The sequence below is a fragment of the Hordeum vulgare genome, chromosome 1H (assembly GCF_904849725.1).
Source record: "Hordeum vulgare subsp. vulgare chromosome 1H, MorexV3_pseudomolecules_assembly, whole genome shotgun sequence".
NCBI lineage: Eukaryota > Viridiplantae > Streptophyta > Magnoliopsida > Poales > Poaceae > Hordeum > Hordeum vulgare.
In genome coordinates this window covers 64,577,231-64,649,319 of record NC_058518.1, presented here as the reverse complement: position 1 = coordinate 64,649,319, position 72,089 = coordinate 64,577,231, and positions in this window count along the sequence as shown.

Genomic DNA, 72,089 nt, shown 5'->3' with positions numbered 1-72,089 from the left:
TCTGTAAAAGGATCTTCTTTTACCCAGGGGAGGTGTAGGTGCTCGAGGCAGACATCACTCGGGACCGGTCTCCGTGTGGATCCTAGTTTTGCCAATTCATCTGATCCTTGGTTTTTCAATCGGGGAACATGGTGAAGTTCCAGACCTTCGAACTTCTTCTCGAGCTTCCCTATTGTGTTGCAGTATGCAGTCATGGTGGGGTTCCTTACATCCCATTCCTTCATTACTTGATTAACCACTAGATCTGAGTCGCCATAGACCATCAGGCGACGGACGCCGAGTGTGATGGTCATGCGCAACCCGTAAAGGAGAGCTTCGTACTCTGCTTCGTTGTTGGAAGAATCAAAATGGATCTGCAACACATACTTGAGTTTATCACCTTTTGGGGATATGAGCACTACAACGGCGCTGTAGCCATTCAACATCTTGGACCATCGAAGAACATGGTCCAATGAGCCGAGTAGATGTGAGTCGGTTGCTGTTGTTCTACCCATTCTGCTATGAAATCAGCAAGAGCTTGAGACTTTATAGCTTTCCTGGCTTCAAACTTGATGTCGCAGTATAGCATCTCCATTGCCCACTTTGCCACTCGGCCTGATGCGTCCCGATTGTGGAGAATTTCCGACAACGGAGCATCAGATATGACAGATACCGAGTGGTCTTGGAAATAATTAGCCACCTTCTTTGCAGTCATGTAGATCCCATAAATAAGCTTCTGATAATGGGGATACCTCTGCTTGGAAGGAGTCAGGACTTCGTAAACATAATATACTGGCCGTTGATCCTTCTACGCTTTGCCTTCTTCTTCGCATTCGATTGTCAGAACGATGCTGACGACTTGATTTGTAGCCGCGATGTACATAAGAAGGGGTTCTTTACTGAGCGGGGCAGTAAGAACCGGCTGGGTGGAAAGCAGCGCTTTGAGGTCGTCGAATGCGATTTGGGCTTCGTCTGTCCACTCGAAGGTATCTGACTTCTTCATGAGTCGGTACAGAGGTAACGCCTTCTCGCCGAGTCGAGCGATAAACCTGCTTAAAGCCGCTAGGCAACCTGTGAGATTTTGAACATCATGTACTCTTACCGACCGCTCCATTCAAACAATGGTCCCGATCTTTTCGGGGTTGACATCAATCCCTCGTTCGGAAATGAAGAAACCAAGTAACTTCCCGCTGGGAACGCCGAATGAACACTTGGCTGGGTTGAGCTTGATATCGTACCTATGTAGGTTGGCGAATGTTTCTGCCAAGTCAGTCAGCAGGTCGGAACCTTTGCGTGACTTGACTATGATATCGTCCATATATGCCTCCACATTTTGACCGATCTGGTCTAGGAGACATTTTTGGATCATTCGCATAAAAGTTGCTCCTGCATTCTTCAAACTGAATGGCATAGTGATGTAACAGAAACACCCGAATGGGGTGATGAAGGCTGTTTTTAATTCATCTGGACCATACAGACGGATCTGATGATAGCCCGAATAGGCATCAAGGAAGGATAAGCGCTCGCAACCCGCAGTCAAATCGACGATTTGATCAAGGCGGGGGAGTGGGAAGTGGTCTTTCGGACAGACCTTATTAAGATGCTTGAAATCGATGCACATACGGAGAGACTTGTCCTTCTTGGGCACCATGACAACATTAGCAAGCCACTCGGAGTGGTGTACCTCGTGAATGAAGTTGGCTGCCAAAAGTTTAGCCACCTCTCCGATTGCTTTCCTTTTGTACGCGGCGGACCGACACAGGCGTTCTCGGACGGGCCGAGCAGCAGGATCCACATGCAGTCGGTGCTCAGCCAACTCCCTGGGTACACCTGGCATGTCAGCAGGCTTCCATGCAAAAATTTCCCAGTTCTCACGGAGGAATTGGATGAGCTCGGCTTCCTATTTTTGATCAAGGGTGGTGGAGATGTTTGTTGGGGCGGCGGTGTCGTCCGTCGGGTGGATGCTGACTTTCTTCGTGTCTCCCGCCGACTGGAATGCGGACTCGGAAGCTGGCTTCTTTGAACGCATCAGGTCAGCGGGGTCGGCGGTCTTCTTGTACTCATCCAACTCGAGTACAGCCATCTGATGATCTGTAATTCTCGACCCCTGCTACAAACACTCCTCGGCCCGTTGCCGATTGCCTGTGACAGTGATCACACCTTTGGGACCGGGCATCTTTAGCTTCAAATAGACGTAACATGGACGGGCCATGAAACGCGCATATGCCGGACGGCCCAGAATCGCATGGTATGCACTCTGGAAGTCTACCACCTCGAATGTTAACTTCTCTTTGCGGAAGTTCTTGTCAGAGCCGAAAATGACATCCAACGCAATCTGGCCGAGTGATTTGGCCTTTCTTCCTGGGACAACTCCATGGAACTGCATACTGCTCTCGCTAAGTCTGGACATCGGAATGCCCATTCCTTTGAGAGTATCGGCGTACATGATATTCAGGTTGCTACCGCCGTCCATGAGGACTTTGCGCAGCCTAACTCTTTCCACCACCGGGTCGACGACCAGAGCTTGCCTCCATGGGGTGGGTACGTGTGCTGGGTGGTCTGACTGATCAAAGGTGATCGCAGTCAGTGACCACTTGAGGAACATGGGAGTGGATGGGGTTGCCATGTTTACCTCCCTGTTGACCAGCTTCAGTCGACTTTTGCTTTCTACATCAGCAAAAATCATCAATGTTGCATGGATTTGGGGGAACGGATCCTCCTTGTCCTCATCATCTTGCTCGGTGTCCTTTTCACTCGGCTGTTCTTCGCCGAATCCTTGGATCAGGAGGTGACACTGCCAAGTGGTATGCTTCGACAATATGACATTGCCTTCATCATCCGTCTTCGTGTGGATTGGACACGGTTGATCCAGGATGGAATTCCCTGACTGCCTCTTCTTGGGGGTGTACTGTGCTTTCCCCTTGCCTTTGAACTTGGCATTTGTAACGACTGTTGCCTCTGCCTGCGGAGTGGATTGAGCTTTTTGTTTCTGCTTCCGATTGCTATTCCCATCTCCATCGGCGACTGACTTATGCCTGCCGCTACGTATGCAGTCTTCCTCTTCGCCATTTGCATAGCGCGCGGCTATCTCCATCATCTTGCTCATGGAGATGTCGCATGTCCGACCAAACTTCAGGTACAGATCTCTGTACCGAACGCCTGCCTTGAAGGCACAGACTGCTTGGTGCTCCGTGACATTCTCCACCGTGTGGTAGAGGGTCGTCTAGCGCTGGTTGAAATCGCGCAAGGGCTCGTTTTGCTTCTGGACACAGTGCTGAAGCTCTATGAGACCGGCAGGGCGTTTGCACGTACCCTCGAACGTCCTGATGAAGACTCAGGACAGATCTGCCCAGCTGTAAATGCTTGAAGGGGCTAACTGGTTTAGCCAAGCTCGAGCCGAACCGTCGAGCATCAGTGGGAGAAGTTTCATGGCGACATGGTCATCTCCGCCACCGATCTGGACCACCACTCTGTAGTCGTCCAACCAAGTTTTTGGTTTGGACTCTCCCGTGAATTTGCTGATTCCCGTCGCCAACCAGAAGTTGGGAGGGATGTCAGCCGAGCGGACGGTCCGACTGAAGCACTCGGGACCAGAAACAACAGTCCGGCTTCCACTCGGACGGTCTCTATCGTGACCATCACGGTGGGCTCGACTTCTATCGACCTTCTTCTGGGTGATGTACCCTCTTGCATCAGGCCTTGGATCATGCGCGCCACCGCCCGAACGATGATCATCGTAATGTCGGGGCCCGTAAGGCCCACTCCACCGTGGAGTACGCGAACGGCGACGATCTTCAGGATGAGACCGAATGGGAAGCGGATTCCGAGTCGGGTCCCGGGAACGGCTGCCCCCTCTGCGTCGCTGGTGAGAGTCGGGACTGAAAACCGACCGATGCGTGTTCGCTTGAACAGAACTGTTGTGGATCCTGTTGTGCGACTCGGAGACCGCCGAATTTTGCTGTTGCGCCGTATCCAACAAGGCACGGATCTGCTCGATTCCTCTACCAGCCTCTATATCAGTCGGCTGGAGAGAATCGGCTACCCTGGCGGCTGCAGCCCAGTTGAGGATGGGTGTCCGGAACACCTCGACGTTGCTCTAGCGAGTGCGCCGACTGGAAGAACGATGGTTCTGACGACGAGCGCCGGATGATTCTCCGAACTCACGCTCGTTCCGATCAGTCGGTGGGCGCCAACTGTCGTGGGTATAAGTCTGATAGTAGAACTATGGGGTACGAAAGTATATGGGCAGAGCCTTAGCTACGGTGAGGATGTATGAGTTCAGGCCCCTCTATGATGGAGGTAAAAGCACTACGTCTCAATGCTCTTGGGAGCTTTGTGTCGAGTGTATTGTGGATTACAGCAAGTGCCAACCCCCGCACCAGTGGGGAAGGGCGGCTTATATAGAGTGCGCTGCCCTTCATAATGGCCCAGTGGACAGGGGTGGAATAGTGGCGAGTAAACGCTTACGTTACAAGTAACGTAAGCTTTAAATGCTAATAATGGTGCATGAAAACGTATGACCATTGCCCTCCTAGGAGGTTACAATGTACAGAGTGGATTCCAGTCGGTACGTTAGATGTGCTCTGAGTGGATCGTCGCCGACTGGATGATGGGGGCGTCCTTAGTTCAGTCGGAACTGTCTAAGGGCCTTGTCTTCTATGAAGGGTAGTCCTTGGGTAGGACCTATAGGGAAGACCTATGACCCTACCGTGGGACTATAACCCCATCAAGTGTCATGTCTTGTGCCGGCTCTGCGCAATGAGCGGATCCCGAAGGACTTCAAAGGACCCAGGAACGTGCCTAATTACTGGCCAGATCTCGAACCAGGGTCGTGGATCGAGAGTTACGAACTCGCGATGGACATGCTCGACGTAAATGAGGCGGTTTGCGCCAATTATTTCACTATGATGCTTGAAGGAATGGTGCGTGCATGGTTAAAAAACTTACTGCCTAACTCCATCAACACTTGGGCAAAGCTAAAAGAGCGTTTCATCACGAATTTCAGAGGGACTTGCAAACGCCCGATGACCATTGTCGACCTGCAACACTACGTTCAGCGGCCGGATGAGTCGGCCCATCATTGGACTCGGCGAGTCGCAGAGGTTATTCATTCATCAGAGGGCATCTCGGCGGCTCAGGTAGTATTGATCCCAGAGAAAAACTGCCATTACGAGCCTCTGGTACTGAAACTGAGGCGACTTAAGCGAAAAGTATAGGACATGGGCGAGTTGATGGATACCCTCACTAGATATGCTGAGTCGGATGACACCAAGGATCCTGGAGAGGACGACGACAAAGCTGGCACCGCCAGGAAGGGCGAGTCGTCGAAGGGCCATTCTCAGTTTCAGGGCTGGGGCAACCACCATCATGGTGGGCAAGGCAAAAAGAGACAACAAGAAGGTCCTACAAATTTCATCAGTAATACCAATACCGGCAACGGAAACCAGCGGCAGAAGAAGCGGGGCTTCAGTGGGAAGAAGCCGCGCAATTATCACGAGATGCTCAAAGGCCCTTGTCGGCAGCATGCCACGGCGGAGGGACCGGCGACTCACTCTTGGGAGGATTGCTACGTGATGCAGGAATTCCTGGCCGAGGCGCTCAGAAGAGGTCAGTGTGGTGATCAGGGCCAGCGACAGGAGCAGCCCGGCGCGCCTGGGTCACGCCAGAGCCCGTTCGGCGGCTTTCCTAACCCGAGACCACAGGGCGGGTCGCAAGCCAACACTGGACAATACCAAGTTCACAACCAGCAGTACAACCCGCCAGGAGTGCTTCAGCAACCACCCCCGCAAGGGGATCTCCAGCGATAGGATGATCGCGGCGGTTTTCAGAATAACCGTAAGCAACTAAACGGTGGGCAGTATCACGTGTTCACCACCAGCACCTGCAAGCGGGATCAGAAGGTGAAACATAGAACCTTCAGTGTGGTCGAGCCGGCGCTCCCCCGGTACCTTCACTGGTCTGAACAACCCATAACCTAGAGCAGGGAGGATAACCCGCCTGAGTAGATAACTCTGGCGACTTGGCTTTGGTCGTGGCTCCCCAAGTCGGGGGTTACACCCTTTCCAAAGTCCTCATGGATGGAGGCAGCAACATTAACGTCCTATACTTTGATACTTTCCGACGGATGAATCTCTTGGAGAAAGACTTGATGCCATCGTCCACGGTCTTCCACGACATCGTCCCCGATAAGTCGGCATATCCAATTGGGCGGATTAAACTTAACGTGGCCTTTGGCACAGAGTCCAATTACAGGAGCCAGTCTCTCATGTTTGAGGTTGTCAAAATCAAGAGCCCCTACCATGCGTTGTTTGGAAGGCCGGCTTACGCCCGATTCATGGCCCGCTCATGTTATGTTTATCTCAAACTCAAGATACCTGGCCCTAAGGGACCTATTACCATCACTGGAGACAGGAAGATAGCCTAAGAATGCAAAGAGGGAGACGCAGCTTATGCCGAGTCGGCTTGCGCGGCCGAAGAGCTCAAGTTTCACCAAGCCAATGTTGATCCGACAGACATGTCGCCGCTCAAGAGGCCAACAATCGACTCTGAGGCGCCCCTCAAGTTTAAACTGACGGACGATACCAAGGTCATAGACTTCACGCCTAGCGAGTCCACCAAGAAGTTCACTATTGGGGCGGGTCTGGATCCCAAATAGGAAAGCACGCTCATCGAATTCATCCGTGAGAATCGGGACATCTTCGCATGGAAACCTTCTAACATGCCAGGTGTACCGAGAGAATTCGCTGAGTGCTACCTCTTAAGCTTGCGTTGGTTTTTCCATTGAATAGGAAAGGGTGATGCAGCACAGTAGGAGTAAGTATTTCCCTCAGTTTGAGAACAAAGGTATCAATCCAGTAGGAGAATCAAGCCAAGTGTCCAGAGTACCTGCGCAAACACAAAGGAGCTTGCACCCAAGGCTATAAAGGGGTTGTCAATCCCTTCAAGATTGATTGCAAAGTGAGATCTGAAGGCGGAAAGTGGAACGAAGTAAAAGTGTAAGGCTGAAAATAAGATGTGAAGTAGACCCGGGGGCCATAGTGTTCACTAGAGGCTTCTCTCTAAATAGCAAATATTACGATGGGTGAAAAAATTACTGTCAAGCAATTGATAGAACCGCGCAAAGTCATGACGATATCTAAGGTAATCATCATACATATAGGCATCACGTCCGAGACAAGTAGACCGATACTTTCTGCATCTACTACTATTACTCCACACAACGACCGCTATCCAGCATACATCTAGTGTATTGTGTTCATGACGAACAGAGTAACGCCTTAAGCAAGATGACATGATGTAGAGGGATAAATTCATGCAATAGATATAGAACCCATCTTTTTACCCTTGATAGCAACAACATGATGCGTGCCTAGCTACCCCTTCTGTTACTGGGTGAGGTCACCGCACGGTATGAACCCAAAACCAAGCACTTCTCCCATTGCAAGAATCATAGATCAAGTTGGCCAAACAAAACCCACAACTCGAAGAGAATTACAAGGATATCAAATCATGCATATAAGATATCAGAAGAAACTCAAATAAGATTCATAGATAATCTGGTCATAAAACCACAATTCATCGGATCTCGACAAACACACCGCAAAAGAAGATTACGTCGGATAGATTTTCATGAAGATCATGGAGAAATTTGTATTGAAGATGCAAGAGAGAGAAAAAGCCATCTAGCTACTAGCTATGGACCCGAAGGTCTATGGTGAACTACTCACGCATCATCGGAGAGGGAATGGTGTTGATGAAGAAGCCCTCCGTATCCGAATCCCCCTCCGTCAGGGCACGAGAATTTGCCCCAGATGGGATCTTGCGGAGACAGAAGCTTGTGGCGGCGGAAAAGTATTTTCGTGAATCTCTCGTGTAGTTTTGGATTTTTCGGGAATTTATAGGCGGAAGAGGTAGGGCAGACGAGCCACAGGGGGCCCACGAGCCTGCTAGGCGCAAGCCGCCCTGGCCGCGCCTAGGGGGCTTGTGGCCTCCCCTGGTGGCCTCTCCCTTGGTTCTCACGCCGCCTGCGTATGTTCTATTCCTGAAAAAAATCTTTTCGGTAGTTTTATTCCGTTTGGACTCCGTTTAATATTCTCCTCTGAAAAGGGTCAAAAACACGGAAAAACAGGAACTGGCACTTGGCACTGAGTTAATAAGTTAGTCCCGAAAAAGATATAGAAGGCACAAAAACATCCAAAGTTTGACAAGATAATAGCATGGAACCATCAAAAATTATAGATATGTTGGAGACGTATCAAGCATCCCCAAGCTTAACTCCTGCTCGTCCTCGAGTAGGGAAGTGATAAAGACTGAATATTTGATGTGGAATGCTACCTAACATATTTGTCCTTTATAACTTCTTTCATGTGACATGAATGTTCAGATCCGTAAGATTCAAAACAATAGTTTTCTATTGACATGAAAACAATAATACTTCAAGGAAACTAGCAAGGTAATCAAGAACTTTCGAAATAACAAGGCCAAAGAAAGTTATCCCTACAAAATCATATAGTCTGGCTATGCTCCATCATCCCCACACAACTAATTTAAATCATGCACAACCCCGGTATTGGCCAAGTAATTTTTTTCGCACTCTTAGTTTCTCAAACCTTTTTCAACTTTCACGCAATACATGAGCGTGAGCCATGTATATAGCACTATAGGTGGAATAGAGTGTGGTGGAGGTTGTGAGACAAAAAAGGAGGAGATGGTCACATTGACTCGGCATATCAAAGGCCTATGGAGATGCCCATTAATAGATATCAATGTGAAAGAGTACGGATTGCCATGCAATGGATGCACTTAGAGCTATAAGTATGTGAAAGCTCAAAAGAAGAACTAGTGGGTGTGCATCTAACTTGCTTCCTCACGAAGACCTAGGGCAATTTTGAGGAAGCCCATCATCGGAATATACAACCCAAGTTATATAACGAAGATTCCGCTAGCATATGGTGCTGACAAATCAAGAGACTCTGAATCATGAAGAACATGGTGCTATTATGAAACACAAGTGTGGAAAAAGATGGTAGCATTGTCCCTTCTCTCTTTTTCTCTCTTCTCTTTTTTGGGCTCTTTGGCCTCTTTCCATATATATTTTTTGTGGGCAACTTTGGCCTTTTTTTTATTAATTCCTCACATGGGACAATGCTCTAATAATGATGATCATCACACTTTAATTTACTCAAAGCTCAATGCTTAGAACAATGATGACTCTTATAGGAAATGCCTCTGGCAATGTACCGGGATGTGCAAGGATCTAGCTTGGTGTATGACTCGCTAGCTATCTTATGATCATGCAATAGCAATATGAAAGTGACGGCACATGTCATGAGACGGAACGGTGGGAGTTGCATGGCAATATATCTCGGAATAGCTATGAAGATGCCATAGTAGGTTGGTATCGTGGCTGTTTTGAGGATGCCATATGGTGGGTTTGTGCACAGGCGAAAGTTGCGCGGCACTAAAGAGGATAGAAATTGTAACATCCCAATTTTCTTAAATTCGGATGTTAATAGATCATTCATATGCATCTCATATTTTTCTATGCATTATTTGCTCTTCTGAGAATTCTATTCACTATGCAACTGCGGGCAATTTATTGGAGTGGAGATAATATGACTTCTTCCCTGTCGAATTAAAGTGCATAACGTTTCGAATATTATTTGGACTTACCGACTTGGTTTTGCAAATTTTTATAATGTCCGATATTATCTTTAGTTAAGTTTTCAAATGCTTTTGCGTGGTCTATTGCATTAAAACTATTTTTAAAATTTGCATTAGGTGGAACTAGGTTTCCTTTAGTATTTATTAGGATATTTATTTTATACTTATATATATATATCTATATTAGATATTAATATATGTATCCATATATACCTATATATATATATATATTACTATATGCCTTTGTTTTTCATATACATATGTATATATATTTGTATACGTATATTATCGTTATTATTTTTTTCTCTGTTTGTTTTTCTTTAAAAAATATATATATATATATTATTTTAATATATTTTTTTTGTATTTATACTTTTAAAAAAAAACTGGACTAGGCGGCCCAGCTGGCCAGGCCAGGCCGGACCGCACCAGCCAGCACCGCATGCGCCCTGTGCCCCAACGAGCTATCCTAGCGTAGCCAGCAGCTAGCCAGTCCCCTTTGCCACGTGCTCCAGGACCGAGCCCAGGCTCCTGCCACCAGCCAGCTATCCACGTGGCCAGCGCCCAACCGAGCCCCTGCTCCTAGCGCCACGAGCCCCAGGCTCCAGACCGAGCCCTAGCCTCGCACGGGTGCCAGCTCGATCAGATCGAGACTGAGCAGCCTCGTACCAACAGCCCCGTGCGAGGACTCTGCCCAGCGCCTCGTGCTTCCCATCGAGGCCAGCGACCGAGGATCGTCAGGCGCCAGGAATCCCCACAGCCCCGCCTTGCCTCGTTTTCTCTCCTACCCCGAGCCAGGAACCGAGCCGGACTCCTCCCAGGACTCCTCGCGAGTAGAAAAGTCCAGGAGCACCGAGACCCCTGCTCCAGATTCGCCCCGCCGCCGTCTCGCACGCACAGCGCCACCGCCTCGCACACGCAGCAGCCTCGAGCACCGCGGAGCAACGCCGCGCACGTCCGAGTTCGTTCGTGTTCGTCGGAGTTCGCGGAGCCGCCGTCACCGGAGTCCGTTCGACCGCCACCGGAACACCATCGGAGGAGCCACACCGAGACGGTTCCGTTTTCCCCCGCTGTTCGTGGTGAGAACACACGCACGAACGATTCATCAAGTCCTGATGAACAGCTTCAGGACGAAATTCAATCTGTTTTTAATCTGTTTTAGGTCTGTCAGATTCTCGGTATAATTTTGAAACGCGTTTATCTTTTTACTCGTAACTCCGATTCAGGAAATTATTTTTCCTGTGATCTCGTATTGATGAGGAGAAGATGTTAGAACCAGTAGTTTTTAGTTTTACGAAAATTAATTTTTTTGTTAAAATAGATTATTTTAAACCTACCGGAGGCCATATTTTGCAAACCGTTCATCCGGTTTAGTTGATTCTTTTTGCGTTGACATCGTATCAGCATGTAGATGATTTTATACCTGCTGACATGCTATTTATGCTTTGTTTTTAAACAAGTTGTTTTATTGCCGATCATTTTATTTGGTGTTATGTGATTGTGGTGATTGATTGGTGTGATTGTTTGCAACATGTAGATTGTGCGGAGTGCGACGCAAACTATTGTCAGGAGTGTGACTTTCTGAACCAGAATCAAGGCAAGTTACATGTTGATCATCCTTTACCTATTATTTTTCTATGCATGTAGTATTATACCACCCTATGAAAGTTATGCATGAATAGGAATATTATTATTGCTATGCTATTGAGCTATATCCCCTCGTCATTGAAGATCGTGGTATTTGTAGTTTTGCTATGCTATGTAGACGGGGATTGGTTCCTGTATTCATTGAGTTTATGTGAGGATTACTACAAAATAAATTGAGTAGTAATTCAGGATATAATACACCTCTGGGCGGATATGGTATTGCTGGGTGGTTTCAAGAACATCATGGTTTCTACCCTCTGAATGTAAGTGGATGCCGCCCAGGTTCAAAAAGATCAAACAGACTTAGTGACTAGTAGCTTCCTTGTGCGACCACTGGCTATTATGGGCTCTGGCTTAGTTGATCAGTAGTGGAAACCTTACCCGGATGTGCGAGCTGATGTAGCTATGATAGGTGGCATGGGCCTCCTGTGGGACTAGGTGACTGCTTTTGAAAGACTTCGTCTCAATCTTCGGGTTGGGTCCAGTGGGTACAGCGTACTAACCTCTGCAGAGTGTATACACTAATCATGATTAGCCGTGTCCCCGGTTATGGACAATTTTGAGCAGCTAGGCCATTACAGTTGTTGGATGATCTTGACAGATGACACACTTAATAAAACTTGATGGGAAACTTAATGATGGTAATAGGTTGGAGTTGGAGACGCCAATTCAACCATATGTGAGTTATTGTAGCAAACTAACTAAAACTTGACTATTAGGTAGCTATGAGGATAAAATCAGCTTTCTGCAAAATAACCATCAACCTTTCTCTTGTTATACTATGCATATACATGTAGGTCTGTTATATTTCTTTTCCTTTGTAACTTGCCAATACATTCAAAGTATTGACCTATATGGCTGCAACGTATCATGTTGCAGGATATTCAGACGAGGAGTAAGGTACCGTTAGGGTCGCGAGTCTTCACTCAACATCGCCAATGGGCTATGATGGGACTCATCGTTATTATTCTGCTACTTTTCCGCTGTTTAATAGAATAAAGCTAGCTAAGTGCTATGCAGATTGTTATATTTTATAAATTCTGGATCATACGTTATTACAAATGATGCACTTGCTATTCTGGTTTTCATCTATACTGTGTGTGCTAGCGAGTCGATCCAGGGACTAGCACAATAAAGCACAGAGACTCAAATCCTTCGAGGTTTGGTCGTTACAGCAATGGTGGAAGGTGAAAGTGCATCTATACCATGGACTCACATTAGTCATGAAGAACTCACATACTTATTGCGAAAGTTTTTATTAGTAATCGAAACAAAGTGCTAAACGCATACTCCTAGGGGAAGGGTTGGTAGATGTTAACCATCGCGCGATCCCGACCGCAACACAAAGGATAACAATCAATAGATCAATTATGCTCCGACTTCCTAACATAGCGGTTCACCATACGTGCATGTTACGGGAATCACTAACTTCAACACAAGTATTTCTAGATTCACAACACCCTGCTAACATAACTCTTAGTATCACCAAATCAATATCTCAAAACTAATTGAGAGGAATCAAACTTCTCTTTCTAATCAATGCACAAGAAGATGGAAGTTTCATTGTATCCTCTTTGGATTCCTATCACCTTTGGGACTACTTTCATAACACAAGCCAACTACCAAGTTACCTAGAGAGATTACTATCAAAAAGATATAAGTGAAGATCGAGAGTTCTTATTTCTCCAAAATATGACACCGCCGTGCTCTAAAATATCTAAGTGAAGCACATGTGAGCTAAATTGCCTAACTCAAAAGATATAAGCGAAGCTCAAAGAGTATTTTAGCAAAATCACGATGAGTGCATGTCTCTCTCAAAAGGTGTGCAGCAAGGATGATTGTGACACAACAAAAATAAAATACTCCTACGATATAATATGCTCCAAGCAAAAACACATATCATGTGGTGAATAAAAATATAGCTCCAAGTAATGTTACCGATGGATTGAAGACGAAAGAGGGGATGCCTTCCCGGGGCATCCCCAAGCTTAGGATTTTTGGTGTCTTTGAATTTGGCTTGGGGTGCCTTGGGAATCCCCAAGCTTGAGCTCTTTCCACTCTTTATCCCTTTTTCCATGAGAACATCACCCAAAACTTGAAAACTTCACAACACAAAACTTAAATAGAAACTTGTGATATCATTAGCACAAGAAAACAAACTACCACCTCTTGTGGTACTGTAGCAAACTTGATTTATATTTATATTGGTGTTAGATTACTGTATTCTCACTTGTCCATGGCTAGTACCTCCCAATACTATCCATAGTTTCATCCAAACAAGCAACCAACACAATAAAAACAGAATCTGTGAAAAACAGACCAGTCTGTAGCAATCTGTATACTTCGTATACTTTTATTATCTAAAAAATTCTACGAAATTACGATGGTTTGTGAAATCGGTATATCAACCAGCAGAAAAAAGAATCAACTCAAAAGCTCTTTCTGGATAAAAAGAAAAAAGAATTTCGTGAGCGAAAAGTTTATGTCTTTTTCCAGCAGGATCAAACAACCATCACCAAACTAGTCATAAAGGTTTTACTTGGCTCAAACACAAATAGAAACACAAAAGACACAATCATAATAGAATATGATGGTGTGGACGCAACAAAACAGAAAGCAAAAATCAAAGATAAATTCGTTGGGTTGCCTCCCAACAAGCGCTATTGTTTAACGCCCGTAGCTAGGCATAAGGTGATAGAATCACGTATCGTTGTCTTTGGTGCTCAAACCATAAGTAGCCCTCATCATGGATTCATAAGGCAATCTTATTTTCTTTCTAGGAAAATGCTCCATGCCATTCTTTAAAGGAAATTGAAATCTAATATTCCGTTCCTTCATATCGATGATTGCACCAATAGTCCTTAGGAAAGGTCTACCAAGAATAATAGGACATGTAGGATTGCAATCAATATCAAGCACAATGAAATCCACGGGTACATAGTTACTATTTGCAATAATAAGAACATAATTTATCCTTCCCATGGGCTTCTTAATAGTAGAATCCGCAAGATGCAAATTAAGAGAGCACTCCTCAATCTCATTGAAGCCTAGAACATCACATAAAGACTTTGGAATCGCTAAAACACTAGCACCCAAATCACACAAAGCATTGCATTCATAGTTTTTGATTTTGATTTTGATAGTAGGTTCCCACTCATCATGAAGCTTTCTAGGAATAGAAACTTCCAACTCAAGTTTCTCTTTAAGAGATTTCATCATAACATGGACGATATGATCGGTAAAGGCCTTGTTTTGGCTATAAGCGTGTGGAGAGTTTAGCATGGATTGCATCAAGGAAATATTCAATCAAATATCAACTATCATAATTGAATTCATTGAAATCAAAAGTAGTAGTTTCATTACTACTCAAAGTTTTGATATCGTCTACTCCACTTTCAATGCTTTTAGCATCAAGATAGATAGACTCCGAATCATTGGGGTGTTTTTCAACCAAGGTGGATTCATATCCAGCCCCATCATCATTAGGTTTGACACTAGAAAACAAGGATTCTATGGGAGACACACCAAGCACCTTAAGATCTTCGTGATTCTCATCACGAGAACACGCCTTTTTAAGCCATTCATGTCTAGCACGAATTTCGGTGGTCCTTTATTTACTATTATTCATGGAAACACGCATAGCTTTAAAAGTTTCATCCATATTGATCTTGGGAGGAGCACATCTAACTTTTAAAGCATCAATATCAATAGACAATCTATCAACGCTCCTAGCCAAATCATCAATTTTGAGTAGTTTTTCTTCTATGGACGCATTGAAGATCTTTTGCGAGTTGATGAACTCTTTCATATTACTCTCTAGATCAGAGGGTAATTTGTTGTAATTTCCATGAGCATTGTGGTAGGAGTTGCCAAGGTTATTAGAGGGATTACTAGGAACAGGCCTAGGAACATAGTTTCATCTAAAAGCATTGTTGTTGCCAAAATTATTCCTACCAACAAAATTAACGTCCAAGCTATCATTGCTACTCTAAATCAAGGAAGACAAGGGCATATCATTAGGATCTAAAGGAGCACCTTTACAAGCAAATATTTTCATTAACTCATCCATCTTAGCACTCAACGAGTTAATTTCTTCTATAGCGTGTACCTTTTTACTAGTAGGTGACCTTTCAGTGTGCCACTGCGAATAGTTTGTCATGATATTGTCTAGGAGTTTTGTGTCTTATCCTAATGTGATTTCCATGAACGTTCCACCAGAGGCGAAGTCCAAGATATTTCTAGAAGCGAAATTCAAACGAGCGTAGAAGGTTTGTATAGTCATCCAAAGACTCAAGCCATGAGCGGGACAATTTCTAATCATCAATTGCATTATCTCCCAAGATTGTGCAACATGTTCATGATCAAGTTGCTTAAAATTCATGATATCATTACAGAGAGAGGTAATCTTAGCCGGTGGAAAATACTTGGATATATAAGCATCTTTACACTTGTTCCAAGAATCAATACTATTTTTGGGAAAAGATGAAAACCAAGTTTTTGCTCGATCTCGCAACAAGAACGGAAATAGCTTCAATTTAATCACATCATTATCCACATCTTTCTTATTTTGCATATCACAAAGCTAGATGGGATGCGGCATCTTCACTAGGAAGGCCGGAGAATTGCTCTTTCATAACAAGATTGAGCAAAGCAACATTGATTTCGTATGATTCCGCACTAGTGGCGGGAGCAATCGGAGTACTAATAAAATCATTATTATTAGTATTCGAGAAGTCACAAAGTTTGGTGTTTTCAGTCATGGTGACTTCAGCAAGCAGACAAGCACACAAGAACAGAAAGCAAGGGAAAGAAAAGTGCGAACAAAAAGGCAAATATTTTTGTAAATTTTTGTTTTTTCTGAAGTGGGGGGAGAGGAAAACGAGAGGCAAAAAATAAGTAAATGCAAGAGATGAGTTTGCGACACTTACTTGGATAAGCTTCACTTAGAATAATCCCCCGTACCAGAAATTGACACGTTGACGGGAGACTATTCTTGACTTGATCCTCCCCAACAACGGCGCCAGAAATTCTTCTTGCTACCTCTTGAGCTTGCGTTGGTTTTCCCTTGAAGAGGAAAGGGTGATACAGAACAGTAGCAGTAAGTATTTCCCTCAGTTTGAGAACCAAGGTATCAATCCAGTAGGAGAATCAAGCCAAGTGTCCAGAGTACCTGTTCAAACACAAACGAGCTTGCACCCAACGCTATAAAGGGGTTGTCAATCCCTTCAAGATTGATTGCAAAGTGAGATCTGAAGGCGGAAAGTGCAACGAAGTAAAAGTGTAAGGCTGAAAATATGATGTGAAGTAGACCCGGGGGCCATAGTATTCACTAGAGGCTTCTCCCAAAATAGCAAATATTACGGTGGGTGAACAAATTACTGTCGAGCAATTGATAGAACCGCGCAGAGTCATGACGATATCTAAGCCAATGATCATACATATAGGCATCACGTCCGAGACAAGTAGACCGATACTTTGTTCATCTACTACTAGGACTCCACACATCGACCACTATCCAGCATGCATCTCGTGTATTGAGTTCATGACGAACAGAGTAAGGCCTTAAGCAAGATGGCATGATTTAGAGGGATAAATTAATGCAATAGATATAAACCCCATCTTTTTACCCTTGATGGCAACGACACGATGCGTGCCTCGCTACCCCTTCTGTCACTGGGTGAGGTCATCGCACGGTATGAACCCAAAACCAAGCACTTCTCCCATTGCAAGAATCATAGATCAAGTTGGCCAAACAAAAGCCACAACTCGAAGAGAATTACAAGGATATGAAATCATGCATATAAGAGATCAGAAGAAACTCAAATAAGATTCATAGATAATCTCATCACAAATCCACAATTCATCGGATCTTGACAAACACACCGCAAAAGAAGATTACATCGGATAGATCTCCATGAAGATCATGGAGAACTTTGTATTGAAGATCCAAAAGAGAGAAGAAGCCATCTAGCTAGTAGCTATGGGCCTGAAGGTCTATGGTGAACTACCACACATCATCAAAGAGGCAATGGTGTTGATGAAGAAGCCCTCCGTATCCGAATCCCCCTCCGGCAGGGCACCAGAATGTGCCCCAGATGGGATCTTGCGAAGACAAAAGCTTGCGGCTGCAGAAAAGTATTTTCGTGGATGTCTCGCGTAGTTTTGGATTTTTCGGGTATTTATAGGCGGAAGAGATAGGGCAGACGAGCCACAGGGGGCCCACAAACCTGCAAGGCGCGGCCCCCCTGGCCGCACCTAGGGGGCTTGTGGCCTCCCCTGGTGGCCTCTGCCTTGGTTCTCACGCCCCGTGCGTATCTTCTGTTCCGGAAAAAATCTTTTTGGAAGTTTTATTCCGTTTGGAGTCGGTTTAATATTCTCCTGTGAAAATTGTCAAAAACACGGAAAAAATAGGAACTGGCACTTGGCACTGAGTTAATAAGTTAGTCCCAAAAACGATATAAAAGGCATACAAAACATCCAAAGTTTGACAAGATAATAGTATGGAACCATAAAAAATTATAGATACGTTGGATACGTATTACTGAGCACCATCTTAATACTGACCCCAAAGTCAAGCCAGTCCGGCAGTACCTTCGCAGGTTTAATGAAGAGCATCGTAAGGCGATCGGAGAGGAAGTCGCCCGACTTTTGGCCGCCGGGTTTATCATCGAGGTTTTCCATCCTAAATGGCTAGCTAACCCGGTCCTGGTGCGAAAAAAGAACGACACTTTCCGCATGTGATCGACTACACTGACCTCAACAGACCCTGTCTGAAGGATCCCTTCGCCCTTCCCCGCATTGAGAAAATCATTGATTCAACGGCGGGTTGTGAGTGTTTGTGCTTCCTGGATGCTTATTCAGGGTACCATCAAATCAAGATGGCGGTCGTGGACCAGGAGAACACATCCTTCATAACCCCCTTCGGAGCTTTCTGTTACGTGTCTATGCCGTTCGGGCTCAAGAGTGCGCGGGCGACCTACCAGCATTGCATCCAAAATTGTTTGCATAACCAAATCAGTCGTAATATCCATGCTTACGTTGACGACATCGTGGTCAGATCTCAAAAGAAGGAGTTGCTCTTGGAGGATCTCAAGGAGACTTTTGACAATTTGCGCGTCTACCAGATGAGGCTTAATCCCACCAAGTGTGTTTTTGGTGTTCCTGCAGGAAAATTATTGGGCTTTTTGGTGTCGGAACGTGGCATTGAAGCTAACCTGGACAAAATTGAAGCAATTACTTTGCTGGGGAAACCGGCTAACATCAACCAAGTCCAGCGCATGGCGGGTCGTCTCGCAGCTCTGAACCGCTTTATAAGTCGCCTCGGGGAGAATGCCATCCCTCTCTATCAGCTGCTCAAGAAAACTGATCAGTTCGTATGGACAGACGAAGCCAACGAAGCCATTGAAGCCTTGAAGCGACAATTAGTTAACCCGCCACTATTGGCGGCTCCGACAGACAAGGAGCCTATGCTCCTGTACATCGCGGCCAATTCCAAGGCAGTTAGCGTGGCAGTGGTTGTCGAGCGAAAGGAAGAAGGAAAGGAGTATCCAGTCCAACGACCAGTGTATTTTATCAGCGAGGTCCTAACCCTCTCCAAGCAACGCTACCCGCATTGGCAGAAGTTGTGTTTATGGCAAGTCGGAAGCGGAAGCACTACTTCCAGGGACACCCCATCACGGTCGTCAGTTCTGCCGCCCTTGGCGACATCATACAAAATCGATAAGCAACCAGGCGGATGTAGCGACCCGACTCAAGACGAGTCAAGCCTCTGGTGTTTCTGTACCATCCCAAGATCATGCTGGTACACACACAATACGTAATGTATATATTGAAGAGTTCAATCACACAGCTTTATTAATCGAAATCTCATAAAGAGTACTTTATTACAATAAAGGATTACAATAAAGTGGCTGAAGGCCAACTCATGAGATATCTAACGAAGACCAGCGGAAGCATCAGGTAGACGAGTCCATCCGACTCCAAGGGCATGTCGCTGAGCGTAGATCGTAGCCTCACTCCTGGTCGGAAAAGTACTCTGCAACATGATACGTTGCAGCCGTGTAGGTCAGTATATTGAATATGCTGGCAAGTCATCAAAGAGAGGAGTAAAATAATATTCAACTATCTCTACATGCATATTTGGCCGGTGGGGCTATGAGTTTTGCATAAAGCCAGTTTTATCCTACAACAAGAGGGGTTGAAAGCAAAATATTACTACAATGTTTGTTGTTAACGAGATGGTTCCGCCAACCAATTCTCGTACCCGAATAGTTGTTAACACCCGCATCATTATTAAGTTGTGTCGAGAGTTCAGGGGAAATTCAATGCCTTCGGCTCAAGTTGTCCATGACCGTGGACACGGCTAATCGATTAGGTTGGGCACTCTGCAGAGTTTTGCACACGTTCCCCACAAGATTTGAGCGCCTCCGGGTTTGTCCTCGCACTTCAGGGTGTTTGAAGACCGGATGATCAAAACATGGTCTTTCAACGGGTCCCTCTGAATCCCTGTCGGTGCCCATCCATTCCTACCGTTCTTCTACATCTGCTAGCACCGCCTATCCAGAGTCGCCGCGTTGTCTAACCAAGCCAGAGCCCATAATGACTTGTGGCTGTGCAGGTAAGCCTTGAGTCTTGAAGTCTCCGTCCGTCTCTTCGAGCCTGGGTGAAGCTTTCCGCAGGATGACATGGCCTCTCCTGCATCCCGGGCATCCACTGGGTTCTCCAGGGAGCCGATCAACCGTCCTTCACCCAGAGTTGCATTGCGTCCGAGGTCTTGAAAATCTTGTCTTAACCGGTCTTGATTATTATATCAACCTCGCATCACTCGTGATATACACTCAACCGATAACCCGTCTACTCAAGCATAGCATTAAGAAATTGTCGTCCCGGGGCCAATTATCGGGGTTATTGTGTTCCTACCACATGATACTACAACTTACACTAAAGTTTCCAAGTACCTAGGCAGCATGCAATTGGGCAAAGAAAGGTGATCTACCATGCATCGAAAACATAGGTAAAATAACATGATAAAAATGACTTGCCTTGATGATAGTTGTCTTGCTCGAGCGCTTCTAAGTAACACGCTTCGCACTCCGGATGATCTACCGATACAAACACAGAGCACACCATAAGCACTTCAATCAAGCCGCAAGTAAAAATAACATCACAAGTAAGGATTTGCTAATGCCTAAGTAAAGGAGTTCAACACGCGCCGGTATGGCAGAAACTTGTTTGTGTTTAAAACACCAGTAAAAATACTTTAAATTTTTTGAAACTTCTACCATAGTAATATTTATTCACTAGGAAGCAGTAGCAAAAAGAATCAACTCAAAATCATTTTTTAAACTCCTGGAATAGCGAAAACAAGGTTTAAACTAAATCTGATCTAACTTATATTTGAAACTTTCAAACATAGACAAATTATATGTTTCTAAAAACTACAGGACATTTGTGAGCTACTGGAAAAAGAATCAATGTCATTGGACTTCGGGATCAAAAGTTGTGGCCAAAAGAAAACAGAAACTTTCTGTTTTTGCAATTTAGACAGAAAAACTGAAGCTAACTAGTAAACTAGCAGGGGGTACACGTGGCACGCTACGATAGGCTGTGGAGGCGTTTGCTCCAAACTTAGGAGCAAACGGCCTAGCTCTAACCGAAGCTACTGGCTAAAAGTATAAGTGAATTAAAAACCGGCGGTTTTCTACTCTAAACCGAAGGGGTACTTTAGGATCTAATCTATACCATACATCTAAGATCTAGGGGCTATAAACGAAAAAGAAGAAGAAACAGAGGGAGGAGAGTCTACCGTGGCTGGGAGGGGTTGCTCCGGCGGGGAGATGGTCGCCGGCGAGGCAGGGCTTCGGGGGGCGGTGGAGGAGACGGGGCGATGGCGGTGGTGGTCCTCCTCCGAGGGAAGGTGCTCCGGGGGCGTCGGGCGGCTCGGGTGCTGCTCCAGGAGGGGCAGCCGAAGGTGGCAGCAGGAGCTTCGGCTGCTGCCGGCGAGCGGCGGTAGGGGCTTGGGCGGCGGCGGTTCGACGAGGTTTGGGTGGGAACGGGGGCGGCCGGGGGTGGCAGTATATATAGGCCAGGGGGAGAGGAAAGGAAGGAGAGAGGGAAATCGGGGAGGATCCCGAGGTTCCTCGGGAGGGGCTCGGTTTCGGTCTGGGAATTGGAAGGAGGAAGGAGAAAGGTGGACGACGGGGGAGTGGGTTCGGCCAGTGGGGTCCACTGGCAGCGAGTGGAGGCGGGGTTAGAGAGGGGCGGTCGGCCTGGATCTAAGGGATTCAATCCGTGGGGCTGGGGATTCGGCCCAGGCCTAATAATGCGCTCGGGCGGCTGCTAGAAACTTTCCTGTTTTCTATATCTTATCCGAATCAGAAAACAAAAGCTAATAAAGAGGAAGTAAATCAAAATATTAATATAGGGTATTATATACCAAAAAAATGAGAAAAATATTCTCTACCCGAATAACATTTTTCCAAAGCAAAAATAAAAACTTTAAAAAAATGTTTTTTTTCTTCAGAAATTCCCAAATTTCCTTTATTTCTTTTTTGCAATTATTTTTGCAAATGATCCTTGGATTTTCTTGGCTCCAACATTTCAGAAATGCCCGTAATTTGGAGGGTCATTTTCCTCCGCTCTCTCTCTTGCGTGCAAGAGAGTATTTCTCCGGGCTTTTCATTCGAGGAAAAAGAAATGCAAATGCAAATCAAAAGATGAAAGAATTTCACGTGCTAAATTTATTTCAATCAATATGCATAGATGCTTAGCTACAATGTAAAACATTCCCAATTAGGAAAATTGGGATGTTACAAACCTACCCACCTTAAGATGAATCTCGCCCTCGAGATTCGGGTTGGCTAGAAAATAGGTGCGGGTGGTCTCGACGAAGATCCTCTTCTCGTTCCCACGTGGCTTCTTCCTCGGTGTTGTGGCTCCACAACACCTTGCAGAACTTGATGACCTTGCTACGGGCGACTCTGTTGGCAGTCTCGAGAATCCTGACGGGTTTCTCCTCATACGTCAGATCACTGTCAAGCTGTATGGCCTCTAGGGCACTGTATCTCTCAACGGAACATCGGCCATCTCAGCGTGGCATTTCTTCAACTGGGAAACATGGAAAAACATCATGAACTCCGGACAATCCTTCCGGCAGTTCCAGTTTGTATGCAACTTCGCCTCTACGTTCAAGAATTTTGTAGGGGCCAATGAAACGAGGTGCTAATTTTCCTTTCACACCGAATCTCTTGATTCCTCGAAGTGGAGACACCCGAAGATATGCTCGGTCTCCCACTTCGTATGTTACTTCCTTGCATTTGCTGTCAGCATAACTCTTCTGCCTGGACTGAGCTATCTTGAGTCGGTCACGAATAAGCTTGACCTTCTCTTCAGAATCTCGGATAAGGTCGGGACCAAAAAGTTGTCGGTCTCCAACTCCATCCCACATCAACGGTGTTCTGCACCTCCTTCCGTATAGAGCTTCGAAAGGGGCCATCTTCAAACTGGTCTGGTAGTTGTTGTTGTATGAGAACTCGGCATAAGGTAAATTGTCGTCCCAACTAGACCCATAGTCTAGTGCGCAAGCTCCCAACATGTCCTCCAGAATCTGATTAACTCTCTCGGTCTATCCATCTGTCTGTGGGTGAAAAGCTGTACTGAACTCCAATCTCGTTCCCAAGGTTTCATGCAGTTGGTGCCAAAATTTTGATGTGAACTGAGTCCCTCTATCTGACACAATGCTCTTTGGTACTCCGTGCAGACATACGATCCTCGTCATATATATCTTGGCCAGCTTGGCACTCGTGTAAGTAGTCTTCACCGGGATGAAGTGAGCTGCCTTGGTCAAACGATCGACCACAACCCAAATAGAATCATAGCCAGAACGGGTCCGAGGTAATCATGTGATGAAGTCCATACCAAGCTTTTCCCATTTCCACTCGGGTATCGGCAGAGGTTGGAGCAAACCTGCTGGCTTCTGATGCTCGGCTTTTACTCGCTGACAAACATCGCATATTGCTACAAACTCGGCAATGTATTTCTTCAATCCTGTCCACCAGAAACTTTCTTTCAGATCCAGATACATCTTGGTGTTGCCGGGGTGTATTGAGTACGGGGAATCATGGGCCTCCTGAAGTATCAACTTCTTGAGTTCGGGATCATTGGGCACATAGATGCGATCCTCAAACCATAAAGTCCCGTGTTCATCCTCACGAAAACCTTTAGCCTTCCCGTCTTCCATTTTCTGCTTAATCTCAGCTATCTCCTTGTCTGATTTCTGTGCTTCGCGGATCTTTTTTGTCAAAGTCGACTGAATTTCCAGTGTGGCAACAAATCCTCTTGGAACTATTTCTAATTTGACCTCTCGGAGGTCATCGACTAACTCCTGGGGTAATCCTCGAGCTGTGAGTGTGTTCACATAACTCTTGAGGCTCAACGCATTGGCTACAACATTTGCCTTGCCTGGGTGATAATGCAATCTCATGTCATAGTCCTTGATCAAATCTAGCCATCGCCTCTGTCTGAGGTTCAACTCCATCTGCGTGAAGATATATTTCAGGCTCTTGTGATCAGTGTAAACATCACAACTATTTCCGATCAGGAAATGTCTCCAGGTCTTGAGAGCGTGCACTACTGCTGCTAGTTCCAAGTCATGGGTGGCATAATTCAACTCATGAGGTATGAGCTGTCTGGATGCATAGGCTACAACTTTGCCTTCTTGCATGAGCACTCCTCCGAGTCCTTGACGAGAAGCGTCACAGTAAACCTGGAAATCCTTCCGAATGTTCGGCAATATCAGCACTGGGGCTGTAACAAGACGTTTCTTCAGCTCTTGAAAACTGGCTTCACATTCCTCAGTCCAAATATACTTGGATTCTTTCTTCAATAACTCTGTCATGGGCTTGGCAATCTTTGAGAAATTCTCAATGAACCTCCGGTAATATCCGGCAAGTCCGAGGAAACTGCGGATCTCCTTGACTGAAGTAGGTGCTACCCATTCGGTGACTGCTGCGACCTTGGCAGGGTCCACTGCTATTCCTTCTCCTCAGATGACGTGTCCGAGGAATCCGACTTCCTTCAACCAAAATTCGCATTTGCTGAACTTTGCATATAGCTTATGCTCTCGAAGCTTCTCCAGAACTAGACGCAGATGTTCCTTGTGTTCCTCTTCGTTCTTGGAGAATATCAGTATGTCATCGATGAACACCACGACAAACTTGTCCAAGTATTCCATAAATACTTTGGTCATCAGATTCATAAAATATGCCGGAGTGTTAGTCAGTCCAAATGACATGACCGTGTACTCATACAAGCCGTACCGAGTGGTAAAGGCTGTCTTGGGTATATCTTGTTCACGAATCTTCAACTGATGATACCCGGATCGAAGATCGATCTTTGAGAATACGCGAGCTCCAACTAATTGATCGAACAGATCATTGATCATCGGCAAGGGGTACTTCTTCTTGATGGTCACATCGTTCAATGCACGATACTCGACAACCATTCTCAAGGACTTGTCCTTCTTTTCAACCAAGAGCACTGGGCTCCCCAAGGTGAAGAACTTGGGCGAATATACCCTTTGTCCAATAACTCCTTAATTTGCTTCTTGATTTCTATCAAGTCATTTGTGGGCATCCGATAGGGTCTCTTGGATATCGGGGCTGTTCCGGGTAATAGCTCAATCAAGAACTCAATCTCTCTATCGGGTGGCATGCCCGGCAATTCCTCCGGAAATACATCTAGATACTCCTGTACAATCGGTACTTCCTCCTGGACTACTCCCGTGAGAGAGTTTACTCGCTTACTCCGTGTCGGGCGCTGAGACACGTACTTAATCCGCTTCTGCTCGGGGGTGGTGAGCAAAATAGACTTAAGGGCACAATCAATATTCCCTTCATACTTGGCCAACCAATCCATGCCTAGGTGTAACATCCCAAAATTATAAATTTTCGAATGTTAATATAATTATTAGATAGATTGTTTGTTTGTTTGCTGAGTGACTGAAACTTGTGTGAAATTTGAAACTTTCCGAAACTTTTGAAAGAGAGGGAATAAAATGACTTTCCCCTTCTCCGGTGAATTCAAATTCAAGCTTTTAAAAGAAAAGAGAGAAGATGACATGACTTCTTCAACTATAAATAAATTTGAACGGAGATATTTGCATTTGAATTCTCTTGCATTTTTATTTTTTTTCTTCGTGCTAGAAATGCCGGGAAATACATTTTACAGCGGAGGAACATGACCCTCGAACCCACAGGCATTTTGAAAGATATTTGCACCCTAAAACTTAGAGGGTCATTTGAAAATTATTTAGAAAAGAAAATAAATCTTTTAGGCAATTTTTGGAAAAACATTTTTTTCTGAAGTTTTTATGTTTGCCGTGGAAAAATGCCCATCATCTATATTTTATTTTTCTGATAACTTTAGTATATAAAAACTCTTTATTCCGAATTGATTTGATTTCCTTTTTATCGTTTTACTTTCCTAGTTTTAAAAATAGGAAAGGAATCTCTATTAAATGGAAATAGGAGCTGGCCCAATTAAGACACTTTCCTTTTGGCCCAACAGGAGATCTTCTCCTACCTCCATCTCTTCTCCACGTGACAGTAGCTTTCCATCCATGGAGGAAGGAATCCCCTCCTCCCTGATCTCCCTCCTCCTTCCTTCCGGACGCCATCCGAGACTGCCTATAAATTCCCACCGTCCCCCTCTCTCCATTTTTCCCGAGAGAACCCCCTCTACTTGCCTCTAGCTCGCGCACCCCTCGCCGGAGTTGTCACCGGAAAACTTGCCAGAGAACTCCTCCATCGGCCTCCTCCACCACTCCTCCGTGCCGAGCCCGCTGCACCCCTGCCACCCCATCTCCCCCACTTCGGCCCCCTGCTCCTCCCCTCGCCAGAACCCTCCCCATCGCCCCCCTGCTTCCCCATTGCCAGGAGCACGAGCACCAGTAGTTTTGCTCCTCACCTCGCCCCCCCTTGTAGCCCTCCCTCCACCCCGCCTCCCCACCCCTGCCGAGAGCCCCCCACCTCGCCGCCCACCCTCCACCACTCCTCCTCGCGCCGGCCCCTCCCTTCCCCACCGGAGCCCCCCCTCCACCTCGGCTAGCAGCCAACCACGGGAGCTCTCCCAGCCGAAGGTAACTCCCTCCTCTTCTCTGTTTTTTTTCTTTTGTTTTGTAGCCCTTAGATCCTATTTAGATGGTTAGATTAGATCTAGGAATAAACTTTCGGTTTAGTTTAGAAAACCAGCGGTTTTTTAGTTCACTTATGTTTTAACCAGCAGTTTTTATTAGCCTCCGGCCGTTTGCTCCTAGTCTTGAAACAAACAGCACCCGCAGCCTATAGCAACTTGCCACGTGTACCCCTATTAGTTAGCTAGTTATCTTCAGTTTTTTCTGTCTAAATTACAAAAACAGAAAGTTTCTGTTTTGTTTTGGCCACAACGTTTGATCCCGAAGTCCAATGATAGTGATTCTTTTTCGAGTAGCTCACAAATTTCCTGTAGTTTTTAAAAACATATAATTTGTCTATGTTTGAAATTTTGAAATATAAGTTAGATCAGATTTAGTTTAAATCTTGTTTTGCCTATTCCAGGAGTTAAAAAATGATTTTTAGTTGATTCTTTTTGCTACTGCTTCCTAGTGATAAAATCTTACCGTGGGAGAAGTTTCAGAATTTTTAAAGTACTTTTACTGGTGTTTTCAACAGAAACAAGTTTCTGCCATACCGGCGCGTGATGAATTCTTTTGTTCAGGCTTTCGCAAATCCTTACTTGTGATGTTATTTTTACTTGTCGCATGATTGAAGTGCTTATGGTGTGTTTTGTGTTTGTATCGGTAGATCATCCGGAGTGCGAAGCGTGTTACTAAGAAGCGCTCGAGCAAGACAACTATCATCAAGGCAAGTCATTTTAATCATGTTATTTTACCTATGTTTTCGATGCATGGTAGATCACCTTCTTTGCCCAATTGCATGCTGCCTAGGTACTTGGACACTTTAGCATAAGTTGTAGTATCATGTGGTAGGAACACAACAACCCCGATACTTGGCCCCGGGACGACAATTTGTCAATGCTATGCTTGAGTAGATGGGTTATCGGTTGAGTGTATATCACGAGTGATGCGAGGTTGATATAATAATCAAGACCGGACTAAGACAAGATTTTCAAGACCTCGGACGCAATGCAACTATGGGTGAAGCACGGTTGATCGGCTCCTTGGAGAGCCCAGTGGATGCCCGGGATGCTGGAGAGGCCATGTCATCCTGCGGAAAGTTTCACCCAGGCTCAAAGAGACGGACGGATATTTTCAAGACCCAAGGCTTACCTGCACAGCCACAAGTCATTATGGGCTCTGGCTTGGTTGGACAACGCGGCGACTCTGGACAGGCGGTGCTAGCAGATGTAGAAGAACGGTAGGAATGGATGGGCACCGACAGGGATTCAGAGGGACCCGTTGAAAGACCATGTTTGGATCATCCGGTCTTCAAACACCCTGAAGTGCGAGGACATACACGGAGGCGATCAAATCTTGTGGGGAGCGTGTGCAAAACTCTGCAGAGTACTCAAACCTAATCGATTAGCCGTGTCCACGGTCATGGACAACTTGAGCCAAAGGAACTGAAGTTATCTGGATTTCTCAACACTATTAAATATATTTGATGAGGGTAATTATTGACAACTCAGGTACGAGAACTGGTTGGCGGAACCATCTCGTTAACAACCAACTTTTGTAGTAATATTTTGCTTATAGCCCCTCTTGATGTAGGAGAAAACTTGCTTTTCGCTAAAAACTTATAGGCCCACCTGCCATATATGCATATAGTATAGATGATTACTTTTCACCCCTCTCTTATGTGACTTGCCGGCATATTCAATATGCTGACCTACACGGCTGCAACGTCTTATGTTGCAGATATTTTTCTTCGACGAGTAAGAGTACGATCCAGGGTTACGGTCTAAACTCAACTTGCCGTTGGTGCTTATTGGGAGTCCACTCCCTTGACCGCTTCCGCTGAGATATTTAAGGTATATATCAGTTTTACGCTATTTTACCTGTGATTGCACTTTGATATATACATTGATGTACTGTGTGTGCCAGCATACTGATCCAGGGATGGCACAGAAACACAGAGGCTTGACTCGTCTTGAGTCGGGTCGCTACAGAAATGGTATCAGAGCCCACATGTTGACTGTAGGACGTGACCCTAGAAACTAGAAACTTCTTAGGATAGGATCTCTCAAAAAAATTATTTTCAAGAACACCTTTCACTTCTCATCTTTTCTGATTTCATCAAACATTCTCTCTCACCTCAAATAGTTAGACAATGCCCATTCCCCTCTGACCACGTGAAGGATCAACGGAGTTCTACTTCTAAGTAAAGAGGATTTCACCACGTGTTTGAAGAATTGAAGGTGCACCAATTGAAGACTCTCAAGACCCAAAGTACTCGAAGACCCCGAAGCGTTCGAATATTTATATGACCATTAGAAGTCCAAACCCCTGTTATATACCCACGTTAGATACGATGATTTGTGAGCTGTCATTGGTGTGTGTTTTGTGACGGCCACAAATAAAACCTATTCTCAAAAATATTGTTTGTATTGTGTGTATCTCTTACCCGTCTCATCCCCAAAACCTCAACCCTACCAGATGGAGTATGAAGCTGGACTTGTAGTCTCTGGACCAATGACCCAGCTGGAGGCTGATATATGGATTCAAAACATGGAGAACCACTTCGGGAGCAACTTGATCTCAAGGAAGTATGAAGTGGAACACGCTCTTCAGTACTTTACACAAAGTGCTGCAATCTGGTGGAAAATGCATCATGCCATACAAGGATTTAGTGGAGCTGAAACTTGGGACGAATTCAAGAAGACTTTGTTAAGATCCCGACTTATTCAGAAGTGCTATGACAATCCGAAGGAGAAGACTTGTGCATGCAAGATCTGTGGAGAAATAAGACACACCCAGGAAGAACACAAGGATGGATCCACTCATTGTGAAGAAAATCACCCAGCTAAGGAATGCCCAACTAGTCAGGTGACTTGTTTCTTGTGTGAAGTAACCACCCACTACCCAGCGGCGTGTCACATTTACCCCAAGTATGCCTGAAACCCACACACCTCGGGACTAATAAGGATCAAGTACTATCTTTTTGGAGAAGGAAACTTGTTTCAGCAAACGTTTTCTTAGGAGCATACGAAAACCTGAGAGTTGTGAAGATACGATAGATGTTTCGTTCAGCTTGCACAACCAATGGATTATCCGAACTTCGTTCGTGGACAAGAGAAATTCTGCAACACTTGTGAGGATGCCCAAGTGTTAGAATGCGAGATTCGCTAAACCTTATACAGAGAAATGATTTGGGTGCGGAATGGATTGATCACCATGACGACTTACTCTTATCATTTATCTTGTTATTCGGAATGGTAAATCTGAGAGACTTACCCATAGTGAGAGACGACATTCTTTGAAACTTTTGTTTAAGCCTTAGAATGGTATAAGAAAAGCCCATGTACATGGCATTTGTTGTCACACGTAGGGAATTTTACGGTGAGGATGAAACCAAGACCCCTCTCTCTGCAGGATAACCACAAATGGTAGACCACCACGAGAACCATCGATATGTTATTTAGAACTGACCACGAGACTGTCAGTTAAGAAGACCCAGTGACGGAAGAAGCTTATATCAACGGGAGAGCATCACCAAAGGATTTAATATGAAGACTGTGCGATGTCAGTTGCCAAAACCCTAGAGGATCGTTAAAGCATTTTGAGGGACCAGTATCTCTCATTTTAAGTGTGGTAGCATCCCACCTTGCCGGAGATTGGATTTGCTAGAAGACCCCCAAACCCTAACCTTTCTTTCTAGCCTCTTCGAATCTCGAGGACGAGATTCATTTTAAGTGTGGTAGTTTGTAACATCCCAAAATTATAAATTTTGGAATGTTAATATAATTATTAGATAGATTGTTTGTTTGTTTGCTGAGTGACTGAAACTTGTGTGAAATTTGAAACTTTTCGATACTTTTGAAAGAGAGGGAATAAAATGACTTTCCCCTTCTCCGGTGAATTCAAATTCAAGCTTTTAAAAGCAAAGAGAGAAGATGACATGACTTCTTCAACTATAAATAAATTTGAACGGAGATATTTGCATTTGAATTCTCTTGCATTTTTATTTGTTTTCTTCGTGGTAGAAATGCCGGGAAATACATTTTAGTGCGGAGGAACATGACCCTCGAACCCACGGGCATTTTGAAAGATATTTGCACCCTAAAACTTAGAGGGTTATTTCAAAATTATTTGCAAAAGAAAATAAATCTTTTAGGCAATTTTTGGAAAAACATTTTTTTCTGAAGTTTTTATTTTTGCCGTGGAAAAATTCCCATCATCTATAATTTATTTTTCAAATAATTTTAGTATATAAAAACTATTTATTCCGAATTGCTTTGATTTCCTTTTTATCGTTTTACTTTCCTAGTTTTAAAAATAGGAAAGGAATCTCTATTAAATGGAAATAGGAGCTGGCCCAATTAAGACACTTTCCTTTTGGCCCAACAGGAGATCTTCTCCTACCTCCATCTCTTCTCCACGTGACAGTAGCTTTCCATCCATGGAGGAAGGAATCCCCTCCTCCCCGATCTCCCTCCTCCTTCCTTCCGGACGCCATCCCAGACCGCCTATAAATTCCCATCGTCCCCCTCTCTCCATTTTTCCCGAGAGAACCCCCTCTACTCGCCTCTAGCTCGCGCACCCCTCGCCGGAGTTGTCACCGGAAAACTTGCCAGAGAACTCCTCCATCGGCCTCCTCCACCACTCCTCCGTGCCGAGCCCGCTACACCCCTGCCACCCCACCTCCCCCACTTCGGCCCCCTGCTCCTCCCCTCGCCAGAACCCTCCCCATCACCCCCCTGCTTCCCCATTGCCAGGAGCACGAGCACCAGCAGTTTTGCTCCTCACCTCGCCCCCCTTGTAGCCCTCCCTCCACCCCGCCTCCCCACCCCTGCTGAGAGCCCCCCACCTCACCGCCCCCCCTCCACCACTCCTCCTCCCGCCGGCCCCTCCCTTCCCCACCGGTGCCCCCCCTCCACCTCGGCCAGCAGCCAGCCACGGGAGCTCTCCCAGCCGAAGGTAACTCCCTCCTCTTCCCTGTTTTTTTTTCTTTTGTTTTGTAGCCCTTAGATCCTATTTAGATGGTTAGATTAGATCTAGGAATAACCTTTCGATTTAGTTTAGAAAACCAGCGGTTTTTTTAGTTCACTTATGTTTTAACTAGCAGTTTTTATTAGCCTTCGGCCGTTTGCTCCTAATCTTGAAACAAACAGCACCCGCAGCCTATAGCAACTTGCCACGTGTACCCCTATTAGTTAGCTAGTTATCTTCAGTTTTTTCTGTCTAAATTACAAAAACAGAAAGTTTCTGTTTTGTTTTGGCCACAACTTTTGATCCCGAAGTCCAATGATAGTGATTCTTTTTCCAGAAGCTCACAAATTTCCTGTAGTTTTTAAAAACATATAATTTGTCTATGTTTGAAATTTTTCAATATAAGTTAGATCAGATTTAGTTTAAATATTGTTTTGCCCATTCCAGGAGTTTAGAAAGTGATTTTTAGTTGATTCTTTTTGCTACTGCTTCCTATTGATAAAATCTTACTGTGGTAGAAGTTTCAGGATTTTTAAAGTATTGGTACTGGTGTTTTAAACAGAAACAAGTTTTTGCCATACCGGCGCGTGATGAATTCTTTTGCTTAGGCTTTCGCAAATCCTTACTTGTGATGTTATTTTTACTTGTTGCATGATTGAAGTGCTTATGGTGTGTTTTGTGTTTGTATCAGTAGATCATCCGGAGTGCGAAGCGTGTTACTTAGAAGCGCTCGAGCAAGACAACTATCATCAAGGCAAGTCATTTTACCTATGTTTTCGATGCATGGTAGATCACCTTCTTTGCCCAATTGCATGCTGCCTAGGTACTTGGAAACTTTAGCATAAGTTGTAGTATCATGTGGTAGGAACACAACAACCCCGATACTTGGCCCCGGGACGACAATTTGTCAATGCTATGCTTGAGTAGACGGGTTATCGGTTGAGTGTATATCACGAGTGATGTGAGGTTGATATAATAATCAAGACCGGACTAAGACAAGATTTTCAAGACCTCGGACGCAATGGAACTCTGGGTGAAGGACAGTTGATCGGCTCCCTGGAGAACCCAGTGGATGCCCGGGATGCTGGAGAGGCCATGTCATCCTGCGGAAAGCTTCACCCAGGCTCAAAGAGACGGACGGATATTTTCAAGACCCAAGGCTTACCTGCACAGCCACAAGTCATTATGGGCTCTGGCTTGGTTGGACAACGCGGCGACTCTGGACAGGCGGTGCTAGCAGATGTAGAAGAACGGTAGGAATGGATGGGCACCGACAGGGATTCAGAGGGACCCGTTGAAAGACCATGTTTGGATCATCCGGTCTTCAAACACCCTGAAGTGCGAGGACATACACGGAGGCGATCAAATCTTGTGGGGAGCGTGTGCAAAACTCTGCAGAGTACTCAAACCTAATCGATTAGCCGTGTCCACGGTCATGGACAACTTGAGCCAAAGGAACTGAAGTTATCTGGATTTCTCAACACTATTAAATATATTTGATGAGGGTAATTATTGACAACTCAGGTACGAGAACTGGTTGGCGGAACCATCTCGTTAACAACCAACTTTTGTAGTAATATTTTGCTTATAGCCCCTCTTGATGTAGGAGAAAACTTGCTTTTCACGAAAAACTTATAGCCCCACCTGCCATATATGCATATTGTATAGATGATTACTTTTCACCCCTCTCTTATGTGACTTGCCGGCATATTCAATATGCTGACCTACACGGCTGCAACGTCTTATGTTGCAGATATTTTTCTTCGACGAGTAAGAGTACGATCCAGGGTTACGGTCTAAACTCAACTTGCCGTTGGTGCTTATTGGGAGTCCACTCCCTTGACCGCTTCCGCTGATATATTTAAGGTATATATCAGTTTTACGCTATTTTACATGTGATTGCACTTTGATATATACATTGATGTACTGTGTGTGCCAGCATACTGATCCAGGGATGGCACAGAAACACAGAGGCTTGAGTCGTCTTGAGTCGGGTCGCTACACTAGGATTACATCCAATCCTTGGGACTCTAATACGATGAGGTCGGTGGGAAAATTATGGTTCCCGATGTTGAGACTCAAAGCATGGCATCCTATACCGGCTGTCATCATGCCTCCTGGGGAACTGACCTTAATAGGCTGGCTGAGGGTTCTAGTTGGCAAACTATACTTTTCCACAACTACCCTTGATATGAATGAATGTGTTGCACCAGAATCAAAAAGTACCAATACTGGACGTGAATTTAGCAAAAACTTACCAACCACAGTATCGGGGTGATCATAGACCTCTTCAACATCAATGTGGTTCACCTGAGCTCGAGGAAAAGGATTGGGCTTCTTTGCTGCAGAGTTGCCGTTGCCGTTTCCATTTCCCTGCTTGTTCCGGGGACATTCAGTGGCATAGTGTCCCGTCTTCTAACACTTGAAGCAAGTGATGTGAGTCAGATCCTTCTGAGCTGGAGCTGAATGCTGCTGAGTGCCAGTACCGCCATTCTTGAAGTTGCTGTTGTTGCGGTGGTTCCGATTTCCTCCATGGTTGTGGCCTCCATGGTTGTGCACTGGGTGGTTATGCTGAACGTGTCCTCCAAACTTACCGGATCCAGTCCTGGTATTCCCTGAATAGGGGGTGTAGCGAGGCTTCTGCTGAGTGCCGGAGTTGAACTTTCCAACCCCATACTTTCGCTTGCGGTTCTCCATCTGCTCGTGTTTCCCCTCCAAGATGAGGGCCTTATCAACCAGCTCCTGGTAGTTGTTGGAGGTGGCTACCGTCAACTGAATGCTCTCATCATTCAGTCCTTCCAAGAAGTTTTCCTGCTTGGCCGCATCATCGGCCACATCTCCAGGTGCATAACGGGCGAGCATGCTGAATTCATCAACGTACTGGGCCACAGAGCGATTCCCTTGGCGTAAGTTGTGAAACTCACGCTTCTTCAGACTCATTGCACTAGCTGAGACATGCGCGGTGCAGAAGACTTGCTTGAATTGCTCCCAAGTGACTCCAGCAATGGGATAAGTGGTGGTGTAGTTCTCCCACCAAGCAGCTGCACGGCCTTCAAGTTGATGCGCGGCAAAGCGCACCTTCTCAGCTTCAGTACAACCAGCAGTGATAAGTTCACGCTCCATCTTGCGGAGCCAATCATCTGCCACAATGGGCTCAATGCTGCTGGAGAAAGTTGGAGGGTTCAACCTCAGAAAACGGGTGAGATTGTCAGTCTGGGGTGGATGATGGTTGTTGTTGTTCTGGTTCTGGATGATCAGCTGCATCGGGGTGTTTTGTTGCTGGATCAACTGGGTGAGTTTCGGCGGAAAGTTGGACTCAGGGGCGCGTCTCGGAGGCATCTGATGTTTGTAGAGGGGTGAGATTAGCATAGAACAATGGTCTAAGAGTAATTACACTACCCATATGAATGCAACACACAAGTATCACACCACACATTTCATTCAATATCATCACAAAGGTTCACACGGGGATACAAAATTCGATAATCCTAAACATCGGCCTAAAACGTATAACGATAAAGTAAATTAGGTGGTCTAGTCTAAGTGTCCTCCTCAGAATAGCATGGTGACGGGTCCTTCGGTGGAGCTTTCTTCATAGCCCTCGTCGTTGCTGATCAAGGGGGCTACGTCTCCTTCGGGATGAAGGTTCTCGCCCATGTCCAGTTCCTCCTCCAGGTATGCAACTCGAGTCTTCAGCTTCTCGATCCGCTCTAGAAAGTCCTTCACCTCCAGTTCATGTTCATAGTGGGCTTCCCGGGCTGCATCTTCAAGTTCAAGCTCGCGGAGTGACAGTTGCTTGATTTTCCTGGCGTCCTTGATCACGTCATGCTCTAGAGTCCCGCTGTGCTTCTCCAAGGTCTGGCCATAAGACAAGAGAGCGTCCTTGGTCTTGCTTGAGATGATATCTCCTTCTTCATTTCTCCGGGACACGGTGAATAGGTCTGGAGAAATAGGGCATCCTTTGTATTCTTCCTTGATACGTCCGAGTGCACAATGGATCGGCATGTCCCTTCCGAGAATCCAGTTGGGTGCGATGAACTTGAAATCCATCGGCTCAGTGCGCGGCTGAAATGTCCTTCCGGGAATATGCACATCGATCCTGTAGCGTGAATCCTCCGGGTAAGACGAAGTTGGCTTCCCTGTGATAGTCGGCAGAGCAATCCTCAAATCCTTGGTGATCTGCACCAGCTCCTTTCCGAATGGCATAGTGGTGTCGGGCTGGCAAAACTCCGTGAACTTAACAGGGACGAAGGTGGCCATCTAAACATTGGAAAATCGGAGAGAAGTCAGAAATGATCAGAAGAGGAAATAGAAGATTTATAGACATAAGAGAAAATAGTTTTCTTCCTAAGGCTTTTCCATTCCTAGAGGTTACGTCCTAAGGTCAGCATGTGCTCTGCATACCATTTCTGTAGCGACCCGACTCAAGACGAGTCAAGCCTCTGGTGTTTCTGTACCATCCCAAGATCATGCTGGTACACACACAGTACATAATGTATATATTCAAGAGTTCAATCACACAGATTTATTAATCGAAATCTCATAAAGAGTACTTTATTACAATAAAGGATTACAATAAAGTGGCTGAAGGTCAACTCATGAGATATCTAACGAAGACTAGCGGAAGCATCAGGTAGACGAGTCCATCCGACTCCAAGGGCATGTCGCTGAGCGTAGATCGTAGCCTCACTCCTGGTCGGAAAAGTACTCTGCAACATGATACGTTGCAGCCGTGTAGGTCAGCATATTGAATATTCCGACAAGTCATCAAAGAGAGGAGTAAAATAATAATCAACTATCTCTACATGCATATTTGGCCGGTGGGGCTATGAGTTTTGCATAAAGCCAGTTTTATCCTACAACAAGAGGGGTTGAAAGAAAAATATTACTACAATGTTTGTTGTTAACGAGATGGTTCCGCCAACCAATTCTCATACACGAATAGTTGTTAACAGCCGCATCATTATTAAGTTGTGTCGAGAGTTCAGGGGAAATTCAATGCCTTCGGCTCAAGTTGTCCATGACCATGGAGACGGCTAATCGATTAGGTTGGGCACTCTGCAGAGTTTTGCACACGTTCCCCACAAGATTTGATCGCCTCCGGGTTTGTCCTCGCACTTCAGGGTGTTTGAAGATCGGATGATCAAAACATGGTCTTTCAACGGGTCTCTCTGAATCCCTGTCGGTGCCCATCCATTCCTACCGTTCTTCTACATCTGCTAGCACCGCCTGTCCAGAGTCGCCGCGTTGTCCAACCAAGCCAGAGCCCATAATGACTTGTGGCTGTGCAGGTAAGCCTTGAGTCTTGAAGTCTCCGTCCGTCTCTTCCAGCCTGGGTGAAGCTTTCCGCAGGATGACATGGCCTCTCCAGCATCCCAGCCATCCACTGGGTTCTCCAGGGAGCCGATCAACCGTCCTTCACCCAGAGTTGCATTGCGTCCGAGGTCTTGAAAATCTTATCTTAACCGGTCTTGATTATTATATCAACCTTGCATCACTCGTGATATACACTCAACCGATAACCCGTCTACTCAAGCATAGCATTAAGAAATTGTCGTCCCGGGGCCAAGTATCGGGGTTATTGTGTTCCTACCACATGATACTACAACTTACACTAAAGTTTCCAAGTACCTAGGCAGCATGCAATTGGGCAAAGAAAGGTGATCTAGCATGCATCGAAAACATAGGTAAAATAACATGATCAAAATGACTTGCCTTGATGATAGTTGTCTTGCTCGAGCGCTTCTAAGTAACACGCTTCGCAATCCGGATGATCTACCTATACAAACACAAAGCACACTATAAGCACTTCAATCAAGCCACAAGTAAAAATAACATCACAAGTAAGGATTTGCTAATGCCTAAGTAAAGGAGTTCAACACGCGCCGTTATGGCAGAAACTTGTTTCTGTTGAAAACACCAGTACAAATACTTTAAATTTTTTGAAACTTCTACCACAGTAAGATTTATTCACTAGTAAGCAGTAGCAAAAAGAATCAACTCAAAATCATTTTTTAAACTCCTAGAATAGGCAAAACAAGTTTTAAACTAAATCTGATCTAACTTATATTTGAAAATTTCAAACATAGACAAATTATATGTTTTTAAAAACTACAGGAAATTTGTGAGCTACTGGAAAAAGAATCAATGTCATTGGACTTCGGGATCAAAAGTTGTGGCCAAAACAAAATAGAAACTTTCTGTTTTTGCAATTTAGACACAAAAACTAAAGCTAACTAGTAAACTAGCAGGGGGTACACGTGGCACGCTACGATAGGCTATGGAGGCGTTTGCTGCAAACTTAGGAGCAAACGGCCTAGCTCTAACCGAAGCTACTGGCTAAAAGTATAAGTGAATTAAAAACCGGCGGTTTTCTACTCTAAACCGAAGGGGTACTTTAGGATCTAATCTATACCATACATCTAAGATCTAAGGGCTATAAACGAAAAAGAAGAAGAAAGAGAGGGAGGAGAGTCTATCGTGGCTGGGAGGGGTTGCTCCGGCGGGGAGATGGTCGCTGGCGAGGCAGGGCTTCGGGGGGCGGTGGAGGAGACGGGGCGACGGCGGTGGTGGTCCTCCTCCGAGGGAAGGTGCTCCGGGGGCGTCGGGCGGCTCAGGTGCTGCTCCAGGAGGGGCAGCCGAAGGTGGCAGCAGGAGCTTCGGCTGCTGCCGGCGAGCGGCGGCAGGGGCTTGGGCGGCGGCGGTTCGACGAGGTTTGGGTGGGAACGGGGGCGGCCGGGGGTGGCAGTATATATAGGCCAGGGGGGAGAGGAAAGGAAGGAGAGAGGGAAATCGGGGAGGATCCCGAGGTTCCTCGGGAGGGGCTCGGTTTCAGTCTGGGAATTGGAAGGAGGAAGGAGAAAGGTGGACGACGGGGGAGTGGGTTCGGCCAGTGGGGTCCACTGGCAGCGAGTGGAGGCGGGGTTAGAGAGGGGCGGTCGGCCTGGATCTAAGGGATTCAATCCCTGGGGCTGGGGATTCGGCCCAGGCCTAATAATGCGCTCGGGCGGCTGCTAGAAACTTTCCTATTTTCTATATCTTTATCCGAATCAGAAAACAAAAGCTAATAAAGAGGAAGTAAATCAAAATATTAATATAGGGTATTATATACCAAAAAAATCAGAAAAATATTCTCTACCCGAATAACATTTTTCCAAAGCAAAAATAAAAACTTAAAAAATGTTTTTTTTTCAGAAATTCCCAAATTTGCTTTATTTCTTTTTTGCAATTATTTTTGCAAATGATCCTTGGATTTTCTTGGCTCCAACATTTCAGAAATGCCCGTACTTTGGAGGGTCATTTTCCTCCGCTCTCTCTCTTGCGTGCAAGAGAGTATTTCTCCGGGCTTTTCGTGCGAGGAAAAAGAAATGGAAATGCAAATCAAAAGACGAAAGAATTTCACCTGCTAAATTTATTTCAATCAATATGCATAGATGCTTAGCTACAATGTAAAACATTCCCAATTAGGAAAATTGGGATGTTACAGCGGATTGCTAAGTGGGCCATCGAGTTAGGGCCCCATCACGTGTGGTATACACCCCGGACGGCCATTAAATCTCAAGCACTAGTGGACTTCGTCAATGATTGGACCAAGTTGCAAATCCCAGACGATAGGCCCGATCATACTTATTGGACCATCTATTTCGATGGATCCATTAAACAGGAAGGCTCAGGGGCTGGCGTGGTGATAACTTCGCCTCAAGGTGAAATTTTTTGCTATGTCCTTCGGCTCATGTTCCCATGTACCAACAATGCAGCAGAGTATGAAGCCTTGCTCCATGGATTGCGACTCGCGAAAGAGATGAACCTCACGTGAGTCAGATGTTTGGGCGACTCAGATTTGGTGGCGCAACAGGTTTATCGCACCTGGGATTCAAGAGATCCCTTAATGGCGGCTTACAGACGAGCTGTGTCAGATGTAGCAGGTCATTTTCATGGTTATCAAGTGGATCACATCGACCGACAACTTAATGAAGCAGCGGATGCTCTTTCCCATCTCGGTTCACGGTGTAAGCCGGTTCCTCCCAGTGTCTTTTTGGATGTATTACATAACCCTTTGGTGAGACTGCCTTCAGAAGAAGACTTGGCGGTGCAGGACCCCGAGTCTCAACTCGTGGCGGCTCTTCATGCTACTCCGAATTGGGCGGCTCCCTATGTGGTGTATCTCACCCGAGGCGAGTTACCCACAGATGAATTATTGGCTCACCAAATCATCTGTTGGTGTAAATCCATGGTCATACACAACGGCGAGTTGCACAAATGAAGCACCTGAGGGGTATTTCAGAGGTGCGTCTCTCCTGAAGAAGGATGTATGATCCTCAATGAGATTCATGCAGGCGACTGTGGTCATCATGCTGGGTCACGATCTTTGGTTTCTAAGGCCTTCAGACATGGGTTCTATTGGCTGACGGCTCATGCAGACGCAGAGGAGATAGTTTGCCGATGCGATGGCTGCCAGAAATTTGGGCGTCAGATGCACGTGTCGGCTCAGGAGTTGCGGATGATACCAATCACTTGGCCATTTGCAGTCTGGGGGCTTGACATGGTTGGCCCTTTCAAGATGTCGTCCAATAAAAAAGACTCACCTATTGGTGGCGGTTGACAAATTTACTAAGTGGGTTGAGGCAGAGCCCGTTAGTAGCTGTGATGCAGATACGGCTGTCAAATTCTTGAAAAAATTGATTTTCACGTTTGGATACCCTCATAGTATCATTACTGACAATGGTACTAATTTATCCAAAGGTGCAATGCAAGAGTTTTGCAGTCGAGAACACATCCGGCTTGACGTCTCTGCGGTCGCACATCCCCAGTCTAATGGGTAGGCAGAAAGGGCAAATCCGGAAATATTGCGGGGAATTAAGCCTCGGCTCATGGTACCTTTGGAACGTACTCCAGAGTGTTGGGTGGAAGAATTTCCCTCAGTATTATGGAGCATCATGACAACTCCAAATTGCTCCACGGGTTTTACTCCTTTCTTTCTGGTCTACGGGGCAGAGGCGGTGTTACCAAGCGACATCAGATATGATTCACCGCGAGTCACCACCTATGTGGAATAGGACAACGAGTTGGCATGACGAGACTCGTTGGATGCTTTGGAGGAAGAGCGTGACTTGGCCGCGTCACGATTGGCGATCTACCAACAAGACTTGCGACGCTACCACAGCCGCTGTGTCAAGAGCTGGACTTTTCAAGAGGGCGACTTAGTGATCCGTTAGATTCAAGATCACACTAGTATGCACAAACTATCACCTCCGTGGGAAGGACCGTTTGTCATAAGCACGAATCTTCGAAACGACTCATACTACGTGGTGGATCTTCGCCTAGATCGGCCAACTACAGAGGTTGAGACAACTCGCCCCTGGAATATAGCCCACCTGCGGCCTTACTACACTTAGAGCCATGGGCTCCTTTCTTTTTTCCAAATTTCAGAAATTGTAATCCATTATTTATAAAAGCAATAAAGCTGGCACCCATGAACTTCGGGGTCCTTTGCCGTTTCAGCTTCTGAAAGCATGAGTCTTTATTGTTCCATGAGTCGTCCAAACATGGACGCTATCAAGGCCAAAGAGCATAAGTCGCCATGCTGCACTTATTTCAAAACTGGGCCCTGATAAGCCAAAGAGGACGAGTCGCCACGTTGCATGGTTCAAACATAGGCGCCTTACATGATTTTGAGAATTAAGCCGGCTTACTTGGGGGCTACCAGTTCCCAAGTCGTTTTGAAGTAAGAGCGTACACGCTTCTGCAATCTTATGCCCGACTTTTCCTAAATCATAGGTCACTTAGGGGCTTCCACTCACTGAGTTCAGTCTGAATACCCTCTTGGCTAGAGAAAAATTACCGCATTACAAATGGTTATACTGGACTATGTGTTGGACAAGTCACCACATGGACCTATGTACTCTGGGCGAGTCAGTCCGTCATTTGGACCCTGAACTCGCCTTGGTTAAAACATAAAAGGTACCGGCCAGAGCCACACATGGAAAATAGAGAAACCATTGGTTCACTGAACCTGCTTCACTGAAGCTTGACTCGTGCCTGATCAGCCGGTCTAAACAATATAGGCTGCTGCAAAAGCCTTCTAGGGGTAACACTAGAGTTTTGCAAACTCGTCCTGTCCTATCGCAGCTCATTGAGCCGACGAATTTTATTTCTTGATGGCACGACCACAAGGTTTTGTAATATCATTGAGTCGGTTTTTGTTTATAACTCGCCACGACTCATTGGGCGAGTTTTTAACTTCTATTTGCCATAACCCAAAAGGCTGGTTTATTTTTTCCATAACCCAGGGGGCTCGTTTATCCTGTGCCATAACTCACTCAGTCGGTTTACGTTTTCCTCACACACAGGATGAAGGCCTTTATGTTGAACTGTGACACTTCCTTGCTTTAAAGCCAAAGATTTTTAAAAGGACGTTTCATGAATAGACTAAAGGGATAAGTTATTCAGGAAGGTCAATCAAAAGGCATGAGTGACAGATTGTTTCCCTACAAAATCTAACAAGCTATTACATGACTCGCATGGCCAAGTTCGGCATCATCCCCCGATAAAGAAAGGATCATATTGTCTTTTAAAGGCAAAGATTACATCTTGAGAAGACTCAAGCCGCCTCCGAGTCACCTTGCCTCGAGCTCTCTCCAACTTCAATTTGTAAGTCGCCCAGCTTCCAGTTACACTTGGATAAGGCGACGAACTCATCTTCATCATTAAGCAAGAGGGATAGATCCACGTCAAGGTCAAAAGGATTCTAGGGCCGGCGAGGAGCCAAGCTAGTAATTTCGTACGAGGGAGGAGTCACCTTCTTGTTCTTATCATCATATGCGGCTTGGTATTTGTTTAAATCCAAGTCGGCTGCCAGCTGAGTCGCTGCGAAGCAGGATTCCTTGATTAATCGGTGGTAGTCATCCTTGGTGAACTCCGACCCGTCGTCTTCCAGTTCAGGATAGCCAGCAGCTCCCTCTTCTCGTTTCAGCTCCGGAGCATAGGCCAAACACTGGCTTAGGGTGTTCAGGACTCCCTTCCGGGCGGCTGATATCTTCAGCTCCTCTATTTGAGGAGGCAACGTGGACGGGTAGCTGAGCATGTTCTTGATGGACTTAACTGGCTCTTTGCTGCCCATCACTGCTTTAATTGTCAGCACACCCCCTGTATATAACTGCTCGGTGAAGGTATACATAGCCTTTAGCTTCAGCATGCAGTCATCTTGGAGATTGGCGGCTCGTGAACCTACAAAGGACACATCAGTGTTTGATAGTCTTGGGAGATTAGACTGATTTTTTCAATGAAGAAGGTTTAATACTTACCAAACATGGCTAGAGTCATGTTGGAGATGTGATTTTTCTAGCTGGAAAGCTCTTGCTCGACGGCTTCTAGTTTTTCCTCGGCTTGCTCAACCCGCTTCAGGATGGCGACTTGGTCGGCTTTGTCTTTCCTCTCAAGTTTATGGTGATCAGCCTTCATTCTTTCTAGTTCAACCCGAAACAAGTGATATTTCCTCTCCGATTCAGACCATGCATTTTGCTATTCGTCTAGATTCTTCCTTAAGTCGGCTAAAGCTGACTCAGTATGGGTCACAGATTCCTGCAAAACAAAATTTGGGGAGACAAGTTTCAAAATTATTGCAAGCAATATTCCTGACACTTGGGGGCTAATGTATGATTCTATTCGAAGTCATACTATATTCAAGACCCGGCTCATCTTTCAAAATTTGACCCGGCCCTTGGGGGATACAGGTTGAAGATTTTAACTAAATACAAGACCTGGCTCATCTTTCAAAAGATGACCCAGCCCTTGGGGGCTACAGGTTGAAAAGTTTAATTATATACAAGACCCGACGCATCTTTCAAAAGATGACCCGGCCCTTGGGGGCTCTCGAAAATATGGGTCTGATAGACATTGCAACAACAATACTTCCATCAAACAAAGACTAGCGTATTGGAAGGCTAATGGGGGGAAGAGAAGACATAATAGACGTACCTCATGTTTAACTTTCATCACGTGAATCAAGCTTTTGTTCATTTCATAACTCGTCTCTAGGCGACTTGCGAAGCCACAGCAGAGTTGATCAAATTCCAGCTTCTCATACTGGGGAGGCTTCAACTTACTGACGTCTTGTTCGGTGGAAGGATGAGATTGCTTTGAGGTGTGCTTGGATAGCACCGCCGTCGAAGGTGTGGAGTAGCCAGTGCCAGTGATTATGATGACATCTGGGTCTTCAGTCGCCTTGAGAGGGCTTGGCGGGTTAACCTTGTCAGCAGTTTCCCTCAAAATGGTGGGCGAGTCATCCCGGACGTCGGGGATATCATCCACAGGAACATCATGAGCTGCCACTTGGTCCTCATCAAGCTCTGGGACAGAGGCGCTCGTGCCTAAGACTTCAGTCGTCCTAGGAGCAGAAGATGAGTCGCCAGTCTTTATTTTCTTCGCTTGTGCTCTGAGATAAAGGCACCAAGATTAGGGCAAATATCATTATTAAAAATAAAGAGAGTTAACAAAGGAACTCACCCTTGCACACGAATCATTGGCGGGAGAGCTCACATTGCTGACTCGCCCGATGAAGGGGGAGAAGTCTGACAGAATAAAAGTTTGAAGACTACGGAAGTTGGGAATTGTATTTTCCACAAAGAAGAGTGTGTTTGAACAAAAGTGTACCTCGCTTGTGCGCTTCCGACTGGTTGTCTTCTCAGGCAGTCCGGAAATTGAGTCACCAGAGTGGCTCCGGGTTTTCCTCTTGGGAGCATATCTTGCCTTCTTCAAAAGGAAATCAGGGTCCATATAAGCATATGGGTGAGACATGGGGACTTTCCCGCAGATCCGTCTGGCCGGCCTAGGGGAAGGGGAAGGTGAGTCGGAAGAAATAGAAATTACCTCAACCGCATCATCTTGGCTCTCGTTGTCATCGCCCTACACATAAAGACACATGGTATAAGCATGAGTCGGAACATAAAATATGATAAGTAAAGGGGAAGTTTTACCTCTGATTTTTGTTCAACAGCTCTTGACTCGCCGACAATGGACGAATCCTTGGCGGTGGCTTTGCCTTTGCCTGCTTTCTTCTTCTTCTTTGGTTGTGGTTTGGTGTTCTTCTGGGCTGTCACTTTTGTACCCTGCTATTTCTCGACCAACAGCGCCAAAAATTGACACGTTGACTGAGACTTGCTTGCGTTGGTTTTTCCCTTGAAGAGGAAAGCGTGATGCAGCACAGGAGCAGTAAGTATTTCCCTCATTTTGAGAACAAAGGTATCAATCCAGTAGGAGAATTTCGTCAAGTCCAGAGTACCTGCGCAAACACAAAAGACCTGGCACCCAACGCTTCAAAGGGGTTATCAATCCCTTCAAGATTGTTTGCAAAGTGAGATCTAAAGGCGAAAAGTGCAACGAAGTAAAAAGTGTAAGGCTGAAAATATGGTGTGGATTAGACCCTGGGGGCCATAGTGTTCACTACAGGCTTCTCTCAAAATAGCAAATATCACGGTGGGTGAACAAATTACTGTCGAGCAATTGATAGAACTGCGCAAAGTCATGACGATATCTAAGGCAATGATCATACATATAGGCATCACGTCCGAGAGAAGTAGACCGATACTTTCTGCATCTACTACTATTACTCCACACATCGACTGCTATCCAGCATGCATCTTGTGTATTGAGTTCATGATGAACAGACTAACGCCTTAAGCAAGATGACATGATGTAGAGGGATAATCTCAAACCAATGATGAAAACCCCATGTTTTCACCCTTGATGGCAACAACATGATGTGTGCCTTGCTACCCCTTCTGTCACTGGGTGAGGTCACCGCACGGTATGAACCCAAAACCAAGCACTTCTCCTATTGCAAGAATCATAGATCTAGTTGGCCAGACAAAACCCACAACTCGAAGAGAATTACAAGGATATGAAATCATGCATAACAGAGATCAGAAGAAACTCAAATAAGATTCATAGATAATCTGATCATAAATCCTCAATTCATCGGATCTCGACAAACGTACCGCAAAAGAAGATTACATCGGATAGATCTCCATGAAGATCATGGAGAACTTTGTATTGAAGATCCAAGAGAGAGAAGAAGCCGTCTAGCTACTAGCTATGGACCCGTAGGTCTATGGTGAACTACTCACGCATCATCGGAGAAGTCATGGTGTTGATCAAGAAGCCGTCCGTGTCCGAATCCCCCTCTGGCAGGGCACCAGAACGTGCCCCAGATGGGATCTTGCGGAGACAGAAGCTTGCGGCGGCGGAAAAGAAATTTCGATGATCTCCTCTGAAAGGGGTCAAAAACATGGAAAAAATAGGAAATGGCAGTTGGCACTGAGTTAATAATTTAGTCCCCAAAAAATATATAAAAGGCATGCAAAACATCCAAAGTTTGACAAGATAATAGCATGAAACCATCAAAAATTATAGTTACGTTGGAGACGTATCAAGCATCCCCAAGCTTAACTCCTGCTCGTCCTCGAGTAGGGAAGTGATAAAGAACGAATTTTTGATGTGGAATGCTACCTAGCATAGTTGTCCTTTGCAACTTCTTTCACATGACATGAATGTTCAGATCCATAAGATTCAAAACAATAGTTTGCTATTGACATGAAAACAATAATACTTCAAGCAAACTAGGAAAGTAATCATGAAATTTCAAAATAACAAGGCCAAAGAAAGTTATCCCTACAAAATCATATAGTCTGGTTATGCTCCATCATCCTCACACAACTAATGTAAATCATGCACAACCCCGGTATTGGCCAAGTAATTGTTTTCGCACTCTTACTTTCTCAAACTTTTTATAACTATCACGCAATACTTGAGCGCAAGCCATGGATATAGCACTATAGGTGGAATAGAGTGTGGTGGTGGTTGTGAGACAAAAAGGGAGGAGATAGTCATATTGACTCGGCCTATCAATAGGCTATGGAGATGCCCATTAATATATATCAATGTGAATGAGTATGGATTGCCATACAAGAGATGCAATAGAGCTATAAGTATGTGAAAGCTCAAAAGGAGAACTAGTGGGTGTGCATCCAACTTGCTTGCTCATGAAGACCTAGGGCAATTTTGAGGAAGCCCATCATTGGAATATACAAGCCAAGTTATATAATGAAGATTCCCACTAGCATATGGTAGTGACAAAGCTAGAAGCTTTCAATCATGAAGAACATGGTGCTATCATGAAGCACAAGTGTGGAAAAAGATAGTAGCATTGTCCCTTCTCTCTTTTTCTCTCTTTTTTTCATTTGGGCTCTTAGGCCTCTTTTTTTCTTTTCTCTTTTTTTTTGGGCTCTTTGGCTTTTTTTTTTATTTGCTCACATGAGACAGTGCTCTAATAATGATGATCATCACACTTTTATTTACTCAGAACTCAAAGATCACAATGATGATGACTCCATAGGAAATGCCTCCGGCAATGTACCTGGATGTGCAACGATCTAGCATGGCGTATGACATTGAAACATCTCGCTAGCTATCTTACGATCATGGAATGGCAATATGAGAGTGATGGCACAAGTCATGAGACGGAACGGTGGGAGTTGCATGGCAATATATCTCGTAATGGCTATGAAAATGCCATAGTAGGTTGATATGGTGGTTGTTTTGAGGAAGGAATTTGGTGGATTTGTGCACCGGCAAGAATTGCGCGGCACTAGAGAGGCTAGCATTGGTGGAAGGTGAAAGTGCATCTATACCATGGGCTCACATTAGTCATGAAGAACTCACATACTTTTTGCGAAAGTTTTTATTAGTAATCGAAACAAAGTGCTAAATGCATACTCCGAGGGGAAGGGTTGGTCGGTTAAACCATCGCGCGATCCCGACCTCAACACAAAGTATGACAATCAATAGATCAATTATGCTCCGACTCCCTAACATAGCGGTTCACCATACGTGCATGCTACGGGGATCACTAACTTCAACAAAAGCATTTCTAGATTCAGAACACCCTACTAACATAACTCTTAATATTACCAAATCCATGTCTCAAAACTATTTGAGAGGAACCAAAACTTCTCTTTCTACTCAATGCACATGAAGATGGAGGTTTTTGCATCATCTTTGGGTATCTATCACTTTTGGGACTACTTTCATAGCATAAGCCAACTACCAAATCACGCACCGCCATGCTCTAAAAGATATAAGTGAAGCACATAGAGCAAAAGTATCTAGCTCAAAAGATATTAGTGAAGCACTATGAGCAAAAGTATCTAGCTCAAAAGATATAAGTGAAGCACTATGAGCATTCTAGCAAAATCACGATGAGTGCATGTCTCTCTCTCTCAAAAAAGGTGTGCAGCAAGGATGATTGTGACACAACAAAAATAAAAGACTCCTAAGATACAAGACGCTCCAAGCAAAACACATATCATGTGGTGAATAAAAATATAGCTCCAAGTAATGTTACCGATGGATTGAAGACGAAAGAGGGGATGCCTTCCCAGGGCATCCCCAAGCTTAGGCTTTTTGGTGTCCTTGAATTTGGCTTGGGATGCCTTGGGCATCCCCAAGCTTGAGCTCTTTCCACTCCTTATCTCTTTGTCCATGAGAACATCACCCAAAACTTGAAAACTTCACAACACAAAACTTAAACAGAAACTCGTGATAACATTAGCACAAGAAAACAAAGTACCACTTCTTTTGGTACTGTAGCAAACTTGAATTCTATCTATATTGATGATGGGCTACTGTATTCTCACTTTTCCATGGCTAGTACCCGCCGATACTAACCATAGTTTCATCCAAACAAGCAACCAACTCAACAAAAACAAAATATGTCAAAAACAAACCAGTTTGTAGCAATCTGTATACTTCGTATACTTCTGGTACCTCAAAAAATCTTAAAAATTACAACGGACTGGGAAAAAAGCATATTAACCAGCTGTAGAAAGAATCAACTCAAAAGATCTTCCTAAATAAAAATGAAAAATCATATCGTGAGCGAAACGTTTCTGTATTTTTCCAGCAGGATCAAACAACCATTACCAAGACAAGTCATAAAGGCTTTGCTTGGCTCAAAAACAAAAAGAAACACAAAAAACACAATCACAACAGAATTATGAAGTGTGGATGCAACAAAACAGAAAGAAAAAGATAAATTGATTAGGTTGCCTTCCAACAAGCGCTATTGTTTAATGCCCTTAGCTAGGCATAAAAGCGATAGAATCACGTATCGTCGTCTTTGGTGCTCAAACCATAAGTAGCGTGATCACTTATCATCTTAAGGTTTTCATATTTCTTGCTAGAAGATTCACCAGTACTTTTATGAACAAAAACAGACTTGTTGATTTTATTATGGGCAAAATTTGGAGTGTTCTGCACAGCGGCAAAAGCGGAACGCAAGTTGGTTATAACATCCTCTGGTTTGCCAATCCTAGCGGAATCATGGCCTAGCTTTTCGTTAACTGTGGGTTCCTTCTCCTTTAAATTTTTCAAAACTATTCCCACCTTGGATCCGTACTGAGTGATTTTATTGTGGATCTTTTTATCCAAATTCTCAATGAGTTCAATCGTAGCAACTTTATTTTCAATAACGTCCAGCCTACGCATCACATGTTCCGGAGTTACGGTAGTTCCATTAACCATGAGGGGGGGTGAGCCTACCAAATTTAGCACTGCTCCATAAGAATCAACAGTATGGCTACGCAAGAAATTTCCACCTACGGTAGTGTCAATAATATACCTATTCCAAGGAGAAACACCCACATAAAAACTGCGAAGCAAGACGGTAGTGGATTGCTTATGAGTAGATCTACTCTGAGCATTGCAAATCCTATACCAAACGTCCTTTAAGTTTTCTTCCTAAATTTGTTTGAAATTAGGAACTTCGCTCTCGGGAGAATCATTTGAAGTGGTGGATCCAGCCATGAGAACGGGTAGACTATCCCAAACAGACGAACAAAGGATAAGCGAGAGAAAAGGGCGAACGAAAAGGCGAACGAAAAGGCAAACAAAAAAGGCAAATTGGTGAAGTGGGGGAGAGGAAAACGAGAGGCAACTGGCAAACAAAGTAAATGCAAGGGATGAGTTTGCGACACCTAGTTGGATGAGTCCTTGACTTGATCTTCCTCCCCGGCAACGGCGCTAGAAATTCTTCTATTGCGGCCAACAAAAGTCCTTCCTCGGCGCTAGGCATTCTTCTTGTTACTTCTATGGTTTGCGTCGGTTTTTCCCTTGAAGAGGAAAGGGTGATGCAGCACAGGAGGAGTAAGTATTTCCCTCAGTTTGAGAACCAAGGTATCGATCCAGAAGGAGGGCCTCGTCAAGTCCAGAGTACCTGCACAAACACGAACAAGCTTGCACCCAACGCTTCAAAGGGGTTGTCAATCCCTTCAAGATTGTTTCCAAAGTGAGATGTGAAGGCGGAAAGTGCAACGAAGTAAAAAAAGTGTAAGGCTGAAAATATGGTGTGGAGTAGATCCTAGGGGCCATAGTGTTCACTAGAGGCTTCTCTCAGAATAGCAAATATCACGGTGGGTGAACAAATTACTGTCGAGCAATTGATAGAACCGCACAAAGTCATGATGATATCTAAGGCAATGATCATACATATAGGCATCACGTCCGAGACAAGTAGACCGATACTTTCTGCATCTACTACTATTACTCCACACATCGACCGCTATCCAGCATGCATCTATTGTATTGAGTTCATGACAAACAGAGTAATGCCTTAAGCAAGATGACATGATGTAGAGGGATAATCTCAAACCAATGATGAAAACCCCATCTTTTTACCCTTGATGGCAACAACATGATGCATGCCATGCTACCCCTTCTGTCACTGGGTGAGGTCAACGCACGGTATGAATCCAAAACCAAGCACTTCTCCTATTGCAAGAATAATAGATCTAGTTGGCCAGACAAAACCCACAACTCAAAAAGAATTACAAGGATATGGAATCATGCATAAGAGAGATCAGAAGAAACTCAAATAAGATTCATAGATAATCTGATCATAAAACCACGATTCATCGGATCTCAACAAACACACCGCAAAAGAAGATTACATTGGATAGATCTCCATGAAGATCATGGAGAACTTTGTATTAAAGATCCAAGAGAGAGAAGAAGCCTACTAGCTATGGACCCGTAGGTCTATTCTGAACTACTCATGCATCATCAGAGAGGTCATGGTGTTGATGAAGAAGCCCTTCGTGTCCAAATCCCCCCTCCGGCAGGGCACCAGAACATGCCCCAGATGGGATCTTGCGGAGACAGAAGCTTGCGGCGGCGGAAAAGTAATTTCGATGATCTCCTCTGAAAGGGGTTAAAACATGGAAAAAACAGGAACTGGCACTTGGCAGTGAGTTAGTCCCCAAAAAATATATAAAAGGCATGCAAAACATCCAAAGTTTGACAAGATAATAGCATGAAACCATCAAAAATTATAGATACGTTGCAGACGTATCACTCCTGTTCGCACAACGACTCCTGCACCACATCCACCTCGGCCCACATGGCCTGCTCCTTCTCAGAGCCCCCTTCGCCATTCGTCCTCGCTGTCCGGATGGGCTTCTTCAAGGTGCCGGCAGATCTGCACCCCGTCTCCTAATAAGCATGGAAACACGCGAAGGAAAAGGCCAAGCTAAGGCAACATGATGCTCGGATTGACTTACCCGGTGCTGTCGGGAACCGGCCGCTTGGAAGGCCCCACTAGGGTGAGCCGCTGCTTCTTGGTGCCGCCTCCATGACCTCCAGCCGAAGGGCCACCAGCTGGGCGTTTGGGAACCGGGAGAGCGGCAACTTGCTGCTTGCCCTTCTTCCTCGCCTGCTCGTCGTCTCCGACTTCGTCAAGGGCGGCTTAGCATAGCCGTCTCGTCGGCACGCTGGAGACGTCATCCGGCTTCTCCGGATCCTCCGCGGTGACTGCACCGCGCAACTTGGGTGATGCTACTTCTTGAGCTTGCGTTGGTTTTTTCCTTGAAGAGGAAAGGGTGATGCATCAAAGTAGATAAGTATTTCCCGCAGTTTCTTGAGAACCAAGGTATCAATCCAGTAGGAGGAAGAAGCAAGACCTCAATCATAGCACCTACACAAACAATCAAACACTTGCACCCAAGGCTAAAAAGGGGTTGTCAATCCCTTCACTGTTATTTGCAAGGATGAGATCTGATAGAGATAGATATAAAAGATTGCAAATGCTGAAAGTAAAACAAAACTAAATAAATGACAACAATATATTTTTGGTATTTTTGGTTTACAGATCTGAAAGTATAATATGGAAAATAGACCCGGGGGCCATAGGTTTCACTAGAGGCTTCTCTCATGAAGGAAAATAATACGGTGGGTGAACAAATTATTGTCGAGCAATTGATAGAAACACAAATAATTATGAAGTCATCACGTACGGGTCAAGTAGACTGAAACGATTCTGCATCTACTACTATTACTCGACACGTCGACCGACTCCTGCGTGTATCTAGAGTATTAAGTTCATGAAGAATAGAGTAACACATTAGGTAAGATGACATGATGTAGAGGGATCAACTCAAGAAATATGATGAAAACCCCATCTTTTTATCCTCGATGGAAACAATGCAATGCGTGCCTCGCTACCCCTACTTTGTCACTGGGTGAGGACACCGCAAGATTGAACCCAAAACTAAGCACTTCTCCCATTGAAAGAATTACCAATCTAGTTGGCCCAACCAAACCAATAACTCGAAGAGACTTGCTAAAATATGAAATCATGCATATAAGAATTAAGAGAAGATTCAAATAATATTCATAGATAATCTGAACATAAACCCACAATTCATGGGATCTCGACAAACACACTGCAAAAGAGTATTACATCAGATAGATCTCCATGAAGATCATGAAGAACATGGTATTGAAGAACAAAGAGAGAAAAGAAGCCACCTAGCTAGCTATGGTCCCGTAGGTTTGTGGTGAACTACTCACACATCATCGGAGGGGCAATGGAGTTGATCTAGATGCCCTCCGTGATCGATTCCCCCTCCGACAAATTACCAAAAAAAGCTCCCAAATTGGATCTCATGGGAACAAAGGCTCCCGACGGCGGAAAAGTATTTTTTTGGTGTCTCTTTTGGTATTGGGGGAATATTTGGGAATTTATAGGATGAAGATTAGGGTTAGGAAGCTTGTAGGGGGCCCACAAGCCAGGGGGTGCGCCCTTCAGGCTTGTCATCTCCCGGCAGGTCTCCTGCCCCCTTCTCCAAGTGTGACAGGTTTCTTCTGGTCCAAGAAAAATAATTCCAGAGATTTTATTCCGTTTGGACTCCGTTTAATATTCCTTATCTGCAATACTCAAAAACATGGAAAAAACAAAAACTGGCGTTGGGCTCTAGATTAATAGGTTAGTCCCAAAAATAATATAAAATAGCATACTAATGCATATAAAACATCCAAGACAAATAATATAATATCATGGAACAATCAAAAATTATAGATACGTTGGAGAAGTATCAAGCATCCCCAAGCTTAATTCATGATCGTCCTCGAGTAGGTAAATGATGAAAATAGAATTTTTGATGTGGAATGCTACCTAACATATTTATCCATGTAATATTATTTATTGTGGCATTAATATTCAGATCCATAAGATTCAAAACAAAAGTCTAATATTGACATAAAAACAATAATACTTCAAGCATACTAATAAGGCAATTGTGTCCTTTCAAAATAACATGGCCTTAGAAAGTTATCCCTAGAAAATGATATGGTGTTGCTATGCTCCATCTTCCCCACACAAAGTATATAAATCATGCACAACCCCGATGAAAGTCAAGCAATTGTTTCACACTTTTTATGTTCTCAAACCTTTTCAACTCTCACACAACACATGAGCGTGTGCCATGGATATAACACTATAGGTGAAATAGAATATGGTGGAGGTTGCAAGAAAAAAAGGAGAAGATAGTCTCACATCAGCTAGTCGTATTAACAGGCTATGGAGATGCCCATCAATAGATATCAATGTGAGTGAGTAGGGATTGCCATGCAACAAATGCACTAGAGCTATGAGTGTATGAAACCTCAAAAAGAAAACTAAGTTGTTGTGCAAAAGATGAAATTCCACTAGTTATATGAAAGTGACAAAATAGGAGACTCTGTATGAAGAACATGGTGCTACTTTGAAGCACAAGTGTGGAAAAAGATAGTAGCATTTTCCCATCTCTCTTTCTCTCATTTTTTTATTTTTTTCTTTTTTTTTGACCGGCTACTGTAGAGAAAACACCCCAGAGCCTTTTTTCTTTTATTCCCATATGCAAGAGTTATATGTACAAGAAGAGGTTAGAATGTACAAAGGGGTTGGGTAGCTATGAATACAAACCTCAAGGAGGCAGAAAGGAAATCCATTTAATGAGATCATCCCTCAAACTAGCCTTAATCCTATGAGCTAACAGGGAAATGTCATGAATAAAGCTGGATCTCCATTTTCTAAACCTTGGCTGCTCCTTGTTAAACACCTTGGCATTTCTGACATTCAAGATGTTTCAACATGAAGTGAACACTACCTCAGCAAAAAAGGGGTTGTGGAAGTCTCTCTTAGCAGCTAAAGCGGAGCTCCACATAGATTGACCCTGCCATGTGATGTGCAGGTAGGTCCAAACCCTGGTGCTGAAAAGACAGTTGAAGAATAGGTGATCTCTGTCTTCTTTAACTCTGGCATGGCATATAACACAGAGATTGGAGTCTGAACCATTCCAGTGGCGCCGTTCAAGTATGTCTTGGGTGTTGAGGCTATCCATTATGAGCATCGAGGCAAACATCTTGATCTTCATTGTACAACAGCTCTTCCAGATCCAGTTCAGCAGGGGGTTTGGGGTAATAGTGTTGTGGATATGAGTATAGTATCTCTTGGCTGTGTAGGCCTTAGCATCCTTACCCCATACCCATCTATCAGAGGCCTGGGGATTGATCACCAGGTCTTGAAGCAAGGAGTTGACCGAAAGTAGATCCTGATAGGCCTGATCAGAGAGTGGTAAATGGAACATGGTGAGCCTACTTTCATCATGAAAGGCTTTAAAAACCTCCTCAGCTGTGCAGAAAGGATCGGTAACAAAGGAGAATAGCCTTTGGAATCTAGCAGCCAGAGGCCTAGTAGAATTTCCAACCAACCAGGAGTCAGACCAAAACAAGAAAGTGTCTCCCTTGTTAGGCTCAACATATGTAACCAATCTGAACTTTTCAAGCCTTTTGCAGATATCCTTCCACCAAAATGAACCATAAAGAGCAGTTCCCTGAGGGACTGTGTTATGGTAGTAAGTGTTCCAGATTAAGTGAACCCATGGGATATCAGCTTGATTCAGGAATTTGTCTGCATTCTTGAGCAGCAGGGCTTCATTCTGGATTGCCAGATTCATAATGCCTAAACCCCCTTTATGTTTGGGTCTGCACACCAGATTCCAGGCAGCAAGAGAGGGTGCATGATCTTTCCCATTTTTCTTCCAAAGGCATTGTCTTTGAATTCTTTCAAGCTATTTCAGTATGCCTGGTGGGATATCCAAACTGCATAGAAAGAAAATAGGAACAGGGGACAGTGTTGTGTTTAAGTACTGTAACCTTCCCCCCTGGGCCAGGAAAGATGAACTAGCACTTAGTCTTCTCTCCATGTTCTCCACCAGTGGCATGAGATCAATGATTCTTGGTTTAGTTGTCCCAACTGGAAGGCCAAGGTATGTGAAGGGCAATGATCCTACTTTACAGCCAATGGAGGCAGCTAGGTCTTGGAGGTGCTCTAGAGAAATGTTGACATGGAGAAGGGCAGATTTATGATAATTCACTTGTAGTCCAGTGGATTGGGAGAAGAGCAAAAACATTTTTTTGAACTGCAACAGTTGAGTTTCATCAGCAGGGAGGATGATAAGGGTATCATCAGCATATTGGACTATAGGAAAATCCTTATCATGGCAAGGGATGGGCAGCTGAATCAGTCCCTCCACCAACAGCTTGTTAACCAAGGTCTGTAAAAAATCTGCAGCAATTGCAAAAAGAAGTGGGGACATGGGATCTCCCTGCCTGACTCCTTTCTTGCACATGAATTTCCTTCCAGACGCACCATTGACCAGGACAGATGAAGAGCCAGAAATTAGGAGCTGCTGTACCCAAAGTATCCATTTATCATTGAATCCTTTGTGTTTGAGAATCTGAAAGATGAATGCAAGTTCCACGGAATCAAAAGCCTTTTCAAAATCTAGCTTGATAATAACTATAGGCTTTTTGGATTGATAACATTGATGCAAGTATTCCAGAGTCCAGCCAACACAATCTTGTATGGTTCTAGACTTGATGAAGCATACTGATTCTTGTGAATACACTTCATGATCTGCAAATGCAATCTGTTGGCTATCATTTTAGACAGAAACTTAAGTCCCATCCCAGTGAGGGAGATAGCTCTGTAGTCTCCCACTTGCTCAGGTGATCTCTTTTTGGGAATGAGGGTAATATAAGTAGAATTCATGTTCTCAAGTTTAGCAGAACCAGCATGAAAGGCAGCAGCAAGTTGATAAAACTCAGGACAAATAATAGACCAGCATTTCTTAAAGAAAAGGCCATGGAAGCCATCAGGTCCAGGAGCTTTGTCAATTGGCATTTCCTGAACAGTTTTATCCATTTCAGAACATCAAGACCGTCCACCTTCTGGATCAGAGATTGTAGATCAAGGGCCTTGTTAATTCCAAGGGAAGTTCCCATTCTATCCTTAAAGGTTGCTCAAAAACATGCAGCAATTTGATCATGGTCAGATATGACGGATCCATCATTTAACTTGAGAGAGGCAATGGAGTTCCTCCTATATCTCTCAGTTGCCATAGCATGGAAAAATTTGGTGTTTTCCTCACCAACTTTGACAAATCTGATAGTGGCTCTCTTTTTCCAGTACAGGAACTAAAGATGCAAGAGGTGCTCGAGGTGCAACTTAACAATGATCCTGAAGTTATCTTCACGTCTGAAAAGGGGCCTTAATTCCTCAAGTTCATCCAAACATAACACAGCTTGATTGCATCGAGAGATGAAAATCTTCAGCTGGGATAAATTTTTCTGCCATCTCTTCAGAGCCTGCCTGAGATGTTTCATCTTATCCATAATGACAGCAGTAATATGAGCCTTCTTAGAAGAAATGACCCAGGACTTTTGGACACATTCCATGAAGCCCTCCACTTCAACCCAGTAGTTTTCAAAGCGAAAGAGGTTGCACTTAGGGATGGAAGTGTTGACAGTGACCACACATGGAACATGATCAGAAGCTGTTTTTGCAAGGGGGAGCACTTGTGGAAGAGGGTATGAAGAGATCCAGTTGGCAGATGTGAAGAACCAGTCAAGTTGCTCAAGAAGGGGGAAATCTTGCATATTGGACCAAGTGAATGATCTGCCCTTAATGGGTAGTTCCAGTAAACCCAGATGACCAATGATTTCATTGAAGATAAACATATCATTTACATCAGCCCCAGGGAGGTTTCTGTTATGAGGTGATCTAATGAAATTAAAGTATCCAAGAAGCAACCAGTTAGCATCAGCAGGTATATGAAGATTATACAACCAGCTAACAAAGAGATCTCTAGCTTCATCCTGACAAGGACCAGAGACATTCACTAAAGTTCAGGATTCTCCAGTATGATTTGAGGTGAATGAGATGATTAATCCAAAAGGTGTGCATTCCACTAACAGACCAGTAAGAATGGATGAGTTCGAGAGTGTTATAAGACCCCCAGATGCTCCCCGGGAAGGGGAGTAAGCAAATTGATCAAAACGTTTAGGACAGAAACCCTTGACTGTCCGGAAATCAATGGACTGCATTTTGGTTTCCTGCAAGGACACTACAGCAGCCAGGCTCTCATCAATCTTGTTACGAACCGCGCGTTGCCTATGATCAGAATTTAGGCCACGCACATTCCAAGACAGCACACGCCAACTTCTCATAGAACGACTATCCGTTGGAAGATATATATAAAGCAAAAGCAGGGATATTTAATAGCCCTTGCAACCGAGGTTCGGGTAACCACAAAACAGAGAAAACAGTAGTCTGACGATACATGGTGTGGGGACCCCCACTAGCAAGTCGAGTTCGCCGTGCCCAGTGACCCCAAGGATCAATGTTCACTGAACACAGATACTGAATAATAGAGTCTTACATCAAAGTACCGAAATTATTACATCAAACGACCAGAAGGTCGGGTTCAAGAGCGATGCCTAAAGCCAAATTAAACAGATACATCGAGTAGCGGAAACTTGTAAGGGCTAAGCGGTGCCCATGCCATCAAGCCTACACCGACAGGCATTCTGACTTGGAAGCGTCCTATATCGCAGGTTCGTCTTCGACGACGTACTCATCGCCAAACTCCGGTCCTTCCATGTCTGGTCAATAATATAACCAGTGGCAAGCCAATGAGTACTTTGAATGTACTCGCAAACATCCCATGATATGAACATTTATAGTGAAGAATAACAGTAACATGCATCTTTCGTGGAATGCAATTTGGTGGAATGATCAGGTATATGCAACAAGTTAAAGAATTACTCTTGAAGAACAGGTTACAAATATCAACATATCTGACAAGGGTTGAACACACCGGGTTCACCCTATATGCCAAGTCCTCGGAGTTGTCATAATCGCAATGTATCAGCTGAGGGCTAAACCATACGGGTTTACCCTATATGCCAAGTCATCGGACTTGGTCATATCATTGTTATTGTAATAACACCTTTTTAACACCACACACACACACTTTTGGTTTATGCAGAAACGCTAGGCGTAGTTTAAGCAGCACCACCCAACTGTCCTTGACCGTGGACACGGCTATTCGAATAGTTTACACTCTGCAGAGGTAGTACGCTGGACCCACGAGAAACGGGAAACTTCCGTGTCATCCACGACTCGCGGTATATCACATATACCCGAGGTGAGTACCCGATCATCATCTTTCCCCTGACGATACTAGACAAAGAGGTCCACTCGATTGGTACCCAGCCCACATGTTGTATGTCTTACGAGCACCGACTCTGGAAAGTATCAACCATGCGGGGACCAACGGTGTGCCTGGAACTCATAATAATGGCATAGTCGTCCTACCTGGCACGACCCCATCACGAGAGTGACACCGATCACTCCCGCCACTAATAATGTGGCTCTTTGCTAGTACCGACCAGAGTAATCAACAGAGCCCCATCCCATAAAGGGGTATCGTGGTCGTACTGGTAAGGTTGGGACGGTCGACACATCATAAATCTAATCCCATTTCCGAAACCATACTCACACAAAAACACCGGTGCATCACTACACCAAAAGTGATCACCAACTCATCATCACCCTCGGGCATTAGTGGCACCCGACGGGGTTTTCATAAACTCTTTATTTAACTCATCATCATGCTTGTGATAATATGCTCTATCTTTACTTGTCAACATGGTGATAACATGACCCTCACGGGGTAGGGTCAAGCTCGATGCAATGATCTTACTCTACTAGGCAACATGACAGTAGCATGATCCTCATAAGTGGTAGGGTCAAGCTCATCATGCTTGTGCTCTAAGGAGCCATATGAATAACATCACTATCATGCAAGTGCTTCGAAGAAGCCTTCGCTACCATCACCACAATGATGAACCGGCATCGTGATCACATGCAACGGGAAAATACCAACTATACTAGCATGGTCATGTTTGTGCTCAAGTCATGGTCAAAGGGATGCTTGCCTTGGTCAGCTAGGTATCCGGGGTCTTCGAGGTCTTCCGCGCCGGATCCTCCGTCACTCGGTAACTCTACCGTCGAGAAAGGAATAAATAAATAATAGCTCACACCAAAACAGATCACAAGGTCCTTTTTAAAAATGTTGCAAAGTTTGAATAAATTCAGTTTATTATTTTGGAAAATGTTTCCTATGGTTTTTATTAGCTAAGCATATTTATTTAAAAGCAAACAGAAGCAAACAAATGCTTTTAATATCATTTTATTATACCAAAATAGTTTCTGTTTTTGAAAAATGTCAAACACTACAGAATCAATTACTACACATTTTTAGAAAATTACTGGTGGAAGAATCATATTTTTCTACTGGCTAAATATTTTTATAAAAATCATTTAAACCTGACCTGCGGGCCCCTAGGGTCAGTGTCAGCGGCTGCGCACGCTGGCTGCCCCAGGACACCGACAGGTGGGCTCCACCTATCGGGTCCTTCTCCTACCTCCAGCCAGAGAGGTGGAGACGGACGTCGGCGAGGCTACCGTTGTCCTCAGGCCAATCTAGGAGCGGGAATGGGTCCCTCGTGCCTCCGCCTACCTGCTCGTGGTCGGGACGTCACCGGAGGTGGTCTGGGTCACCGGCGATGAGGTGATCGTGGCGGAAGGGTTTCGGGTTGGCGTCGAGCTAGTGGCTAGGGGCACGGATTCGCTCGGGGAAGTTGGGGGAAGTGGTCCTGGCGTCAAGGGGAGTGCAATGGGAGGTCGGGCAGCGCAGGAGCCGGCGTGTAGCCGGAGATAGACCGAAGCTCCGAGGCGGAGGGGCCTCGGTCGATCTCGAGCACCGGGGATCTGCGAGCTCGATTGGGCGGCTAGGGGGAGTCTAGTGGTTGTGCTGAAGCTGCCTGGGGGTGCTGGGGTGCCGGGGGGACCTATTTTTAGGCCAGCGAGGGTGACCCGACTCGGGCGCGCCGGTGACTCACCGTGGCGCACGTGCGTGCACAGTCAGGTGCTGGCCGCGAAACCACGGGTTCGGGACGTGGTTTAGGACCTCCTGGTGCATCGGCCGCAGAGGGAAAGCGAGTGGGGTCGAGCCACAGTGAACGTGCATGCTCGGCCGCGTCGGGCGCGCGCGGCCACGCGTCGCCTGAGCTCTTGCACGAGGGGAGAGGGTCCCTCGGGGTAGCTTTGCACTGAATGGCTGTCGGGGGAGCGTTTGGACATTACTGGGGAGGTTGGGACTTGCCGGGGCAATGTCCCCTTGCTGGAGGATCGCTGCAGCGCCGAGAGCGCAGTTTTGGCATGCCACGGCATGCTGGCGCGCTCTGGGGCACTTGGTACGTGTCCCCCATGTCCTGAGTGTTGCTGGGAGTGTGCCTAGCCGTTGTGTGTTAGTGGGAGCACGAGTTGGTCAAAGGAGGCAAGGAACACTAGTGTTGCCAGTACTGCCCTGCGGCTCAAATTGAAGATCTTGTCACTTGTGCTTGGAGTTGGGGAGGGGCTGGTTGACTCGGTGCTCAGGGTGTTCTGGGGCTCTAACTCACCAAGTTTGGGGTCTTGACATTGGGTAAAACAGTGGCTAGGAGGGTTTTTACCTTCCTGTCAGTAGGTGTTCGACAGTGATTTGGGGTGCTTCCACTCCACCACTGGAACTGAAACTTAACAGGTTTGGTCTTGGGGTAAAAACATGGGGTTTCACCAAATTTGAGCTCCATTGAACAAGTTTAGCTTTGTAAACTTGAAAATGCCTCAAAATGACCAGTACTGTCCTTTACAAAGGAAGTGTGGCCAAACAGAGTCTCAAAAATCCCATCTTTGGTGTGGAGTCCTCATCTGGGGTGTCTAACACCTCTGCAAAGTTTCATCTCCATTGGAGAAACTTTGCAATGTAGAGTTGTTCCAACTCTCCTCTGGACAGAGAGGGTTTTGGGCTCATTAGGTGCACTTCCCCACCTTGGATCAAGGTGAGATTTCTTGTGAGCACCTCATATGGCTTGGGAGGGCTCCTGTAATTTTATGGGAATTTATTGAAATCATTTCCTTTGGAAACATCTCAAAAAGCTAAAACAGACAGAAATGGTTTTCGGAGTTTTACTCAAATAATATTAATATAAAATAGGGTTGAAAATCTTATATATGGAAAATATATGTCCTTATGAGCTTCCATGAATTTACTCAGAATTTTCTAAGGCAGGAAAGCAATTTTCCTTGTGGGAATATCATTCCTGGCCTTAGAAACAGACATAAATATAAAATAGGAAAATAATATTTTAAATCACCAATTAATGTTTTTAATGAATAAAAATAATATTTGGATCAGATCACCAACTTTGGTTGGAAGTGCCACTTGGCTTCATGAGCTAGTAGTGTATCCCAACATGATGAAGGTGATCTTGGTATAAAGGAAAAAGGGGTTTTGAAGAGAGCAAAATAATAAGTTTTTCATGGGTTTGAGTCATCAAGCAAGCAAGCATTCACTCATACAAGGGCTGACATTGCACTCACAACATTATTTGAAAAAGGTTTAACAAGCTCTGATTTTTGCAACATAAAATACTTGTGGTGAAAAACAGGGTGTGACACATTTAGCCAGTACAACAACAATTTAACATAACTAGACTAAACATCTGCAGATGATGGCTTGGAATCAGCTGGATCTTCAATAAGACGATCCACGGTCAGCTTCTCAGGGGCGATGCCAAGCTGCTGACCGATAGCCTGAATCACTGGGATAGGAGTGGCAGGGGGGATCTGTTCTTGTGGATGAGCAGACTCCTACGCCAGAGAAGGCATGTGCTTGGCTTTGGGCTTCCGCTTCATAGGGACATGCACTGGCAGCTTCTGCAATACCGGTTTGAAACCATCCCGCTTGATGGAGCCTCGAGTGCATCGTCGAACAGAGGAGTCGACAACAGGCGTGGCCTTCTTACGGGCCCCTTTCTTCGTCACAGCTGGTGATAGAAAGGAGAATGAGTCCTCAACAGATGAAGAGGGGTTGACGGGGATTACCTCGTCCGAAGAAAGCGGGGTGCATGCTGGCTCTGTTGGCGGCAGCTCTGGGGCACAACTATCGAAGGCCACCGTCCAAGATCGCTTGGGGATCATAATGGGCGTCACCATTGGCATCTGCAGCTGTTGAGGGACATGCATGGTGGTGGCAGCTCCCATGAGAGCGTCAAATGATCTGGACCAGGAGAGTACCGGCGGCAGAGGAGGCCCATAAAAAATCCTGGCAGCCCCAACAAAAAGAATCTCAGACTGAACCTGCGGGAGCTTGTACGGGACGATCGCCAGGGGATTGTCGTCCTGTGCTTCATCCTCCACCTGCACTTCTTCTTCTGGCCCAGCAGCGTGAGCTTGGACAGCAGCTGCCACCTTAGCATCAGGGGCGGCAGGGTCAGCGGCCACCATCGCATCCATATTGGGAGCAGGAGGAGCATGATCAGCGGCGGCCTCCTCGATGTCACCCTGGGGCTGTGGGTCTAAGTCCACAAGCTCATGAACCGAGTCCGAAGAAGAAGGACTTGGGTGATCAATCACCATGGACTCCTGGTCTTGAGCAGGAGCAGCAGGTGGTACTTCTGGGGCCGCCTCGGGCTCCCATCCTCCTCCATCATCAGTAGCAGCCGGTTGCCCCCGACCCCATCCATCAGCAGCAGCAGGTATCGGTTCGGGTTCAGGGGGTGGCACTGCATTCCAGCCCAGAGCAGGGTACGGGGGCAGGGCAAACATGAGATTGTCGTTGACAAGGTAACCGGGAAGCAGATGGGGGTTGCCATTGAGGGGCATAGGATCCTCATCGTTTGGCAGCAGCTCGGCAGGCGCCGCCCACAGGATGTAGACAGGTGTAGACCAGGACACCTTCGCCCCACCCCAAGCAGCATATTCTGAGAAGTTGATGCTGCGAGGTACTAGTCGATCATCAGGAAAAGATGCAAACACGATGGAGCGAACCAAGTAGGGATCATCGCTGACCCAATGATGGAACTCCCCAAAAGTGTTGACTGTAGCCCGGAGGTCTTTGGTATTGCGGAAATCCAAAGGGACTCCCAGGAGCATCAGACACCCCTGTCGAAAACCCTCTTTGCCTTGGAAGCCAACACCTTCGTTGTGATGCATGAAGCGAACCACAGTGTTGTGAGCCAGCGCTTGTGGAACCATCTGTACCGCAGCATAACTTTCCGCCGCATCCCGAAGTTCAAACAGCCCCATGCCCTCGATCCATGGCTGGGCTGATCGAACATGAAGCCCTCTATGATGAAGAAGAGCGACCACTTCTTGCCGTACCTGGACCATGATATCTGCCGGGGTGCAGGGAGCACCTCAGCGGTGACGTAGTGCTCATGATGCCTCGTGATGGGGACAGCAGGCGTGGTGTAGGTTCGAGGTAGCCGGTCAGGACCGGTGTCGATGATGTTGTGGCCCGGCAGGAGGAAGTGCTCCGGATCAAGCTCAAAGTTCGCTATTGTGGGAGGAGGCGGCGGCGTGCAAGGCGGTGTCTCGGAGGGAGTTCGAGGATGTGACGGCGATGAGACAGGGAGGAACTGTGTTGCATGCGTTGCGGTTTCTCCAAGAGTATCAGCAGTTCTCGAGATATCAGCGACAGGGGAGGTGGTGGGTCTCTTGCAGTTCCAAGTAAGACAATTATTACGCATAAAGGAGGCGCCTCTAGATCGTGTGTGGCCCAGAGCTCTGTCAGCGTATCCAGGCGAAGCCTTGCAGTTGGCAGCTAGATGTCCCCGAGAGTTGCAAAAAGAGCAAGAGAAGATCTCTTCAACCATGCCATTAATAAGTTCATCAAAGGCCTGATGGGCTTCCTGTGAGGAGGGAATATCCATCCTAGTATTGGACTCGGGCCGAGGTGAGGAAGTAACCTCGGAAGGCTCATTAATTAGCGTAGAAGTCGGCCCAGAATCCAAACTTTCCACAGAAATCTGATTCTCAGAATTCAAAACCCCATGAATCTCGGCGAGATCAGCTGCAGCTCCGTCATGCAAGGAAGAGTTTCCTTTACACTTGGTAATTCGAAAATCAGGCCCGGGAGATCCGTAGGATGACTCCTGTCGAGAAATAGTACCAAACGTAATATGCGGTGTGGTCGTCGTCCACCGGAGTTCAGCCGGCGGTGGCGCAAAGATGATGACACGTTCGGGAGAGGGCACTGTATAACCAGCCTGTTCAAGCATGAGAAGCTCTTCATGAGAAACCGGACATCTATAATCCTTGCAAACCTCATATTGCTAGAGGGATGCAAATGTGAGCTTCTTACGAACAGATGATCCAGATGTAAGAGAGGATTTTAGAGGTCTGGAATGCATTGCCATCAGACCTAGTGAGGCTCTCCTCTTGGATGGACTCACAATAATCCATTCAGCATCACATTGTTTCTTCCATATAGAGAATTCCCGACGCCAATTAGGACCACCATGACCCCATAGATGGAAGAAGCACTTAAAATTTGAGCATTTATATGAACATAAATCCAGAATATGAAAGCCAACTTGCATGCAGGACACTTTGAAAGAGAAAACTGAGTCCGTAATTTGAGAGACGCGAAACTCAATGGCAGAGCCCCCAATCACAGATTCCAGTGCTGCAGCGATAGTATCCTCAGAGAGACGAAAAACATGATGACCAAAGAAAACCACCATGATGAAAGGGCGGCGGTGCTTCATAGGGTGCACCGGAACACCAGAATGACGATAAACCTCATCGGCGAAGGCCAAACCATGAGAAAAGTCCAGATCCAACGTGGAACCACCCATGCAAGCCATGCACGGCCACGTGAGGGTGGGTAGGGAGGGTTCACCTAAGCAGATGAGCGGCGAGGAAGGAGTAAACGCCGGCTAGAACACCAGCTTGCTATGGAGTCGCCGAGGTGGGAGGTGGGAGGTGGGAGGTGGGAGTCGCCATGGTCCCTATAGTGTGTACCTTCTTCAGATATGGTACCTTCTTTAGATATATATTTTTTTGGTGGGCATCTTTGGCCTCTTTTATTTTTTATGGGCTTGGCTGGCCTCTTTTATTTTTTGTTAAGTCTAGAGACTCATCCCAACTTGTGAGGGAATCATTGCTTCCATCATCCTTTTCTCACGTGGGACAATGCTCTAATAATGCAAATCATCACACTTTTATTTACTTACCTCAAATATTACAACTCGATATCTAGAACAAAATATGACTCTATAATCGATATGGAAGTGATGGTGCGTGTCATAAAAAAAATGGAATGGTGGTGTTGCATGGAAACATATCTCGGAATGGTTATAAAAATGCCTTAATAGGTAGATATGGTGGCTGTTTTTAGGAAGGTGGGTTTAATGTACCGGCGAAAGTTGCGCGATACTAGAGAGGCTAGCAAAGCTGGAAGGGTTGGAGTGCATATAATCCATGAACTCAACATTAGTCATAAAGAACTCACATACCTATTATGAGATTACAAAAGCCTATTAGTTATCTAAGCAAAGTATTAGACAAATGCTCCTAGGGGAAGGGTTGGTAGGAGTTAACCATCGCGCGATCCCGACCTCCACACAAAGGTTGACAATCATTAAACAAATCATGCTCCGACTTCATCACATAACGGTTCACCATACGTGCATGCTACGAGAATCACAAGCTTTAACACAAGTATTTCTTCCAATTCACAATTACTTACTAGCATGACTCTCTTATTACCATCTTCATATCTCAAAACTATGTGCAAGGAATCCGACTTCTCATCATATTCAATGCACTTAGAATGGAAGTTTTTATTATATCCCTCTTGGATGCCCATTATATTAGGACTAAATTCATAACCTAAACCAATTAATATCGTGTTTAAAAGACTCCCAAAATAATATAAGTGAGGTACGAGAGTTTAATAATTTCTACAGAATAAAACATCACCGTGCTCTAAAAGTTATAAGTGAAGCACTAGAGCAAGATTGCCTAGCTCAAAAGATATAAGTGAAGCACATAGAGTATTCTAACAAATTCACAATTCAGCGTGCCTCTCTCAAAAGTTGTGTGCAGAAAGGATGATTGTGGCAAACTTATAAAGTACACACTCATATCATACAAGAAGCTCCAAGCAAAACACATATCATGTGGTGAATAAAAATATAGCCTCAAGTAAATTTACCGATGGATTGAAGACGAAAGAGGGGATGCCTTCCGGGGCATCCCCAAGATTAGGCTATTGGGTATACTTGAATAAGGCTTGGGGTGCCTTGGGCATCCCCAAACTTAGGATCTTGCCACTCATTATTCCACAGTCCATCAAATCTTTACCTAAAACTAGAAAACTTCACAACACAAAACTCAACAGAAAACTCATGAGATCTGTTAGTATAAGAAAAATAAATCACCACTTTAGGTACTATTGTGAACTCATTCTTTATTTATATTTGTGTAATATTTACTGTATTCCAACTTCTCCATGGTTCATACCCCCCCCCCCCCCCCGATACAACCCGTAGATTCATCAAAATAAGCAAACAACACAAAGAAAACAGAATCTGTCAAAAATAGAACAGTCTGTAGCAATCTATAAACATTGAATACTTCTTTAACTCTAATAATTCTGAAAAATTAGGAAAATAAGGGAAATTTTTATATCAATCTTTTGTAAAAATTTCAGATCAAAAGCACTTACCAGTGAATTTATAAAATTCCTCGACTTAGAGCCAAAGTTTCTGTTTTCAGCAAAATCAACTTGCAAACACCATAGACCATCCCAAAGGTGTTACTTGGATCAAACACTAACTAAAACAAGAAAACACAATTATTACAGAGGTAATAATGTATGGAGAACTCAGAAACATAAGCAAAAACAAAATCATAAAAATAAAATTGGGTTGCCTCCCAACAAGCGCTATTGTTTAACGCCCCTAGCTAGGCATAATGCAATAGACCTAGGTATTGTCATATTTGGTATGCAATCCATAAGTAGATCTCATAACAGATTCATAAGGTAATTTTATTTCCTTTCTAGGAAAGTGCTCCATGACTTTCCTAAATGGAAATTGGAATCTAGTATTTCCTTCCCTCATATCAATAATTGCACCAATCGTTCTAAGGAAAGGTCTACCAACAATAATAGTACATGTAGGATTGCAATATATATCAAGAAAAATGAAATCTATGGACACATAATTTCCTATTTGCAACAATAAGAACATCATTAATCCATCCCATAGTTTTCTTAATTGTAGAATCCGCTAGATGCAAATTTAAAGAGCAATCATCAAATTCACGGAATCCTAGCACATCACATATTATTTTTGGAATCGTGGAAACACTAGCACCCAAATCACACAAAGCATGGAACTCATAATCTTTAGTTTTAATCTTAATAGTAGGTTCACACTCATCATAAGGCTTTCGAGGTATAGAAACTTCCAACTCAAGTTTTTCTTCAAAAGATTCCATCATAACATCCATAATATGTTTACTAAAAGCTTTATTTTGATAATAATCATGTGGAGAATTCAACATGGATTGCAACAAGGAAACACAATCAATAAAATAAAAACTATCATAATTTAAGTCCTTGAAATCCAAAAGAGTGGGTTCATTGCTATTTAATGTTTTGACCTCTTCAATCCTGCTTTTATCAATCTTAGCATTAAGATCTATAAATTCTGAATCATTGGGACACCTTTTAACTAAAGTTGACTCATCTCCAGTCCCATATTTTTCAAGATTCATATTAGAAAACAAAGATTAGATAGGAGTCACATCAATCACTTTAAGATCTTCATCATTATTATCACGAGAAAACACCTTTTCAAGCCATTCACGCTTAGCATGTACTCTAGCGGTTCTTTCCTTACACTCATCAATAGAAATTCTCATAGGTTTTAAAGACTCATTAATATCATGCTTGGGTGGATCTATACTTATACTAATTAGAGACTTTCAATAAATTACCACGTTAATCAGAATTTATGAGCCGTTCATCTGGTGGGACCAAGTTATTACGGTGTAGATTAACTTTGAAATCTTAAGCAAAAAGGAAAAAAACGAAAGGCCAATACTCCCTTCACGGCCATAAAAATAGTAGTAGAAAAACTCCTAACTCAATCTATCTATGACTCCACGTCTATTTTGAAAAAGAAACCCCTAAATCAATATATCTGCAGTCTATTTTAAAAGAGAAACAACATCTATACCTCCACGGCCTTTTCCCTGCCCCATAAAAATATATGAACTGAAGCAATCTCTACGTATACTCCACGGTCTCTTCTCCCATGGAGTCCATCGTCTCTAGCTATGCCAATAGAAAAAAGGTCATTGTCTCTCTCAAGCTGAAGCAACGATGCAGACAGGTGTTTTCCAGCCATACACACGTACATGACGATTGCCGATTGGTACTGCGAGGCGATGAAAGTATATGGCCGAATTCGTTGACATATAGAAGCGCAGGCGGCTGGATCGATTTCATAGGGAGACACGGGTACATGAAGCTAATCCGTTCGATCCGCTCAGCAAAATACGCGCACATGAGGACTCAATTTAATGCGCCATAGATTCAGGCGTTCGATAGTTTTAGTCAGAAATATATTCGCATTACCTCTTCTGATTTATTTGCAGTTTTCGTCAGAAATATATTTGCATTGCTTCTTCTGATTTATTTGCAACACTGACTCAGCTGTACGTACAAGATGAAAGAGGCCTCCCTACAAGACGATCTCACCCGCAGCAGGAAGAGATAGAACTGGCGAGTGGTGACAAACTAATGTTGTGTGATGCTGCGTTCCAGCGACATCAATGGTTGCACAAGATAAGATGCAAGTCACGCCATGCATGACATATGTCCTGTGTCATCTACATGCTTTAAGAAAAATAAGATCCATGTTCTCTTTATTGCTTAAGTGTATGTCCGTTGAGATGATTCCGCTTTGACCTTTCTTCTAACCCCAACTTATGGAGAAGCAATTTCATTGAGCCTTTGGTAGAAAAGGAGGTCTAACGCTGTGACGTTGGCTGCAGCTGCAGCAAAGAGAGGTTAGGCCTAATTATAGAACATACTTTATATAATGAATATGTACTTGATATGTTTAAATCACGTCTCCCAAACTCCACAACTATGCCATGCTGAAATTTTAAAGGTCGACTGAATCCATCTAAATCAATTTCATGTCACAATGTAGCCTCTCACTGATCATCCTCCTCTCCAAATTTTAACCTACCCAGATTATAATTTCGACCAGGCTGCATATCTTGGTTTGCTGAAGCCAATCGCTTCCATGTTGATTAATGCATTGAGAAGGAATTGCGGTATGAACTAGATAGCACGGCAGTACTGGAGTCCTCCCAGATGTCCTCTCGCCCTCTGCTAGACACTTGAATGCTAAGCATTACAACAAGCGGGGAGATGATATGCACAAAGGCCGATGAGCGGTCACGTGTCTCTGGTGGTTGCATCACACGAAGTACATCAGGCAGTAAAATGTGCAACGGCATACTTGGTATCATCTTTATTAGATGTAAATTCCGTTAGTAGTCATGTCATGATAGTCATGTGTTTGTTGATATGTTTAAGCCTAAAAACAGGACAAAATTTAACTCTATTGGTACTAATGTCACTCGCTGTTAACAAATAACCTTTTGATTTTGGAGCTTTTGTCATTTGACAAATTCATGTTCAATGGCCTTTACTTTTAAAATGTTTGCACAGAAAAAAATTGACACCAAATTGCTAGACTTTGTAAGATGTGCGCGTGCACTGTTTAAGTTGTAAGGATGCATGACAGTGGCAAGGAGTCGTTGTCTTCTACTGTCATGTTACCACTGTACAAAAGGAGTGTGGGATTCAAGGTACTTTATTTCATCAACAGAGTTATTTAGCATGGTATTTGGACTTAACAAATAGTTACTCGGTCATAATATGTTTTTAACCAATAACGTAGTACCACGAATTAGTACAAGAAATAACTTTTCCTTTATTAATAGTTCGAGTATAGATAAATCAACCCCTGGGGGGGGGGGGGGGGTTTCCCTACAGTAGCCGGTCAAAAAAAGATAAATCAACCCCCCGTCCAAGAAATAACTAGACAAATGAATATTAGTACAACACAATTTGTAAAGTACACATATATGGAAATTGTATGTTTAGGAATTTATTTACTCATAAATTCATTCTACCACGCCCTAAACAATACACATAGTTTCATGTTATTGCTTGCAATAAATCAAAAATATACTACAATTAGTATTTTTCCTGTTAATTTCAAACAAGTGTTACCATGAAACAAATATTAAAATAAGTCCAACCTACATACATCTACCAAAAATAGGCCCGTGCGGATGCACGGGTTGACGACTAGTAGATCTAATTTTCAAAGAATCAATTTCAAGAGAAATTCTATCAACTTTCCTAGGCAAATCATGAATCTTGAGCAATTTTTCTTCAATCATAGCATTAAAATCTTTTTGTGAGCTAATGAATTCTTTAATATTATTATCAAGATAAGAGGGCATATTATTATAATTTCCATAACAATTGTTGTAGTAATTACCATAATTGTTAGAAGAATTACTAGGAAACGACCTAGGATTGCAATTACCTCTATACGCGTTATTGCCAAAATTGTTCCTACCAACAAAATTCACATCCATAGATTCATTATTATTTTCAATCAAAGAAGACAAAGGCATATCATTGGGATAAATAGGAGCACTCTTACTAGAAAAGAATGTCATCAATTCATCTATCTTTTCACTCAAAGTATTTATTTCTTCAATAGCGTGCACTTGTTTACTCGTAGGAGATCTTTCGGTATGCTATTGAGAGTAATTTGCCATAATATAATATAGGAGTTTAGTAGCTTCTCCTATTGTGATTTCCATAAAATTACCACCCGCGGAGGAATCTAAATGATTTCTAAAAGGAAAATCCAATCCCGCATAAAAAATTTGCATAACTGTCCATAAACTCAAACCATGCGTGGGGCAATTCCTAATCATGAGTTTGATCGTCTCCCAAGATTGTGCAACATGCTCATGATCAAGTTGCTTAAAATTCGTTATATTGTTCCGAAGGGAGATAAGTGGGCCGAAAGTACTTGGAAATAAAAACATCTTTACACTTATTCCATGAATCAATACTATTTTTAGGTAAAGATGAAAACTAAGTTTTAATACGATCTCGTAGTGAGAAAGGAAATAGCTTCAATTTAACAATTTCATTATCCACATCCTTCTTCTTTTGCATATCACACAACTCAACAAAAGTATTTAGATGGGATGCGACATCTTCACTAGGAAGCCCAGAAAATTGTTCTTTCATAACAAGATTGAGCAAAGCGGCATTAATTTCACAAGATTTCGCACTAGTGGCGGGAGCAATCGGAGTACCAATAAAACCATTATTATTAGTAGTGGAAAAATCACATAACTTTGTATTCTCTCCAGTCATTGTGACTAAGCAAGCAATCTAGCACACAAGCAATCAAATGAAAAGACGAACGAAAGAAGGGCGAATAAAAAGGCAAATCTTTTTGGTATTTTCTAAAAGTTGTTTTAGAAGTGAGGGAGAGGAAAACGAGAGGCAAATGGAAAATAAAGTAAATGCACGAGATGAGTTTGTGATGGGTACTTGGTAGGGTTGATCTTGCTATGTATCCTCCCCGGCAACGGCGCCATAAATCCTTCTTGCTCCTTCTTGAGCTTGCGTTGGTTTTCCCTTGAAGAGGAAAGGGTGATGCAACAAAGTAGATAAGTACTTCCCTCAGTTTGTTGAGAACAAGGTATCAATCTAGTAGGAGGAACAACCAAGGCCCCAATCTTAGCACCTACAGAAACAATCAAACACTTGTACCCAACGCTAAAAGGGGTTGTCAATCCCCTCACGGTTATTTGCAAGGATGAGATCTGATAGAGATAGATATAAAAGATTGCTAGAGCTGAATAAAAAAAATGGGAGAAATTTATTTTTGGTATTTTTGTATTATAATCTGAAAGTATAATATGGAAAATAGACCCACGGGCCATAGGTTTCACTAGAGGCTTCTCTCATGAAGGGAAATAGTACGA